The following is a 72,089-nucleotide window of genomic DNA, read 5'->3' as shown; positions in this document are numbered from 1 at the left end:
GTAGAGGTTCAGTGTGCAGTGGTCAGTATCTGTATATTGGTATAGCCATAGAGCTATATTACCAATATATATATAATTTTTAGCCTTGGTTTGCCCTTTTCCTTTATGGCAGCTATACTATGACACTTTAGCCCTCATTTAGGGGCGAATTTTGGGACCAACTTTCAGGAATAATGACTTTTACTGGTTTCAGAGAAGGGTTTGGATCAGCCCATTTCACTTTCAGTTTTTGCCAGTCAACTGCAATTAAGATTCTTGCAATATTTTTAGAGCTTTTTTGTCAGTTCCTTGTAATGAGTCTGATTATCCCTTTAAAATTTCAGGTAAAATTATACCATTAATCACTAAATTTTGTATAAATTTTCGTTTTGGTCTTTTTAACTAAAAAAGTTACAATTTAGCCACTGAAATTTCAATTTTTTTATTTAATTCATTGGCTGTTAAAATTGATTTTATATAGTTTTCTCTATTTGCATTGTCTACACCAATCGAAAGCTTTCTTTCCTCTTCACTTCTATAGTTTAAATTTTTTTCATTAAAATGGCTTTAGATGTCACGAATTTACAAAATAAAATTCGAGCTATTTTTTTCTTTGATCTCCAACACTGATTGTCAGATGGCTTGGATCTAAAGTATGTTCTTCTACTCGTCGATTGATATTGATCCATCGGAGCTTGCTGGTGGAACTTTTTTTAGTTTAGTAGCTTAAATAAAAACTTTTAAATAGTTCAGTGATTTATATGAACTTTTCGAATAGTTTAGTGACCAAATTGTAAATTTTTTAATTAAATGATCAAAATAAAAATTTACCCATAATTTGTGACTAATGGTGTATTTACTCAAATTAAAAAAATTGAAATAAAAATATTAAGCATTATCATAATTACAGCCCAATTTTTATTTAAATTTAATCCCATCCTTTTCCCACTATATAATCTATGTTGGAGTAAATTAAAAATTTATAAAGTACAAAGCCCATATTTCCCATACCGACATGGTATTTAAAATCTATATTGAGGAGCATCAAACATAATCATTCTGAATACTTATGCTAAAGAAGTAATTATTCTTTAAATAAAAAAGAAAAAGAAGGCAAATGTAAAACACAGACGCCACAAAGCGATTTTGGGTAAACAAACTAATATTAAGTTAATTAAACACAATTAAAGAAATAATGGGTTTTAGCATTTGCTTATGATGCAAAGACAACTAAAATGAACTCAGATTTGTTCTACTTGTAAGCTGCCCTTTCATTACAGCACAAGACCAATTAATCAACAACTTTATTAACCTAAAAAAATAATTGTTTTGCATTTTTCTCCTAAAGTTGCATTAAAAAAAATACCTCTTTATGTATATATATAATGTAATTGTTTAAAAGAATGGTGCTTTTCAATTATGGTACCTAATTCTTGATGATATAAGCATTTTTAACCACATTGGTCGATTTGTGGCATATACTAATAAAATCTGTAATTACAAGATGAAATTCGAAAAAAAAGAAGACGACGGAGAAGACCTTGCAAATTGTCAAATGAAGGCAATGTATTTCATCACCCTTATGTCATCGAAATTAACATAAAAGAAATTGTTGAAAAAATAAATATTTATGGAGCAATATGTCGTCAAAGGGTAAATTAAATTTCTTTGATATATATTTTTGGTTGTAGCATCAGTCGACCCCATATATTTGTTTGTTTGAAGTTTGGACCCCTTTGTCTTTCTCATTAATTAACTCACTTCAAAACTTAATATATATGTATATATATATATTACCTTGGTTCTTCATGTTACAGGCAAGGGAAATCTAAGTGATGCATGTGCTACATTTAAAAAAAAAATGGTATTTAACGTTTAAGGTATTCTGTGAGATCTATTAAGCAAATGTAAAGTTAATTTTAGTTACTCCTTCATGAATAGTATCAAGAATTAAGTATAAAGTCTATCACCTCTTAGTTCTTTTAAGTTGAATGTTGATGGAGCTCACATTCCGTATTAAAAATTGACTTTTTCGACAGTAGTAGCAAGAGATGAGTACGGTAAATGGATCTAAAGATAGGATGTAACATTGAAAGATGTAGTGTAGAGTAAGCAAAATTTTTAGACTATCTATGATGATCTTCGGATGCTAATTGGGATATAATTATTCTCGAGATTGATTATGCTCTAGTCATCAAGGAGATTTAGGGAAGCATTAAAGGTCAGCTAAATAGAGATTTGATTTTAAGAATTCAATAACTATGCAGATGTGATTGGTGTGTGGAAATTAAACAAATACTAAAGGATGTGAATTTTGCTCTTTATATTCTGGCTGGATTGATGAAGGAATTGCCCGTTGATCCCAAAATGTTCTATGCAACTCCTTTAAAAGTTGTTGATCAGATATGATTAGATAGACTCTTGATATCTAATTTTGTTGATATTGATATTATTTTGTAATTGATACTCTTCCATATTTTTATTAAAAGAAAAAGGGAAATAGGATTAAAAATTTTTCGGAAAAAAAATCTGCCATTTATTTTCCTTTTTATAATGGTTAGTTGCATTAAAATTTTTCTTCGATTCGTTTTTAATTAATTTTAAATAGAAAGCAAGGGTAGTAAATAAATGATTTGATATATATTTTTTAGTTGTCCTTTTTGGTAGACAATAATACATAAATATTTTGTTAAAACTCAAATTTGTAAATATAAATAAAAAAAGGTTAAAATTTATTATTACTCCTGCCTAAATTATGGATTTAAGCAATATACGTTGTTGTAGGTCAATTTTGGCCAGTTTATAATTAAAATCAAATGACCCATTTAAATTGCCGAGGCTCAAATACAAATACCCAAAACCCATTTACAACCCAAAACCTAAACTAACCTAAACACTTAAACCCAACACCAACCCAAAACAGTGAAGCCCGATAGGCCCAAGACTGTAAAAATTTTGGAAAGGGTTTCTGGCATCGTTGCCCCATGTGCGCCTGACACTGCTCCACCATGTCGGCCATCACGCCCCGCGCGTGCTGAGCCATCACACACCCCACCGTCCGTGCCCATTCCCTGCAATCAGACAAGACAGAAGCAATAAAAAAATAGGTGAAAAAGGGTTATAAAAACCCAAATCAAAAACTGTAATGGGGGCTCTTTTCTTTTTTTTTTTTAGCTAGATCAATTCGGCTATTGCTATCAATACAAAAACAGTGTGTTTCCAGAATATAGAAAGAATAATCTCCACAATATTAAAAATCAGATTCAGCAACAAATCGCAGACACGAAAGGTTTATTATTTCTTTCTTTTCTTTGAAATCACGCATATATTGATAAGTGTTTCATTTTTCTTATAGATACACATAAAATATATTAACAAATACCAAAAAAATAAAAAACAAAAAGCAAAAAAAAAATAAAAAAAAAACAAAAAAAATAGAATTTTGGCGCCGGTGCCGGCGACGGTCCGGTGACGGACCGGTGATCGGCCCCTGGCCAGAGTCCTCCCTTCTCCCTCTTTTCTCTTTCTCTCTCTTCTTCTCTCCTTTTTTTTTTCTTTCTCCACTCACAAATGAATTTTTTTTCTAAAATTGGGCTTATTTATAGCCCTCCGAAACGGCGTCGTTTTGGGGGCTGTACTTAAGCCCCAAAACGACGCCGTTTTGAGCCTCCGACCCGATTGTCCGACCCGCTCCAAGGAGGATCCGCGTGTTTTCTACGGAAGGGCTAATTGCACCTTTAGCCCTTCCGCTTTTTTTACGAATTGCAATCAAGTTTTCTTTTAATTATAATTCGGCCCTGTTGTTTTGTTCCGAGTTCATTTTGGTCCCCCACGCTGCGCAGCGTTTTAATAGCTGGAAAATTGTGTTTTGGACCCCCTTAGTTTAGCGCGTGTTCAAATAAGTCCCTTTCATTTGTTTTTGTTTCTTTAAAATTTGTCTCAAACTTTCTATTTGCTTTCAATTTAATCCCTGCTTATCATTTTAGTATTTTGTTTATTAATTATGTTATCCTTTTACATATATATTTATTATTATACTACCTGTTATTATTAGTATTATCTTTAGGAATATTTTATTATTTTTATCATTATTATTACACTTATTTCTATTATATATATAATTATTATTTTTCATCCTTTTATAATACATTTATCATTACTGTTTATTATTGATCTTATTATTTTCATTATTATTACTTATTTTTAATGATGTTATTACTTATTCACATATGTGTATATACGTATTTTATGTACATATTATTTTATTACTTATTTTTGTATATATACTATCTTATGTTTATAGTCTTAATACTATTATATATGTATATTTCTTGTATATTACATATATATATATTTTTAATGTTATATTTTTGTATATTATGTATATATTATTATATCTATTTTTTATCCCTATTATTTTATTGCTAACACTAGTACATACATTTTATTATATGAATATATATATACTTTTATATATAGTATTATACGTCGTTATATTTATTATTATACCTATTATTTTCATTATTTTTACTTATCATTTTATTTTAATATTATTATGTATATATTTTTCATATATGTTATGTACATGTATTTTTCAATATTTATTTTATATATATGTATATATCACGTATATATTTTAACATTATTAGTCATATTTTTACTATCTTAGGTATATTTTTCGAACACTGTATATAGTATATTTCTAACGCTATTACTATTCATATATATATTCTTAATATTATATATTGTATGTATTTTCTTATTATATGTGTATGTATAGCATGTACGTATTCTTTAATATTATTATGTATTTTTAAATATATGTATATATATATAAATTAGTACTTATATTTAGTATTACTATGTAAACGTCTTTCATATGTATATACTTTAACACTAATAGTTATGTATATTTTTATCACTTCATGTATATTTCAAATATTATATGTAGTATATTTCCTATATATTATGTACATACTCTTAATGTCATTCTTTTACATATGTATATTCATTGTGTTCTCGTATTTGATACTATTGTTACATTTAATATCGTGTGCATTGTCATTGTTTTTTAATATTATTGTCGTATGTATTATGTGCCTTGATGTATTTCCAACTATTTTCTTTCGTTTCCCGCCCATTTTTATATATTACCTCGTTGTTCATTATTTTAAAACGTTTATTCGTGTTTTTATTTATTTCAATAAGCAATGCAATGTACCGATTTAAACACTATGTCATCGATTTCATTGCTATGTTGGGTGAATATCAAGTGACTCGTGTTAAAACGGTATGTCCTTCTCAAAAATCAAAAAAAGTGAAAAAAGTGAAAATTTTTGTGTTTCAACTGGATTACGACTAAATGTTACATTGAACTCGTATTTTTGAAAGTCAAGACAACACGTGTTTTATAAGATACCAATTTTGGGCGTCGCGAGGATGCTAATACCTTCCTCGTGCGTAACCGACTCCCGAACCCTAATTCTTTCTCTAGCTTTTCACGTAGACCTAAATTTAGCCTTCGTTTTTGTTCGAGAATAAATTTTCTTTTCAAAAAAGACGATTTATTAGGTGTCCGATCACATCTACAAAAAGGATCGGTGGCGACTCTCTGTTTATTTAGCAATCAAACTTCAGTTTTCAAGTTTATAATAAATCGCCACAATTAGCGACCGAAAGCAAATTTTACGTCGCTACAGCTGGCGACTCCACTGGGGACGCTTTTTGAGAGTCGAGTCGAGTTGAGCAAGTGTTGTTAAAATTTGCAAAAATTCCTTGTTCAAAAACATATTTAGTCGTGATCCTTAAAATTTTAAATTTCGAAGAATCATTTGTATTGTGTTGTAAATATTTTCCTAACTTGTTTATCATCCATTTTTCAGCTCTAAGTTTTTACGATTCTAGTTTTTATTTTTAAATAAAGAGAAAAGGTTTACAAGTTTCTCCCCACACACCGTGCACATGCATTTTTGTTGCATGACATGAGCTCTATACCCGGGCTCCGTCTCTGTTAAGTGAAAGTAAACGCTACGCCTTCGTGAGTTAACTTATCCCTCCGTACAGGCTAGTGAATACTTTCGGGTTACATATGACTTATGCTTTCGTGAGTTAACTTGTCCCTTCGCATAGGCATAAGTAAATGTAATCCCTCGAATTGATCTTGTAAGCCTATGATGGGCCATGACCGAGGCTCTGTACTAATCTTAGTAGATGACAGTACAGATGATTCGAGTACCCATCTAGAACCAAAACCGCATATAGTGAACCATACGAGCTATCCAACTAGAGCCGTGCCAAACTCCGTCCGTTTACTAGTCACCAAAATAAGTACACGGGAAAAACACCTCTTACCTTCTGTTTCTTTTACATTTACGCTTTCTATGCAAGGGAATCGAGTCCATTGGACCAAGTAGCTTAATTTATTAGATTGTCTACAGTTTTTCTTTGTTCATATGTGTTGTGCTAACCAAAGTTTGTTTGTTTTTATTCTTATCATGCATTATAGGCATCATATTAGGAAGGTGTTGACTAGAGATCGGTTGCCAAAAAACGGGTTTCTAATGGAAGAGTCAATTATACAAACAACCGAGAGGAATACTGCGGTACGAGACTGGTCTCTAAAGACTTAGAAAGAAAGAGGGGATAGTCTAGTAGAGGGATGTATTGCCAATTTGCCCGAGCACGTAACTGTAAATGTTCGCTAGAATAACCTTCAAGATTTGGTTCAGGTTTGGAATCAGTGGGACTTGGATGCTAGAGGTATCTTCACTGAAAAATATGGGGACATAGCCAACTTGATTACTGTCAACGTAGACGAACGATTGATCCAAGCCATGGTCAAATTTTGGGATCCAGCCTACCAATGTTTTACTTTCAATCAGGAAGACATGACCCCGACTATAGAAGAGTACGCTGCTTTGCTTCGTGTCAAAAACGTACAACCCTATAAGATATATGTGAAAGAACCTAGGCCAATGACCTTCAAGAAAAAGTTAGTGAGATTGACAGACATGACTGATGCGTGGGCCGAAAAACAGATAAAGAAGAAGAATGAAACTATTTGCATCCCATGGTCTTCCCTACGAGACTTGGTTCTGAACCATCCCGACATGTTGAAAAGTGTAAATTTGTTCGCTCTGGCCATTTACGGTTTGATCATCTTCCCGAAGGTCCTTGGACACATAGAAGTTGCGGTTGTAGATTTCCTCGAAAGATTAAAACAAGGAATCAACCCCGTCCCAACTATCCTGGCCGAAACCTTTAGATCACTAAGTAGCTGTAGGAAGAAAGGGGAAGGTCGTTTTATCTGATGCGCGCAGTTACTCAATGTTTGGATTCTGAGCCACTTCTGGAAAGTAGAGCGCACACCGTTCCATATGTTTTCTAAAACATTCTCCCCGTTAGAAGCTTATCTCAAGAAAGAATGGCCGAAGGAGGTCCCCGAACAATATTGGGTCTCAGTCTTTCAGAATCTTCGCGCCGATGACGTAACTTGGAGAGCCCCGTGGATACGCCCGTCAGTTCTGCTATACAAGGTCAGAGATCAAGATTGGGTGCCACTACTCGGGTTATGGGGAGGAGTATGATATGCTCCGTTAATGGTTCAAAGGCAATTTTCTTCACGACAATTCTTACCCGCCACCGGAGGATTAGCACAATCAGAGTTTGCTTTTGCGGGTGAAGAATATATAAAGAGGGTCCGAGATACTGCAAAGTCTTGGAAGAGCATTCATCACATGGAATTAGCTCTATATGCTGATACCCTCACCCAAGATTACGACATATGGAGAAAGCAACGGGTGAACACCCAGCAAATCTCGTCGACAAATTACACCGTCCAGAATCCTTTCTCGACAGAAGTGCCATCCGAGCTAGAATTAACAAGACAGGAATTTGAGCGCGAAAAGGTCAAAATGTTGCGGGACATTAGTATTCTTCAAAAAGAAAATTACCAGTTGAAGATCGACGTCCAGATCGAAAGGTCTAAAACTGATAAAGTACAAAAAGAAGTTGAAGTCGTAAGAAATAACTTAAGGGACCTTCATCTGGAAAATAAAAAGTTAAGAGTCACTATCAAGAATAGTGGGTTGGGTAAGTCGTCAACAAAATGGAGAGAAGAATTAAACAATAGTAAAGGTGGGATGGAATTTTAGAAAAAGAGGGCAGAGAAGGAAGAGGAAAAGGCTACGCGGGTTATGATAGAATTGAGAAAGAAAAGCACTGAACACGAAGCTATGTCTACCAAATGGACAATCAGTCAATCTGAACGTCAAAGCTTAAGAGAAAGAGTACGGGATCTATAAGATGCGTTGCGAGCTCGTCAGCAGCAATTGGATACTCTCTTAAAAGCCTTGGAAGAAAAGAATGATCAATATGATAGAGACACTCACGCTTATAAAACGAACCTCCAAGAAAGAGAACTGCAACTTGGCTTTTTGATCAACAAAATCCGTGAAGCGACTGTGCACATGGTACAACTATCAGATGAAGCAGAGGATCTCAGTTGCCAATTCCCGCCAAGCCAACAATCGAGCATATCGGAGTTCTTAGAGCGAGTAAAGAAATATAGCGATATAGCTAGGAAGTTTGTGTAATGGCCGAATCAAAAATGGCGAAATGTTTTGTAATGAACTCTTTTGATGAATGAAATGCCTAATAGGGACTATCTCGAGATCAACACCAATTTCTCGCACTTCTTTCATGACTAACATTCATTCAACATTTATTCATTCATTCATTGCATATACATATCCCATAATCATTCGCTAAGGTTAGAATCATATAATTCGCAGTTGCAACACTTCAAATCTGGAACCACGCCATTCGTATAAAACGCGTCGACAAGCTAGAGCAATGGAGGCTGAGTTCAATGAAAGAATCGAAAGGATGGAAAGAGTCCAAAAGGAATTACAAGAACAACTGGTTAAGTCACAATAAGAAACGAGGGATTTGATAGTAAGATCTCGAGAGGAATCACTTGAATAAAAGGATCAAATGGCTAGAATGATGGAGATGATGTCAGTTTTGGTCAAAGGAAAAGGACCCATGCAGAACCCCGACAGTATGGAACCTCAATCGAGAATTAATCATTACCAAGATCCACCCTATCCCTCAGTATTCACTCCACCGCATGCCCATGTAGCACAAAGAGGGTATACTCAAGGGGATTCCACAGGCTTGGAACAACGACCTATGCCATTTGCTCATCTAGGACAAGGAACATTTATGTCAAATCCCAGAGCAATCCCTGCCAATCCTGTAGTTCCAGATTTAGATAATCCGATCGAAATAGCCAAGTTGAAAATAGATGATCACGAGGCTCAAGAGAAGTATAGGAGTTTGGAAGAAAGACTCAAGGCAATAGAAGGCACTGAAGCCTTCTCGGTACTAGGTGCTAAAGAACTCAGTTTGGTACCTGATCTAATTCTGCCTCCGAAGTTCAAGGTGCCCGATTTCAAAAAATACGATGGAACAATATGTCTAAAAGCATATCTTGTCATGTTTTGCCGAAAAATGACCGGTTACGTAAATGAAGATAAGCTACTTGTACATTATTTTCAAGATAGTCTGGTAGGATCGGCTCTTCGATGGTACAACCAGCTCAGTAAGGAAAGGATCCGATCTTGGAAAGACTTGGCGTTGGCATTCTGTGAGCAGTACAAGCATGTATCAGATATGGTCCCTGATCAGATGACTTTACCAATGATGGAGAAAAAGCCGTCAGAAACTTTTAGACAGTATGTACAGAGATGGAGGGATGTCTCAGCCTAAGTGGAACCCCCACTGATGAAAACGGAGATAACCGTCTTTTTTATCAACACCTTAAAGACGCCGTTTTATTACAAACTAGTGGGAAGCGCCACGAAGGACTTCGCGGATATTATAATATCCGGTGAGCTTATAGAGAACGTCGTCAAGAGCGGTAGAATAGAAGGTCAAGAAAGTTCAAGAAGGGTAGCGCCCATGAAGAAGAAAGAACTAGAAGCCCATATGGTGGGAATAAGAAGTCGTTATACCCCTAATCCGTATCCAAACTAACCCCGACCTCGAAATTATCCACCTTCGAATTTCTATTATCCTCCTCAAACCTCTTACTACTAAGCACCGCCTCCTTACTCTTCTTACCCTATTTACGCCACAAGTAACCCGAGATCAACCGCCACATTCTCACAAAATACAATACCTACCCAAGGTCAACCCAAAAATGAGCAGAGGCCAGCAAAACCCAATTCCGAGAGACTACAATTTACCCCTATTCCTGTGTCATATGGGGAACTGCACCCAAAACTTTTGGAGAAGCAATTGATATCCCTGCATTATATGGCACCCTTGAGGCCCCCATACCCGAAATGGTACGACCCAAACACTAGTTGTGCATACCATACAAGAAACCAGGGACATTCCACGGAAAATTGCCTAGCCTTTAAGAGGAGAGTTCAAGGACTAATTGATGCGGGTATCCTACGATTCGATAGTGCCAGTAATACAACTGGGAACTTGTTCCCTAATCACTGAAGGGAATGTAAGCACAGTGAGGAAAGAAGATGAATGGCAAGGTAGAAGATGTGTTTCATAAATAATGATGCCTCTGTAGAAAATCTGGGAGGTGCTGGTTAAGAATGGATTGCTCTGTCGCCCCGACGATAATCTCAGAAAAGAATGTCAGGTTTTTTGTGATTTTCATGGAATTGTAGGGCACGACATTCAATCATGTGAGGATTTTAAAAGGTTACTGCAAGACCGGATAGATAATAAGGAGATTGAGATCATTAATGAAGGAGAGGCCAATGAGAAAGAAGTATGTGCCTCTGACAGTCAATCGTCAGGTTGTCTATATAGCGCCGATCGACCATTCGTAATTTATTACGATGCAAGGAAGAAACCGGTGAAACTAAAAATGATAATTGAAGTACCGTCTCCTTTCTCTTACAAGGACAATAAAGCAGTACCATGGAAATATGACGTTAATATCGTCACACCTGAAGATGAAAAACCCAAAGCCATGACTGGAAGTGTCAGGGAAGTAGGTCATTTCACTCGTAGTGGAAGATGTTATCGAATGAGGTGAAGAAGAACAGTGACTTGAAACAGAAAGGAAAAGCACCGATGCACGTGACCGAAGATAAGCATGAAACTGTGCCTGAACAAGAAGCTAAAAAGCCTGTGGACGACGAGGAAGCACAGGAATTCTTAAAATTTATCAAGCACAGTGAGTACAACGTGGTAGAACAATTGAGTAAGCAGCCAGCGCGAATCTCGGTATTATCTCTGCTGTTGAATTCAGAACCACACCGGAACGCTCTGCTGAAAGTGTTAAATCAAGCTTATGTGGCAAACAATGTATCCGTTGAAAAACTGGATAGATGGATGAACAACTTGAATGCGGATAATTTCATTTCTTTCAGTGACGATGAAATACCGCCAAATTGTTGAGGCTCAGTGAAAGAAATGCATATCACAACCCGTTGTACAATACCGAAGGTGCTCATCGACAACGGATCGACACTCAAAGTCATGCCTTTGGCCACACTTTCCAGGATTCCGATAGATTTGTCCTATCTAAGACCCTGCCATTCTATAGTAAGGGCATTCGATGGAACAAGACAAGAAGTTATGGGAAAAATTGAGATCCCTCTAGAACTGGGTCCCTACATATACGATGTTGAGTTTCAAGTCATGGACATCACACCATCATATAATTGTCTCTTGGGAAGACCTTGGATCTATTCTGCTGGAGTAGTCCCATGATCCCTCCATCAAAAGGTGAAATTTATCATGGATGGTTGTTTGGTCACTGTCGAGGGAGAAGAAGACATTGTTGCATCTATCTCTGCTGATGCACCATACCTTGAAGTAAGCAAAGACGCAGTAGAATGTTCCTTCCGATCCCTTGAAATTGTCAATGCCACATTCGTCGCTGAGGGTAACAAAATTCCCGAGCCAAAACTGTCGAGAAATACCAGGATGGGTATCAAGTTGACTATAGGAAGGGGAGCTTGAGCGAGAAGAGGTTTAGGGAGATATCTGCAAGGAATAGTTAGGGCTCTAAGGCCAGTACACCACAAGGCCCGATACGGTTTAGGTTTCCAGCCGGACATGCGTCAAAGAAGAAGGCAGTGGAAGAAAGATCAAGAAAGAAGGATCGCGAGAACCTTAGGCCGAGAACCAGAATGAGAGCCTATCAAATTTCCTCTTTTGTCAAGAACATTTACATCTGCGGGAATGATATACCCAGGGTGGGATAATGCACAAGGCACAATGTTAATGATCGAAAAGGGTTTTCAGAATATCAGTATAAACGTAATTGACAAAGGAGCTAACGCAAGTAAAAACGTTTCAAGGATACGCCCTTGTCCCCTAGGTTTCAGGTTGAACAATTCGACTGCGGAAGATCTTCTTGTAGTTTATAAGTCTTCAGAGTAATGCTCAAACGTTAACATTCTGTTATGTCCTTAAATATAATAGAATTCTTTTGTAAGAGCCTGCATTCGCTCTTTATCATTCAAATGAATATCAATGAAGATGCATTTTGTCATAATCTTTCACTTTATCACTAATTTCATAATCATTTTCTCATTTCATAGCCAATCCTTACATCTGCCTCATGCCATGCCATAATATTCCGTTTGTTGGTTCCAATACTTGGATGCCCCTCTATAGTTTCCTTTTCCATTCAACTTTCAGGTGCTCAGATGTCAACAGCATGAACAAACCCGTTACGAGTCCTGAAATCGATTTTGAGAAGGTTGTTTGTTTAGGAAAATTCGAAGCCAAAAAAAATGCTGAAGACTATGTCTCGTCTCCTGACTTGCTAAGAATGGTGGAACAAGAGGATAAACAGATTTTGCCTCATTAAGAATCTGTTGAAACAATAAATCTGAGAACCGAAGAAAGGAAGCAAGAAGTGAAGATTGAGACTTCTATCTCAGGGGGCACCAGGCATAATTTGATTGCTTTGCTCCACGAGTACAAAGATGTATTCGCGTGGTCATATCAGGAAATGCCAGGATTGGATGAAGATGTAGCGGTCCATAAGCTTCCATTAAAGCCAGAATGCAAGCCCATTCAACAAAAGTTAAGACGGATGAGGCCTGAGATGTTGTTGAAGATAAAAGAGGAAGTCAAGAAGCAATTTGATGCTGGCTTCCTACAAGCCTCCAAATATTCAGAATGAGTGACTAACATAGTCCCGGTACCAAAGAAAGACGGCAAAGTACAAATGTGCGTGGATTCTCGTGACCTGAATCAAGCAAGTTCTAAAGATAATTTTCCCTTACCACACATTGATACGTTAGTGGATAACACAGTAAAACATTCATTGTTTTCTTTTATAGACGGATTCTCGGGGTATAATCTGATCAAGATGGCCCCTAAGTATATGGAGAAAACTACCTTCGTAACAATGTGGGGAACATTCTGCTACAAGGTGATGCCATTTTGGTTAAAGAATGCTGGGGCAACATATCAGAGGGCTATGGTGACGTTATTCCATGACATGATGCATAAAGAAATAGAGGTCTACGTCGACGATATGATTGCTAAATCCCGAGGGAAAAAAGAGCATGTAGTGAACCTGAAGAAATTGTTCGACAGACTGAGAAAGTTCCAGCTAAAGCTCAATCCGACCAAATGTACGTTTAGGGCTACTTCGGGAAAATTGCTGGGCTTCATTGTCAGTGAAAGAGGTATCGAGGTTGATCCAAATAAAATAAAAACCATTCAAGAGTTACCACCTCCACGCATGTAAAAGGAAGTCAGAGGATTTTTAGGGAGGTTAAACTACATCACCCGATTCATCGCTCAACTTACCAACCGATGCGACCCAATCTTTCGGCTTCTTCGAAAACATAACCCGAGAGAATGGAATGAGGAGTGCGAGGTGGCCTTTGATAAGATAAAACAATATTTGTCTAGTCCTCCAGTGCTGTATCGCCAACTCCGGGAAGACCATTGATATTGTATTTGACTGTGTTCGAAAATTCAATGGGTTGCGTACTGGGGCAACACGACGAGCCAGGAAAGAAAGAAAAGGCGATCTACTACCTCAATAAAAAGTTCACTGAATACGAGGCAAAATATTTGTCTATTGAAAAATACTGTTGCGCTCTGGTTTGGGTAGCTCGGAGACTTAGGCAATATATATTGTATCATATAACATGGTTAATTTCAAAGCTGGACCCAATAAAGTACATGATGGAATCACCTGCACTCTCAGGAAGAATGGCACGGTGGCAGATCTTACTATCAGAGTACGACATCATCTATGTGAGTCAAAAGTCAATAAAAGGAAGCGCAATAGCTGACTTTTTGGCGACCCGAACAATGGATGAATATGAGCCATTGAGATTTGAATTCCCGGATGAAGATTTGATGTGCATTACAGAAGAAGAATGCGAGTCACCAAAAGAGAAGTCATGGAAGATGAGCTTTGATGGTGCATCGAACGCATTGAGGCAAGGGGTTGGAGCAGTCTTAGTATCGCCAGAAGGGAACCATTACCCACTCACTGCCAAGTTGAACTTCTTCTGTACTAATAACATAGCAGAATATGAGGCATGTATCATGGGACTTCGTGCACCTATTGAACGAAGCGTCAAAACTTTAGAGGTATACGGAGATTCAGCCTTGGTGATTTACCAAATCCGTGGAGATTGGGAAGTGAGAGTCTCGAAACTGGTTAAATATAATGATCTAATGGCAGAATTGATTAAAGAATTCGAAGAAATAACTTTTAATTACTTCCCACGAGAAGAAAACCAGTTAGCTAATGCCCTGGCCACGTTAGCTTCAATGTTAAAAGCGAGTAGAGAAACTGAAATAATGCCTCTTCAAATGAGCATATATGAAGTCCCTGCCCATTATTTCAGCATTGAAAAGGAGCCAGACGGACGGCCATGGTTCCATGATATCTTAGAATATATCAAGAATCAAAAGTATCCTGAACAAGCAAATGAGAACGACAAAAGAACTACCAGAAGAATGGCAGCGGGATTTGTTCTTGATGGGGACATCCTATACAAAAGAGGAAAAGATCAGGTGCTCTTGAGATGCGTGGATGCTGTTGAAGCCAGAAAAATACTTGAAGATATCCATGAAGGAATTTGTGGGACACACGCTAATGGTTTCACTATGGCCAAGAAGATTATGAGACTCGGTTATTACTGGCTGACGATGGAAAGTGACTGCATTAGTTTCGCACAGAAATGCCACAAATGTCAAATTTATGGTGATAAAATTCATGTAGCTCCTTCGCCCCTTCATGTCATGACTTCTTCGTGGCCTTTTTCTATGTGGGGCATGGATGTTATAGGGTCAATCTCTCCAAAAGCTTCTAATGGACACCATTTCATTTTTGTGGTCATTGATTACTTCACAAAATAGATAGAGGCCGCATCGTTTGCCAATGTGACGAAGACTGCAGTTTGCAGGTTTTTGAAAAAGGAAATTATTTGTCGATATGGTTTGCCTGAAAGAATCATTTCAGATAACGCCTTGAATTTGAACAACAAGATGATGAAAGAAGTGTATGAGCAATTCCAAATAAAGTATCATAACTCCTCACCTTATCGCCCAAAGATGAACGGAGCTGTTGAAGCAGCCAATAAGAATATTAAAAAGATTATTAGGAAAATGACCGAGACATATAAAGACTGGCACGAGAAGCTACCATTTGCTTTGTATGCATATCGTACATCTGTGCGGACATCTACGGGAGCAACTCATTTCTCTCTGGTCTATGGAATGGAAGCTATGCTACCCATCGAAGTTGAGATCCCCTCCCTACGAGTCTTAATGGAATCAAAACTAGAAGAAGCAGAATGGGTTCGAGCTCGATATGACCAGTTAAACCTTATTGAAAAAAAACGTCTGAAAGCAGTCTGCCATAGACAGATGTACGAGAAGAGAATGATCGCAGCCCATGACAAGAAAGTACGGCCAAGAGAATTCCATGAATGAGAACTCGTGCTGAGAAAGATTCTCCCAATACAAAAAGACTTCCGAGGAAAATGGGCGCCAAATTGGGAAGGTCCATACGTCGTAAAGAAGGCATTCTCGGGCGGAGCTTTGATTCTCACCGAGATGGATGGGAAGGAGTTACCGAATCCAGTGAACTCAGATGCTGTAAAGAAATATTATGCTTGAAAAAGGAAACCAAGATGAAAACCCAAAAAGGGTATCCTAAAAAAAAAGGGTGATCAAGTTGAAAACCCGAAAAGGGTGTCTTGATTAACAAAAATGAATAGGATGAAAACCCGAAAGGGCGTTTTAATGAAGCAAGCACTGGCTTAAAAAGTAAGGCATTTTGAACGGTGGGTCAAATAGTGAGACTATCGTATTTGAAACATTTCTGAAAGCTCGAAATCTTTTACGCAAGAAGCCATGCTCGAAAAGATTCTTGATTGAGGATCGTGGAAGTGTTCATGCATTGAATATCTAGAGCATTTGTATTCATTCAATGCAATCCCTTTTCTCTTTATGACACTCTTTTACTATCATTGGTTAACTTTCTTTGTTTGCTACATTTGAAATGAATAAATGTGAGGTATCCTTTTGTCCCTACCTAACCATTTTCATGCATCTCATTATGTGGTTCATTTACATGATAAATAGTGAAATGACATACTCTAAACAAAAGAAATGTTAAGCATCACCCGGGTAAGAATTTAATAAGTACAAGAATCTCAAAGTAAGGACAAAGTTCAACCAGGGGCAAAAGAGTGATATTTGAGAAACATTGGTTACTCGTGAAACTTGAGGACGGGTACAGGGCCTAAAGAGGAAGTCAGGAGCTGAAGTAATGAATGCAGATCATCACGAAAATCGTGACGAAAAAGGGATATATGACAAACATGCCTAAAGCTCATAGCTTAATCATGTAGGCATAAAATCATTTACGACAAACATGTGCATATCATGATAATATCATGCATGACATATACAGGTACTCCAGTAGAGCAAGAGGATGTGATGATAGCTGAAAAGACACATGAGTTCCTCCAGATGACATGTTTTGGTATTCTGATGTTTTACTTCTGCTTTTCAAATTCAACTCATATTGCGAGAGGTGAGTTGAGCCTCAGGGCACGCTGAGGTATTTTCAATTTCTGCTTCTGCTTTTCAAAAAAACCAACTCATGTTGCGAGAGGTGAGTTGGGCCTCAGGACACGCTGAGGTAATTTCAATTTATGTTTGTCAAAAAAATCAACTCATATTGCGATAGGTGAGTTGAGCCTCAGGGCACGCTGAGGTATTTTCGATTTCTGCTTTCCAATTTTTGCTCTTCAAAAAAAAATCAACTCATATTGCGAGAGGTGAGTTGAGCCTCAGGACACGCTGAGGTAATTTCAATTTCTGTTTGTCAAAAATCAACTCATATCGCGAGAGGTGAGTTGAGCCTTGGCTCACATGCTGAGGTCTTTTCAATTTCTGTTTTTCAATTTCTGTTCGTCAAAATCAACTCATATTGCGAAAGGTGAGTTGAGCCTCGAGGCATGCTGAGGTATTTTCAATTAATGTTTTTTCAATTTATGCTTTTCAAAAATCAACTCATATTACGAGAGGTGAGTTGAGCCTCAGGTCACATACCGAGGTATTTTCAAAATCTGTTTTGCAAATTCTGTTTTAAAAAATCAACTAATATTGCGAGAAATGAGTTGAGCCTTTGCTCACGTGCTGAGCTATTTTCAATTTCTATTTTTTATGAGTCAATTCATATTGCGAGAAATGAGTTGAGCTCAAGATCACATGTCAAGTAAAAAATAAAGATTAGAGCTAATGGAAGACACCAGATTTAGTCTCCCTGAAGTTGCAGCGGGGCTGATCGAAGATACAAATCTTGCCTTTCTAAAGTTGCAGAAGATCCAAACCTTATCTCACTAAAAGCGATAGAAGAACAAAGTGAAGCTATAGAGCTTATCTTTCTAAAGTTACAGTGAAACAGATTGAAGCTACAAGTCATATCGAAAGATGCAATGGATTGAACCAAAGCTACAATACGGTGGACTGGAAAGAGACTACCTGAACAAGAAGAGCACCAAAGAAGTCAAGACTCAGCAAGACCAGACAAAATTGGCCTCTCTTTATGTTTTTGCTCTATTCTCGTTACACAATAATGAGCAAAGAGGGGCAGCTGTTGTAGGCCAATTTTGGCCTGTTTACAATCAAAACCAAATGACCCATTTAAATTGCCCAGGCCCAAATACAAATACCCAAAACCCATTTACAACCCAAAACCCAAACTAACCTAAACACTTAAACCCAACACCAACCCAAAACAGTGAAGCCCGATAGGCCCAAAACTCTAAAAAATTTTGGAAAGCCAGAAACCCTAGGGTTTCTGGCGCCGTTGCCCCATGTGCGCCTGACACTGCTCCACCATGTCGGCCATCACGCCCCGCACGTGCTGAGCCATCACACACCCCACCGTCCGTGCCCATTCCCTGCAATCAGACAAGACAGAAGCAATAAAAAAATAGGTGAAAAAGGGTTATAAAAACCCAAATCAAAAACTGTAACGGGGGGCTCTTTTCTTTTCTTTTTTTTCCGACTAGATCAATTCGACTATTGCTATCAATACAAAAACAGTGTGTTTCCAGAATATAGAAAGAACAATCTCCACAATATTAAAAATCAGATTCAGCAACAAATCGCAGACACGAAAGGTTTATTATTTCTTTCTTTTCTTTGAAATCACGCATATATTGATAAGTGTTTCATTTTTCTTATAGATACACATAAAATATATTAACAAATACCAAAAAAATAAAAAGCAAAAAGTAAAAAAATAAAAAAAATAAAAAAACAAAAAAAATAGAATTTTGGCGACGGTCCGGTGATCGGCTCCCTGGCCGGAGTCCTCCGTTCTCCCTCTTCTCTCTTTCCCTCTCTTCTTCTCTCCCTTTTTTTTCTTTCTCCACTCACAAATGAATTTTTTTTTGAAATTGGGCTTATTTATAGCCCTCCGAAACGGCGTAGTTTTGGGGGCTGTACTTAAGCCCCAAAACGACGCCGTTTTGAGCCTCCGACCCGATTGTCCGACCCGCTCCAAGGAGGATCCGCGTGTTTTCTACGGAAGGGCTAATTGCACCTTTAGCCCTTCCGCTTTTTTTACGAATTGCAATCAAGTTTTCTTTTAATTATAATTCGGCCCTGTTGTTTTGTTCCGATTTCATTCTGGTCCCTCACGCTGCGCAGCGTTTTAATAGCTGGAAAATTGTGTTTTGGACCCCTTTAGTTTAGCGCGTGTTCAAATAAGTCCCTTTCATTTGTTTTTGTTTCTTTAAAATTTGTCTCAAACTTTCTATTTGCTTTCAATTTAATCCCTGCTTATCATTTTAGTATTTTGTTTATTAATTATGTTATCCTTTTACATATATATTTATTATTATACTACCTGTTATTATTAGTATTATCTTTAGGAATATTTTATTATTTTTATCATTATTATTACACTTATTTCTATTATATATATAATTATTATTTTTCATCCTTTTATAATACATTTATCATTACTGTTTATTATTGATCTTATTATTTTCATTATTATTACTTATTTTAATGATGTTATTACTTATTCACATATGTGTATATACGTATTTTATGTACATATTATTTTATTACTTATTTTTGTATATATACTATCTTATGTTTTTAGTCTTAATACTATTATATATATTTCTTGTATATTACATATATATATTTTTAATGTTATATTTTTGTATATTATGTATATATTATTATATCTATTTTTTATCCCTATTATTTTATTGCTAACACTAGTACATACATTTTATTATATGAATATATATATACTTTTATATATAGTATTATACGTCGTTATATTTATTATTATACCTATTATTTTCATTATTTTTACTTATCATTTTATTTTAATATTATTATGTATATATTTTTCATATATTTTATGTACATGTATTTTTCAATATTTATTTTATATATATGTATATATCACGTATATATTTTAACATTATTAGTCATATTTTTACTATCTTAGGTATATTTTTCGAACACTGTATATAGTATATTTCTAACGCTATTACTATTCATATATATATTCTTAATATTATATATTGTATGTATTTTCTTATTATATGTGTATGTATAGTATGTACGTATTCTTTAATATTATTATGTATTTTTAAATATATGTATATATATAAAAATTAGTACTTATATTTAGTATTACTATGTAAACGTCTTTCATATGTATATACTTTAACACTAATAGTTATGTATATTTTTATCACTTCATGTATATTTCAAATATTATATGTAGTATATTTCCTATATATTATGTACATACTCTTAATGTCATTCTTTTACATATGTATATTCATTGTGTTCTCGTATTTGATACTATTGTTACATTTAATATCGTGTGCATTGTCATTGTTTTTTAATATTATTGTCGTATGTATTATGTGCCTTGATGTATTTCCAACTATTTTCTTTCGTTTCCCGCCCATTTTTATATATTACCTCGTTGTTCATTATTTTAAAACGTTTATTCGTGTTTTTATTTATTTCAATAAGCAAGGCAACGTACCGATTTAAACACTATGTCATCGATTTCATCGCTATGTTGGGTGAATATCAAGTGACTCGTGTTAAAACGGTATGTCCTTCTCAAAAATCGAAAAAATTGAAAAAAGTGAAAATTCTTGTGTTTCAACTGGATTACGACTAAATGTTAGATTGAACTTGTATTTTTGAAAGTCAAGACAACACGTGTTTTATAAGATACCAATTTTGGGCGTCACGAGGGTGCTAATACCTTCCTCGTGCGTAACCGACTCCCGAACCCTAATTCTTTCTCTGGCTTTTCACGTAGACCTAAATTTAGCCTTCGTTTTTGTTCGAGAATAAATTTTCTTTTCAAAAAAGACGATATATTAGGTGTCCGATCACATCTACAAAAAGGATCGGTGGCGACTCCCTGTTTATTTAGCAATCAAACTTCAGTTTTCAAGTTTATAATAAATCGCCACAATTAGCGACCGAAAGCAAATTTTACGTCGCTACATACGTTTTGAATTCTGAAAATCTAGTCCTAACCCAAATGGTAAGAGTTGAATTGGTTAGGTCAAAATTTGCTATAAGTCTCATACTATGCGTAAGTTATGAATTTGGTCCAGGTTATCAAGTTTGATCATTTTTAATCTATATACTTTATTGAATTTTGATAATAATTTAAATGATAATCGTTAAATCCATAAATTAAAAATTTATGAGACCTTTTTATAATTATTATGTAAAATTCGTAAATTGACGTTGCATTATACATAAAATAATATGTTTATCATCTAATATTTTAAAAATAATAGAATCTAACAACTATTGTTTACCTCAGGAATTTTAAAATTCAAAAATTACAAAATAAAAACAAAAATAATTCAATAATAATTAAAATTTAACTAAATGAAAACGGTATAGAAGTAAAAATGATATTAATGACAGTCTAATTAAAATTCATTTAGTGAATTTGGCAGTAGTTTTTTTTTCCTTTCCTTTAAAAATGTTTTGTAAAAAGTCCCAAAATAATCGGCTATTAGGAAAACGAAAAATTATAACTAAGACGTACTTGTAAGGTACTTTTTTTGGTACATATTTAATAAAAGTAATTTTCATTTGTACTGCCTTACGTTTCCATGTATACGTACCGCACTTTTCTTCCACATAAAATCAACTTTGAACTCTTTTTTTTTTTCTCTCTTACTGAACCACAAAATAAAAATAAAGATTTACTTTTCCTTGAAAAGTTAATTTATAAAAAGTTCCAAAAATTGACCCTAAATATTAAACCCAAAATCAGCAAATAGCCACCAAAAATTCTAATTCCAGAGTTTTGAATATAAATATCATTTGAAATTTGGAAGGCCTAGGAATTAGCAGAGAGGCGGATGAAATTATTAGTTAAAAAATTAAATGATGAACTCTTTTAATTATATTATCTATAATTTCATTCAATTAAAAAAGAATGATTTAAAAGTTTAATTTAAATATATAAGTGTTTGACGTTCTTTTAAAGAGGTCTTGTAGTCTTATTGATAGAGACAAGCTTATGAGTGATATATTCACTCAATCGATATTTTTGTAATTTTTTAAGGTTTATTTCTTATTTCACCAAAAAATATTTAATTCAAATATACATATAATTTTTTTTAAAAATTCTCTTTTAATTAAATAGAAACATAAATAATATATTAAAAATAATCCATAAAATAATTTCCGATAGATAAAGTAATAATATAAAAGGTAATGGTTAGTGGAAATGAACTGTGAGAGCAGAGAGACGTGCAATGGTGGTCATGAAACTCGCACCGTTTGGATCTTTACACATTAAATTTTCACCTATCACTTTTTCCGGTAAAATTACTATTAAAATTCTTATATTAAGAGTTATATATTTTTTTATTAAGAGTTATATTCTTATATTAAGTTAGATAAAAAATTATATTAATTTTTTTGTTAAAATTTTCTTCTAATTCTAGTGTTAAAAATTAATATATGTATATCGGCATGAGATACATGTAGTATGCCGTATGTCACTATTTAATTATTTTGTTAGTAACACTAGTTTTTAACATTAATAATTAATGAAATTTTAGCTGAAATGATTAATTTATTTTTTAATTTAATATATAGAAAATAATTAATCTACTTTTTAAATAAACAAAATAAAATGTAATCTAATTTAAAATATAAGGGTCTTTATAACAATTTTACCAACTTTCTGAATTCTCTTTTAAGAGGATGACTGATATAAGCACTTAATGGGACGCATTTATTTTTTTTTATAACGTTCACGCGTCAGACTTACACATGCAAATAATGCAAGTACAATTTTATACACTTGCCCCCCAAAAAAAAAACCAACAAAATAAACTCAGCTCGGCAAAAAACTAATAACAATAATCGCTAGGGAAGCATATGCATGCATGAATGTGAAAAAAAGTTAATTAATTTATGGTATAGTTGGTGGGTGGAATATAAAACAAGGTCTCCGATTCCACCTTGTTCTTTTTTCTTTGCTCTGGTTCTAATTTCTGGCCTTAATTTGTTCGATTCTTTCAAAGATTTTGGCTTCATTAATTTGGAAAATATATATATATTATATTCTTCAGACATTTTCATGCTGGTGTAATTCTCTAAGAGTGTCATGTTTGGTTTATGTCACTTTCTCTAGAAAATATTATTTTTTCTATGTATACAATTATATTTGAGTAAATATGTATGGTTTTTCAGGAGATAATTAAACCCCAAAGATGAAGCAATTTCCTTATAATCTTAACCTTTTTCCTTAAAACTTTTTGCAAAAGCAAAAGCCATCCACCCAACTTCTATTAATGCAATTACTTCGATATATATATGTATCTTTGTGTTTGAATAATGCTTGAAAGCTATATATATATGTATATGATTTTATGACACCCAATTCCATTTTCAAGGGTGTGAGTGATGAATCTGATAACCCAAAATTTGACTAAATCAAATTAATTACCCTAATCTATATATATGGGAGCTGAAACTAAATTTTCATTGATACACACACAACAAGTCTAATCTTCAAATGGAATTGATTTGAGCCATTTGGAGCAATACCAAATACTCGTTGTGTCGTCATTGAAACATCAAATATAAATTTTGAGAAGAAAGTTAGAAGCAAATATGAAAAGAGTGTGATTCAAACAAGTTAGCTTAGATTTTGACATACCATTAAATTTCTTATGGTTTCAATTATTTTATTCATGTAAAACATCATGCATGATATCTTTTCAATGACTCTAATAATATTGCAACATATATATTATAACAAGCAAAATCCTATTTTTTGTATTATAAATGTTTTTTTTAATTCAAAATAGAAATTTTATGTTACACTTAGGTGTTCTGTTACATATTATTTTCCACAACTATATATATATAATATTAAAATTGTTACAAATATTTCTCAATATGATAATATATGCAACATTACGTAAAACATTTGCTGCTAGCTAATCATCAAATTTCTTGCAGTGCAAGGAAACATCACCTTCTATATGTCCGAATTAAATATATTGTGTAAAATGTTGAATCTAGTATAGTTTCCTAGAAGATTGACAATATTGATTTCTCCCTCTCCCAAATCTTGATCTAACACTGAGAAATATAAAAAGGAGGAGAGGTAGAACACTATATTCTGTCCCCAAAGATTACATGCTAAGATGGTAAAAGTACCATGGAGGCCCTTGTATTAGGAGTCAAATTACATTTTGCCCCCTTTACTTAAAAAATGGGTAAACTAGCCTCTGTACATTACATCAAAGAGTAAGTTGATCCTTCTATTAAAAAATCTATCAATTTTTATTGTTAAAATTTGGTTCCTATACATAAGCATGAGATACACGTGTTACTGTTTGATTTAATGTATAAGGATTTATTTGCCTATTTTTTAAGTAAAAAAAGCAAAATGTAATTTAAATTTTAATATAGGGACTTCCATGATACTTTTACGACCGATGTTCATCATATTCAGTGGCACAATATATATATATCTTAATTATAAAGAAAGTATAAGTTGATAAAGAAAAGGTTATCAACACTTTGTGGTGTGGCCCCTTGGGAAAAAGTGGGGGAATACCTCAACCGCTTTCTCACATTCCAATAGTAAAAGAAAGTTCCAATAGTTGGAAAATAATTGTAAGAATTTGGTGATCTAACTCAGAGATACTGAACTATTCATTGTGTGATTGAGAAAAGATAATGGTAACATTCATCTTTCCTTTTTTTCTTAAATCTTATAATATATATAGCCCTCTTAGGTGGGGAGAAACTTGAGCTAAAAGATAGATTCATTAAGATTTTGAACAAAAAGGAAGCGGGCATACAAACTTTTGGAGACAAAGATGGTTGTTTTCTTTTTATTAATTTCACTTGTTTTCTTATGAGCAATATAATGATAGAGGTGATGTGAGAATAATGGGTGTGTTTGGCCAAATTCCATATATCAAAACAGAAGGCTCCTCCCCTTACTAACACTACCCCTCACCGGCCACCGCCCCATTTCTCATAGCTTATAAGGATACATGTATTAAAGTCTTAAGAAGTTATCAAATTGCTTGAATAATTTAAAATATTTGTTTTCTTTGCCTCCACGTCATGATCTCCTTGACTGTCACTTTCATGCTATGATTCATGCTTTTCCTTCTCATCTATGGCACTTGGTTTTTTGGGGGGAGATATCCCCATTTCAAATCACTCTCCTACCTACATAATCTCTTGAATTGGACAAAAAAACAAGAGAAATTTTTTTAGAAAAATAAAGGTAACTTGAATAGATTTATCACTTGGAATCTTTTTTTCTAAATCTTGTGTTGTTCATATATACGCCTCATGAGGGGTTATTAATTAAATGGGGTTCTCATGTTTCAACTTTCTTATGGGTTTTCTGAGGCAGCTCCAACTCCCCATCACATGATGCACCATGCATTATTATTATTTTTCTCATCCAATTAAATTTTTTTTTCCAAAGTTCAAATTTCAAACCTCCTTTTCTATCTACTTTAATTTGGAGGTACAATATTGTCAAACAAAAATTGCCTATGTCCCACACACAATAAATAACCAATATTACTGCTGCTTAATGTGATTCAATTAAACAAGTATGTGGTTTGGAACATATGAATAATTTGTTTGTAGAATAATTTAGATTGAATGAATCCTAATTAATTAATTAATAATTAAATTTGCTTTCATTGCCTTCAAACTTTTCTTGCTTTATTGTAGAGCAAAGGTGGCAGTGGCAGACATTGAAAACTTGATTTCAATACTAATCAAGAGACTGTTTAATTGTGAGAGAAACACGCACAAATTGACCTGTAAATACACACATGCATAAAAATAAACGCTTCCTCATTTTCTTCAAAATTTGAATTAGTAGAATTTTACGGCCTGATTTTTTTTTTTTTGCAGAATTGTCCTTCATTTTATCTTAATTTTCATTTCAACTCCTTTACTTTCTTAAACATGTAAAAATTCAAAATCTAGTAATTCCAAGGTTAGTGATATTTCAACTATATCATATGACATGAATAAAGGGTAGATGAATCTAATCTCTAGCTATCTTAATCCAACCACCCATTTCTTTCTTTTATGGCAAAAATAATTAATAATCTAGAAGTAATGGTAAGACTATAGGTGTTGGATTTGAAGCCATACATAATTAAATATCACTTTTTTAATATATATATATATATATAAATAATTTGATTACATAACCATCTAAATTAAAACTTTGAATTCCAAAAATTACAATTTTGAAGATTATTCTTTAATTTGTACTTGGCAAAAAGAAAAAAATGGACACAAGATAAACGTATAAACCTTACAGCTGTGACAGAAGCAAAAAAATGTTATTAAATTACATTATGGTGATGAAGTAGTGAGAAAGGGAAAGCAGATTTGGGCCCACAGCTAGAACTACTGGGCTAAACTAATAGTAGTGAAAAAATTAGGGCAACAACATCACTAGCCGACCCATAATAGCACAGCAGAAATTAGGGCTAAAATAAAAATTGTCCTCTAATATATCCACCAACAAAAAGGGCCCCAACTCTTTTCTATTCAATTATGACGGTTGAAATCAAGCACATCATGTGCTCCACATGTGACTGGCCATAACACCATTAATACTCCCAAGTCTACGCTATCAGTACAAGCTTTTATATCATTTCCATCAATCCCTCCTACCACTCAGCTTTGACACATACTATATTTAAATCCACACCACTTAGTTTAATTTTAATTCAATTAAGAATATTATTTTTTATTTATAAAATAATAAATATTATTATGACTATATTTTTGACTCTTTATTTAAAGCTTATAAAAATAATTTAAATTTATAATAAAATTTACACATAATAAAATTTGAATCGAATATAATATGATCTTTCAAGTCTTAAATTTACGCCCAATTTCTCGGCTGTTGTGGACAGCTATTTTGGCCACACACACTTGTGTAGTTTTTTTTTCTTTCTTTTGTACCACTAAACTATTGGACTAATGGTAATTTTGTATATAAGTTCAAATGTTAGCATGTATTGCTATTTTCCCCTATAAGAATATGGTCAATTTATTAGTGGAAGTCTACTTAAATGTTGATTGGTTTACACAAGTTTGATGATAAAATTGAAATCCTTATCTGTTTCCTATTCATGAATTGAAATATTTCAAGAAATGAAGGGAAAAAGAAAAGGGTAAATGACAAATGATAAAATAAACAAATCTAGAAGTTGATCATCAAATCAAGTAATTATTTGGGGTAAAGCATGTGACAAAAATTGGGTAACCAAGATTTGGTTTGAGTTTTGGATCACTTAGATTTTTGTAGCTTCAATATAATTTGACATGTGAAACATGTTTCAATGTTTGATTTGAAACCACATTAGGCTAAACCTACCTCAAATGACTTGTATTTTTCTACAATCCCAATTAAGGCTATAGTAGTTGATGTTTGGTTGAGATAGAGCATTGTTATACTCTTCCACGTGTTATTAATGGGTGAATTATATGCTATATACATGTTCTTGTGAATCTTGAACCATAATTAATGTCATGGCGAACCTTTTCAAGATAACTTTTATTGAGTTTATGTGGGGTCTCAAACTTATTCATTACCTAACTATTCTAAGAGGTCATATCCTTGACCTACGCCATCACGTTACCGCTACTGCAAGGAAAATGGAATAATTTCACTGTCAATAAGCTCAGGACATGTAAATTCCTTTGTCCTCATATATAAGTTTCCTCACAACACTTTAAAAAGGAATCAATACCTTGAGATTCTCATCACCAATTCATCCAAGAACCACTTCTCAAACTATCCAACCACACTTTTGATATAGTGCCTCCGCCCCAAGCATCCATGGGTGACGAAGTAAAGTGCAAGTTTGGAAACAATGTTGAAATAGGAACGGCATGTGGTGTGGGACTTTGACAAAAGCAAACACAAGTTGAACTAGTGGCATTCAAATGGAATCTAGTGTTAACAATACATTCTAACCTATGATTCTTGGCTGCACTTACACGTGGGATGGCCTTTTTTTAAAAAGGAGAATATATTCATCTACATGTGTGGGTAATTTATTTATGATAAATAATAATTAGGATTGTTTCTTAGAAGGCTCCTATCATATCTTAAGCAACCTGACTTTGAATCAAAGATAAATAATGAAAAAGGAGACATTTGGTTAATTATTAAATATTGTTTTGTCTCATTTTCAATCTTATTAGTCATTACCCAAATGAGATCAGCCTCTTTTGGGCTTAAACCCTTGCGTCCAAACAAACCGCAAATCATGATCTAAGAAAAACACACAAAACTTCTTGCCTCATGGATTTGAAATCACAGAATTTGAAGCTGGGTTGATTCACAATAAAGAAAAAATGTTAAAGTTGATTGAGTTTTTAACTCGATTAGTATGGACATTATTGTTAATACAGGAAGACGTGGATTCAAGTGCGTTAAAGTGCATTATTTATGAATTAAAGAGTGACTATAATTAGTTGTAAATATTATGTCAAAAAAAGTAGATATGATTGAAATTATTAAAAAAATGTTTTGAAATCTGTTTTGACTTGTTAAAAAGGTAACTGTTTATATAAACATGAAATCTAAAAATAATATATTGCACCAACATGATGTAATCTCAAAATCAATGGTTTGACAAAGGGTAAGATGGGATATGAAGAAAGTGAATGATAAATAATTGAAGGCTTTGTTGGCGGAAAGAGGCTGCTGCATGACCCAATTTCTTCAATACCGATGAGTGATGAGAGTGGTCGGCCGTTGACTATTTACAATATATATTAGCAATGAAAATTGAGTGCCATTATATAAATGAAGGCAAGAGCCATAGGCGGCTGTTTGGAAGAAAAGAAAAAGAATGGAAGGTTGTAGGGTGGGATAGGCCCAGCTGGTCCATGTGTTGGAACCCACCTTGACCTGCACGTAAATGCCTCGAGTCTTATATAAAATCAAACTCAGGCCTGGATGTCAATTTTGGAGGACTGACTCAAACTAAACTTTAGTGCTGCCATTATCACAACAATATCATTTTAAAAAATAATAAGTATTTCCTTGTCTCCATCCAGATGTTCTATTTGTTTTTTTTCTTTCTTTCTTAATAGTAAAGAACTTCCATTCTAGAAAAAAAAAAAAACAAGTACAGCAGAAGCCAAAAAAATTCTCAATGGCAGAACCATGGGTCCAAAATTGGGCAAAACCCAGCCCTAAACAACAACAAACCCTAGTCATAAATTCAACCGTGGTTGTCATCGAAAGAGGAGGGAGAGAGATGCAAGAGGGTTAGGCTACGGCACTCGTTGTCAGCATGAATGCCTTTTATAGAAGACCATGCCACACCAAAGCTCTTAAAAAAGTGTTGTCAACTACCATAAAACTAGTCCAGAAGCGACGACAAATGAAAAGCTAACAGCCATCGATGCAATCTTAGGCTCCCTTTGGATGCAAAATAAGCCATGGTGAGATGGAATGTTGAGAGAATATTCCTTTTCGCTGTATTATTTTGATGTTTAGATAACTAATGGTGAAGTAGGGTTAAAAATTCTCATCTCACTCCTGGTTTCATTTTGGACAGGAGCTAAAGGTACTGTGGGAAAAAAAACACCTGGAGTGAAAAGCTATTTTCCCACTATGAGCTTCTTGTTTTTATTCAAGTCCAATAAAAAATAGATTTCTAATCTACTCCCTTTGATAGTTATTTTTTATTTGCACATTATCGTTAGTTATTTTTTATTCGCACATTATCGTTAAATTTGCATTTGAATCTATACACCTATTGTTTCTAATTTCATTGCTACTCTCATATTATTGTTAAAGTTACTACATTATTTTTAATCTCACATAAAGTAAGCACACTGTCTATCTAAATAAATAATATAAAAATACACATCTCAGTAAAAATGTGGTGATTACTGATTCATTACCTAATAAAAATGATTTTTGTAGTTTTTTATATTAATTTCTTGAAAAATAATGTAAATATAAAATTCTAAATTATGGTTTGAGTAAAAAATAAAATCATATAATGAATATGTTTAATATAGAAAGCAAGTTTAAGATTTTGTTTCTATTATTTATACAAAAGATATAAAAAGATAAAAATATTCTCAAAATAATATTATATATTTTATAAAGTAATAATATTTCAATTATTATTTAATTTAGTAGTGGATTAATTTATGATATAATAATAGCATAAATGGATTGCTGCCTAAGAATAAGAACTCAATTAAAACAACAACTATTGATCTTTTGATTGTTATACCTATATCTTTTATATTCTGAGAAAAATATATATAAAAAAAAGGAATTTACAGATTACCATCCAAATAACAGAAGTATTTGTTTTCAAAAATTAAATTTTCAGAAGTGATCGTCAAACAAGGGCTCTTGCTGAAAAAAATCAAAGAGAATGGACTCGCTTGGTTAGGGGATGGGATGGGATGGGATGGGATATGGGCTACATTTTTGGGCCATTCTCTCACCTTTGATATCTCAAGTCCATAACTTTCTCGCATTTTAAGTAAAACAAAGTGTTAAGTTTTTTAGATAAGGCGTAACACAATCATCAAATGGATCAAAATGAAGAAATAAAAGAAAAATGAGGCCCAAAAATTACAAATCCTGCTGGAATTAGATCTAGAAATTGATAACCAAGCTTTACTTCTTCCTTTGTCCTCCTCACCAGGACTCTTGGTTCAAACAGGAGGGATGCAAGTTGTCCATTCTGCGAGTTGGAAGCTGAATCCATCAAACACGTCTGATCTCGTGATTGCCCTTCAATTATAAATCAGTATGGCAGCAACTTTCACCATTGTCTCAAGGATACATGGTTAGCTAAGAATAACATCATATTTGGGAAGCCTCTCAACTTTGACTCCATTGTTAATAACGCCATTTAAATGAATGATCTCTCCCGTCTTTAGACGGTTCTTATATTGGTATGGTAACCCTGGACAGACGTGTGTGCGAACCATCATCAGGTAAAGGGATCAAACAAGTTCATTGGTCACAAGCTACCAACATGATAATAGCAGAGACCTGCTCCTCGTTAGACAGATACAGATCACTGATCTTTACCAAACGAGTTGGATGCTACCTCATATTTCTGACGCTGCTATTAACAATAAACCGCTTCATCCTCTGATTTGTGATTCTAAGAATTTGTTGATTGATATTCAGCAAAAAGATACCCCCATTGATTTTTGCCGACTTAAAACATAGAAAGCAGGCAATGAACAACTATTTTCATACCCCCATTGATTTTTGCCGACTTAAAACATAGAAAGCAGGCAATGAACAACTATTTTCAGCACCCCTCTAGCCTTGTTATTTGATTGCAGATCCTAATCTGCCTGAACTCATTCATCAAACTTTCCAACCACATATCTCTTCATCTGTATCCCCTTTCCACTTTATTTGTGTCTAAAAATGTGCTTTTGATTTCCTTTGTTTAGCATATTCAAATGTCTTGAAAAAACGTCAACATGTTCTGGTACATGCATAAACTATAATGGAGCACTCCATTTTTAAGTTGTATTATCAAAGTCAAATAAACTTGAAATGGATAAAACAATAAACAGCAAAGAGATAGCAAGTACAAGCTTCTTGTTTCAGAAAATTTTATTCCAAACTCTGAAAACCAACAATTTAGGCAGCTTGAGATATCTCAGTCATTTGTTGATCATGAACACATACAAAAAAGGGAAGCAATATGAGAAAAAAAGTCTTAGGATTGAACCAAAGCTGATTAAGAAAATAATTAACCTGTGATAGCAGAACTCATAGCACTGTGAACGTCAACACCTATTTGGGCTTCACTTTTCTCCAGATCAGTTGTAGCCGAGCCAAGCTTTTGGGTAAAGTCGGCCAGACCCTTCTGGACCAAGGCCGGATCGAGGTGGTCGACTGGCACTGCTTCCACAGCAATAATATCCGCAACAGAGTTGGCATGAATAAGAGCAAAACCACTGCTAAGGAAATATTTTGTGACATCATTTCCTTCATGCACCGACAAGATCCCAGGTTTCAGTTCAGCAATTGTAGGGACATGACCAGGCAAAACACCCATCTGTCCAGTTGTTGCTGGAACTATTACCATGTCAACCTGATAAATATTAGATGCACTACTAAGTCAGAACCTTGAGAATATAATGTCAATCGGTTTATTCAGTTCACTTTATCCATGTTCTACCTACCAAAGTGAAAAGGAAGAGAATAAAATATAAAAGGGTATAATAGTTTCATGGATTCAAAATGCTCATATTACAAAATTCCATAAGATTGAAGCAGCATAAGATTACTTTGAAGATGACGCCCAACTCTATGCATAAAGGATCTAAAAATGCTTTGGTTTATAACCATTCTTCAGTCTAAATGACTTTCTAACTGCATTTTGATAAATTTAATGAACTATATCGTTTTGCATAATCTTCACACATAATCAAAGCAATAACGGTCACCATGCTAAAGACATTCCTTGATTCAATAGTCAAGAGCTGCAACACTCTCACACATACGATGTCTCTAAAAAATAATAATCAAGCAAAATAACAGGCAATCCTGTTACCCATGAAACTTAAGCACAGAAGGCTATTAGTTATCTCTAGAATGCTTGAAAGATAATTGATTCAGTGTTTCCATCATATATACTTTGATAAAAATGGACTAAAATTATCAAATTAAACATTCAAAATAGAACAAATTGAAGAAGCTACAAATCCTCAGTAAATGCATAAAATTCATCATCAATAATGAAAATAGAACAAATTGAAGAAGCTACCCTTTTTTAAAAAAAATCATAATGAAAATAGATCAACTACTTGATTTTTTACTGACCATTATCAATAAAAGCCTTGATTCAAGCGACAGAGAGTTTCAAAAAGACCAATCAATTAAAAAAGAAACCATAAATCAATCCAACAAAATCTAAATCGGAGCAAAACCCAGACGCCAAACCCACAACCATCAATCACACGTCAAAGATCCATCCAAATCACGATAGGAGGACAAAAAAAACCCCATTAGGTTAAACTAAAAAGAAGAGAAAAGAAACCTCTTTAGCGGAGAGCTCAGATGCATAAGGAAGAACAAAGTTAACAGTGAGTTTAGAAGGGATAGCAGAAGGGGTGGCGGGGCGAGGGGTCATGAAAGAAGATGGTGTCTTGGGAGGGTCTATGTTGGGTATGACTTTGGACCATGATTCGATGAAGTTCGAATCTTGAGCGGGTGTGGCTGGTAGATCTGACGAAAATGCTCGACTTCTCCTCCATGGGGTGGTAGTTCGAGCCAAGAGGCGTGACGCTTGCCGGAACATCGTCGGTAGGGTTCTTTTACTTTTTTCCTCTTGGTGGCGATGGATTTTTGGGGGTTTGGAGATTGGGGAAATGTTATGAGCGTTTATTTGGATTTTGATTTTTCTGGCTTTTTTACTGTTCACTTCTTTGCTTTGCCAGAGTTTTCTGCTTTTTTAAAAATAAATTACATTTACTTGTGATAAATTGAGTAAATCGATAACAAAGTCGGCCCAAAATTTTTATATGGATAAGCCCGTATAACTTGAGCTCTTAGCTCAGCCCACATCGTGAAAATGGAATGAAAAATAAATTTAAAAAACATAAAGGAAAGCTTAAATAGTATCAGAGCCAGGTTTCGATCCTGGGACCTGTGGGTTATGGGCCCACCACGCTTCCGCTGCGCCACTCTGATCTTTCATTTGTTTGGTGAAAACTATTTTATAATATTATTTTTTATGTAACATACGATACTGAATGCCGTACCAGAGTGCTGCAAATTTAATCATCTTTGAAGAAGGAAGAACAAGTTTGATCCCAAATTATATGTTAACAATTGTTTTTTTTTTCTGGTGAATCACTAGTCCAACTAAAGTTGGGTTTCACATGAACTCGGAACTCAATTCTTGTAAGTGGAGACAGAGGGTCACAAATCTTTCTGCATCTTATTATATTAGGGAAAAAAAATGAAATTGTCTGTGACTTCTAATTCACAAAAAATCTCAAATGTGTTTCTGAAACAATACTCAAAAAGGTTGAAAAAAAAGCCTACTGCAGTTGATGCTCTGTACAACTTTGAACAAAATTTACAGTGGAAACTGGAAAGCAGCTGTTGGAGCCGTAGCAGCTGAAGTTAGAAAGGCCTCAGGCTGATTGATGCAAGTGAGAGCGTAATGATCTCCTTTGAAGTCAAGACATAGGTTCATAGGCCCAAAAACCATCTGGATCCGGACAGAAGAGGGAGAAATCTTGGATTTCTAGATTAGCTATGTGCCAATCAACAAAACGAGCTTGTGTTGACTTCAACAGTACAAGTATGGTAGGAAAAAGCCACCATTTGTCATCTTCCCTGTTGCCAAATTCCATATGTAAATATCTTTAAAAGACTTTATCAACCTATCCATCCTATCACTTCACAAGGTATACCACTAACATCTACATAAACTAAGCTTGTAAATAATCTTCTATATGCATTTCCTTAGGAAGAAACGTGGACTCCAAAAAAGTTGCAGTGTCACCTAATATTTAGTTAAGGTTCCAAGAATTCTCTTAGATCAATAAGAGTTAAAATTTAAAATCTTCACCTTCTCGTGTTCCAAGAATTTTCCTGGTCAGGTGGCTGGAAAGCAGAGATTCCATAATGTATCATGCCACAGATGAAAGCCACAGCCTGCACAAAATAAAATAGGCATATGTTAAATAAACTATTGATGTCCTATTCACATGGTAACGTAATGCAAGACTCAGTGGTTTATGAATTACATAAAATGCACATTCCTCCCCTTTGTTATATTGCTACTGCATATCATTTTAAGTAAATGCGGAGAAAAATCTACCTTGAGGGTGTAGAGGTTTTCTCCTTGACTAGTAAGTAATATCAGATTCAGTGCTTTATGGTATATTGCAAAATTTCTCCTTTTTCCATATTGGAAATACATAGCAATTTAAAAAACCATGGAAAAGAATCTACCTTTTCTCTAAACTGTTTAGTGCTTTGTAGACAAAAATATCACCTTTATAAAATTTTGGGTGATACACATTAGTTCTTTGCATCAGTATATTTCACACAACAAGAAAGTAACAGAAACCCGGAATTTAGAGCTGCTTACGATGTTTGTCAGAGATGTAGCATTCCACAAGGAATATATACGGGTATGCGAAGCTCTCCGAGGCTCTTTACTGAACAAGGCATTCAAACCAGCTGGGGATGGAGAAAGTAGTGATAAAGGAAGAATAAGTAAGACAGCAAGGAATGCCCCAAGAGATATCCAATAGAACTGAATCAAAGTAAGAAGGGTAACGGCAAGATCTGCCAGAAGCATGGTAGTAAATAGGAACTGAAGGGAGTCCTGAAACACAAAATTCAAGCAGAAGGTTATGAACAATTCATAAACCAGCCATATGAGTAAGGTTATACAAAAAAAATCTCTACATAACCTGATGACCAATGGGCATGGTATTGTGCACTAAGAGAGAAAATGGGAAGAAAATGTCTCTTTTAAATTCCAAAGATTTCACGGTAGCATCATTTATAAGACCTCCATTAATTCCCCCTGTGATCTTTCTACGAGATAATGCATGACTCGGATATGGCCAACTCTGCTGAAGATATTCAAGGCTTTTGCCTGCAGATGCAGCATCTTTCCTGAACCATTGACACACAAACAGCCAATAAGCAAATAATAATTTACAGAGATAAAAAAAACAACCATTCAAATATTGGAACCTTATCATGGGCATTAACTGAAGTGCTAAAAGGAAATTTTCTTCATACATTCAGTCAGTAACATAAGTTCCTGACAACAAAATATTATTGGTAATGAAGGGCAGGGTATATAAATTAGAACCACTCTGCAAATTGCCTGGCCAAAAGTAGATCCAACTCATATATGATCAGATTCTTGTGTTTTATTCGGACTGATAGAAAATCTAAGAGGCACTGTTACTTGAGGCTACCTTGGGTATTCATCATTGCTTCTGTCAGACAAATCAGGTTGGTGCAAGTTCTGAAAGATATAGTCATGACGCACTACCAAGATGCCGAGTTGAAAGTACCCAGAAGCTGTTGCTTGAAACCAGCCTAGCTCAATTTTAACCCCATGGAATCTAAGCTGAGGATTTCCATGACTAGCTATCCAATTCATAACAGGAACTAATGCAGAACGGATGGATCCATGTCTCACAGTCCTCAACTGGGCATTCAAACCATCCACCAAGCGATTCCAAACAGTTGATGGCACATACTGGGAAGAGCATAGTTCTTTCAGTCAGATGATATTAAATCAAGTTATAACAAAGCTAGTGAAAATTTATAAAACATCCAGGACACCTGGCCGACAAGATTAGTCAACAATGTATCACTATGAAGATTGTAGGGTGACATATAACTTCCATCCCCACCAAATATTATACACATGGGGAATCTCTTTTCTATGATTGATACCATGTCCACTTGCTTCTCATCGCCACCAAGGGAAAAGTCTATGTATGCAACCATCAAATCAGGCGTTGCTCCAACCTGCACAAATTAGGCACCAATATAAAGACATGATAAAGAAGATAAAATGTATAGAGTCCTTTAAATATAAATATAAATGTATTATATAACTGAAAATATAAGCCAAGGAAGGCATGCACGGGTTTGATGTCTATCCACACAATTTGCGTAAAGGAAATGTTTTACTTGGTAAACATCTTATGGTAGTTAAATCCTGATGATATAGAATCAAGTATCTTCTTAAAAATCATAAGCAACATCAAGGCAGTAATAAAACATGGCATCAGAATAATTTCAGAACTATACCTCAAACTAACAATAAGGAAATGATTGAGTAGATAAAGCTTAGCACTCTGGGATCCTTAAGATGGCTACAAAATAATAAAATATGAGAAGCATAACCTTCATCCCCTTGTAGAGAGCACGTGATCTGCAAGAGCGAAGACATGAATGGTCATATTCTGATCTGACATATTTTTGAATTCGATGTACTTTTTTCCTGCGCCGCCACTGTTTCCATGACCAGGCACAAGGATATGCAAGCAATGACAGTATACTGTGCACTGAACCTTCCCACCAATCATATGCGGCAACTGAGTTGATCTCACCAATGAATCTATTAAAAGCATCTTCATACCTACAGCTCAATGAGGTTTGCTTATTATGGATACTATTTTAGGCCCAAACCTGGATTCTAACATACAAAAATGATGGGGTTCAATAAATGAATTCTAGTACAACAGACAATATCCATTGCAACCCTATAACTAGAAAGCTTCAAGATGAAGTGTATCTTGCATCAACACCGAGCAAAACAGGGTGGCACTAGCTAGATGATTGCTATTCTCTCATGGATTGTTTGTTAAGGGTCCTTTAGCACTCTACTTCACTGCACATTACCTCTCCTACCACCGTCACAACCCAACCCTCCAAAAATAAAAAGGCTACTATTCTAATGTGACCAGCAGGGTGTTAAACTGTTGGTTTACCGTGCAAAGAACAAAAGTTTCGGAAATAGCATAATACTTTTTTGGAGTTTTTCTTTTTTGGGGGTGAGGGTTGGGGGGGTTAAGGGGTTATAAAATTTGAGTTCAGCAATAATCAATGCAACCAAAAAGCATTACTACTTGCATGTAATTTTCATAGCGAATCATACTACTACATCAGCATAAAGAAAGTGCCATCATTTGATCTCTATGGTACTAAAATATTTTCTTACACTATCTCAATGATGGTATCAGGAGGAGAGTAAGGAAGATGCCATGGTTCTCTAAAAGAATTGGGACCCATGAAGTACATTCTGTAAGCATGACACTGAGTCTCTTCAGCTCTGGTTCCCCGTACCTAGAATGAGAAAGTATATACAGTCCACAAAGCAATGTCATACAGTGATGAAACTGGATCCATTATAGCTGTGCATATTCTACCTCTCAAGACCTCGCCACACTCAAAAAAGCTAAGCCAGGAAGATGAAATATGGCTTTCAACAATATACCTCTGATAGGGAAAGAAGGTATGGGAAATGATGGCTGCTCGGATGTTCAATATTAGCACAATATGAGCTTGATTCAAGCAATTTTATCCTTAAGGTGCTTAACAATACAGCAAGAAGCAACAAAACTCCAGACAGAAGAAGTGCAAAAGGCCAAGGACCTCCAAATATATACATCAACTCCTCAAGAGGTGTATAGCAATTTGGCATTCTATACTTTTCAGATATGCATTTATAGGGGCAAAACGGCTCACGGACTCCTCCTGCACAAAATAGACACCCTAAAGTGAGAACATACCATATGGAAGACTGTGTAAATAGAGATGAAGTATAAAATGTAAATCCTGCTGTAAACATGTACCTCGAACATATATGAAATTAGCACGATCTGGAAGAAGCTCCAGAGAGCAAGGAGTGCAAAGATCTTCATCAGAGCCATCAATATCTTTATAAGTGCCAATGGGGCATTCCTGTGAATAATAGTTTTAAGGAAAAACAGATTAGTTAAAACATCAAAAGTTCCTTAGTTAATAACTAGATGACATAAGTTAATGTAGAAATCAGAGTATTATGTATTAAATAGAACATAAATCAGAGTTTTTATATACAACCTATGACACTACTTTAGGAAACTCTAAGTTAGGAAAGATACTAAATAGGAGATATGATCCCTTAAAATAAGGAATTTTAATAAAAAGAATATCTACAAAATATTCCTAAAATATTTACAGAATATTCCTACACTCCCCCTCAAGCTGGAGAATATACATTGTATAATCCCAGCTTGAATAGGAATTTATTGAACACAGGTTTTGGCAAAGCCTTGGTAAGAATGTCTGCAATCTGTCCTTCTGAAGGAATGTAAGAAAGAGTGGCTGTCTTTTTGTTGACTTGATCAGCAATAAAATGCCTATCAATTTCAACATGCTTTGTTCGGTCATGTTGAACTGGGTTCTTGGCAATCTGAATGGCAGATTGATTATCACACAAAACTTCAAAGTGATCCTCCTGATTTGTGCCAAGTTCTTTTAGTGATTTAAGTAGCCAAATTCCTTCGCATATCCCCAAAGCTAGTGCTCTAAATTCAGCTTCAGCACTACTTCTTGAAACAACAGATTGTTTCTTACTTCTCCAAGTTGTAAGGTTACCCCAAACAAAAGTGCAGTACCCACTAGTGGATCTTCTTTCAGTGAGATCTCCAGCCCAACTAGAGTCTGTAAAATCTTAACAGTTCTGTCTTGTGTCTTCTTAAACATTAAGCCGTGTCCTGGAGTTTTCTTCAAGTACTTGAGAATTCTATTTGCTGCTGCCATATGCTCTTCAGTAGGATTAGTCATGTGTTGACTTATCACATTTACGGGAAAAGCTATATCTGGCCTTGTCAAGGATAAGTAGATTAGTTTCCCAACTAACCTTTGAAATTTCTCTCTGTCTACTAAGGACTCATCTTCTTTATTGAATCTCAAGTTTGCCTCCATTGGTGTATCAGCCGGCTTACAGCCAAGAAAACCAGTTTCTTTGAGTAAATCAAGTACATACTTTCTCTGGTTGATCACAAGTCCTTCTTTTGATCTTGCCACCTCCATTCCTAGGAAATACCTTAGCTTTCCCAAGTCCTTGGTTTCGAATTCCCTGTTTAACAACTTCTTCAAATTGCTAATCTCTTCCTCATCATCTCCAGTAAGAATGATGTCATCCACATACACAATTAGGATAGCTTTCTTATTTGTAGAAGTTACCTTGATGAAAAGCGTATGATCGGCAAGGGACTGCTTGTAGCCATTTTGAAGAATGACTTTAGTGAACCTCTCGAACCAAGCTCTGGGTGATTGTTTTAACCCGTATAGAGACTTGTTGAGCTTGCAAACCTTGTTGCTACCTTCAATAGACTTTAAGCCAGGTGGCAATTGCATATAGACTTCTTCCTCAAGCTTGCCATTAAGAAATGCATTTTTTACATCAAGTTGGTGTAATTTCCAATCGCAATTTACAGCCAAACTTAGGAGTACTCGAATAGTGTTAAGCTTTGCCACAGGTGCAAAAGTTTCTGTGAAGTCTATCCCATATGTTTGCGTGAAACCTCTGGCCACTAGTCTAGCTTTGTATCGTTGGATACTGCCATTGGAGTTATACTTTACAGCAAAGATCCATTTACAGCCGACAGCCTTTTTTCCTTGAGGAAGGTCTGTAATGGTCCAAGTAGCATTTTTCTCTAGTGCACAAATTTCCTCTTCAACAGCCCTTCTCCATTTTGGATCCTTTAGAGCTTCAGCTATGCTTGTGGGAACCTGTTCTTTATCCAAAGTTGCTGTAAATGCTTGAAAAGACGGCATCAATGAATTATAACCAGTAAATTTTTCAATAGGATGCTTGGTGCAATGTCTAACCCCTTTTCTAATAGCAATAGGAAAGTCATCTAGAGTAGTGGACTTACTGATTTCTTCTTCCATTTCGGCAGCTGGACCCAAATCCAATTCTCGGCAAGAATCAGATTGCAAAACAGTCTCAGGGATATGTCTTCTTTTCTTGTGTAGACACGAAGCTGTTTGGGTGATGGTGTTTTTTGAAGACTGTCAATTGGAGTAGGTGTATTTTCAGGAAGAGTGTTTAAAGTGGGTGTAGGTGAATTAGTCATAGGTACTACAGGAGAATCAATGGGAGCATTCACAGGTGACAGATCTGCAGGTAATGGCGAACAAGATGGCAATTCTGAAGGTTGAGAATGAAGATTAGAAGGAGATACCTGTTGTGGCTGAAAATCACTCCATGTTTCCCCCTGAATTTCAGCCTGAGTGAAATAGGAATCCTGCTCATAAAATGTTATATCCATAGTGGTGAAAAATCGTTTAGAAGGAGGATGATAGCATTTATAACCCTTCTTAAGTGAAGAATACCCAACCAATACACATTTTAAAGACTTAGGATCTAACTTGGACTTATTAGGAGCAATATTTTGGATAAAAACAGTGCAGCCAAAAATTTTAAGTGGCAGAATGGAGGAGATAGGCTTAAAATGAGGAAAGTGCTGCAAAAATATAGATTGAGGCGTTTGAAATTTTAAAACCTTACTAGGCATCCGGTTGATTAAATATGTGGCAGTTAATAAGGCTTCCCCCACAAATATTTAGGAACATTAGTGGTAAATAGAAGAGAACGAGAAACTTCAAGAAGGTGCCTATTTTTTCTTTCGGCAACGCCGTTTTGCTGTGGGGTTCCAACACAAGAACTAATCTGAACTATGCCCTTTTCCTTAAAAAAATCACCTAAAGACCTAGCAAAAAATTCACTGCCATTATCAGATTTAAAGAGCTGGATTTTAGACCCAAATTGAGTGAGAACCATGTTATAAAATTGCACAAAAACACTAGCAGTTTCAGATTTATCTTTCAGCAAATAAGTCCAAGTTATCCTACTGTGATCATCAATAAAAGTGATAAACCACTTACAATTATCAGCATTCTTCACCCGAGAAGGGCCCCAAATATCACTATGGATCAAAGCAAAAGGGTAAGAAGGCTTGTATGTAGAAGGAAAATAAGATGATTTAGTATGTTTGGCAAGAGAGCAAACTTTGCAAGAAAAAGAATTAGGCCTTTTATTAATGAATAGAGCAGGAAACAATTTTGCAAGGTATTGGAAACTAGGATGGCCTAAACGAAAGTGCCATAACATAACAGTATCAACTTTTCCTAAAGCGGTAAATGACTTGGAGATCTCGATTTTAGGAGAGGTAGGGAGGATGTAGAGACCATTATGCAAGCTGGCCTTACCAATCATCTTCTTCGAGTTCAGTGCCTGCAAAGTACAATCACGATCATTAAAAATTACAGAGCAGTGCAAGTCTGTGGACAATTTACTAACAGAGATGAGATTGCACGCCAGATTTGGTACAAAGAGAACATTTTTAAGTGCAATCTGTTCATTGAGAATAACAGTGCCATGTCCCTCTATTTTGCACAAGGTACCATCAGCCGTTTTGACAGCTTTACCAAAGGTATGGAAAAAATTGTGAAACAATGCCTTGTTACCAGTCATATGATCCGTAGCACCAGAATCGATGATCCAATTAGGATTCAACTGGGAGGAGAAAAATGCAGTAGAAGAAAGGTTACCTTCTGGATCTTTTATGACCAGATTACCTTCACAAGACCCTTGACTAGACGAATCTGATGGAGCATCGGAACCAGAAAAATTTTCTGGATTTGAAGTAATCTCCGAAGTAGGAGAAGGAGTTTCGGACATGGTCTAGGTTGAAAAAGAAATCGTAACCTAAGCTGATACCATGTAGAAATCAGAGTATTATGTATTAAATAGAACATAAATCAGAGTTTTTATATACAACCTATGACACTACTTTAGGAAACTCTAAGTTAGGAAAGATACTAAATAGGAGATATGATCCCTTAAAATAAGGGATTTTAATAAAAATAATATCTACAAAATATTCCTAAAATATTTACAGAATATTCCTACAGTTAATATCTAGATGACATACAGAACTGATACCAAAATTCTAAGCCTAGAAGAAAAAGACAATGGCATTGCATCTATATTGATGTCAAGTGAATAAGTTAGAAGAGTTGAACGGTTCATACCAATATGTGAATGCACAAATCAAGTTATTTTTACATGAATAAAATAGCCAACTAGCAAAGCAAGCCAAGCCCCTAATTGATTAATGGTGACCAATTTCTCGTTATAATCTAGTAGTACGCTGAGTAGCATTAGACAAATCAGATTATAGTATGGGAAATAATATTTCTCTTGGAGCAAACACTAGTAACTCAAATTTGGTGTCCATCATCATAGAAGAAAGAAAAATGATGACATTAGGAATGAAAGAAAAAACATGTAGAAGTCTAATATCCTTCAATTGCAACCTATAAAGAAATACTATCATAAAATATTTTCAAAAGAAATTTTGAATTAGGATGGAGGTTGCTAGACCAAAGTAGCACAAGGATTTAAAGAACTTTTAGAGGGAACCAGCATATAGTGCAAACTGAAACAATTATCTGTAAGCATTCCCTAACATGACCCCATCAGTGTGATGCATAACAGCATAAGGCTTTTGCTACAACACATAACATCTTGAAACACAAATTTTAAAAAATGTGTAACAGCTTTAAAATTAAGTGAAACCTTACCCTGCAGAATGTACCATAGAGGCCTTTCGGACACTTTTTCCCAGTTACTGTGCCCTTGTCCCCAAAGAGTCCACCATTATCTCCAGCACCTCCACTGTCAACCATCATGATTGAAGTAGTCAGCTGGTATTCAACAAATTTTCTTTTGGAAAGGCTTCTATGTAGGAATTGTAATAATTTCTTAAGACAACAGAAAATATGACACTACCCATTATTGGTCCATGCAGCAGAGAAGACATTAAGTATTAAACCTTTCAAAGCTTTACTTGAAAATAACTCCTGTCATATGATAGTGTTTTCCTAATAATAATATGAGACAAAATAAATAGCAAGTGCAGATAGTCATAGTGGAAAAGAACTTCACCTAATATCTGCGGTATTAGCGGTCGGTTAACTCCTTTATCTGATTCTAAATATCAAACAGCTAGTGCAAATAGCAAAAATCAGGAGTATCCTAAAATGTTTGTGGTATTATTGATCCATATAAGAGTTAAATAATCAACAAATTCGTTCGTTAGCTACTGGTCAATTTACTTAAGCATTATAAGAAATAATGGCATTTTTTGCACTAAAGAGTCATACCTACTATTAATGAAACCACTGGTAGTAGCAACTGGAACATACTCATCCCCAATGCCTATCATAGACCAGTCAAAATGCACTCTTCCACCACCACCACCACCACCACCAAGAGGACCACCATTTCCCCCAACAGTTGATAAAGATGAATTTACTGCAAGTATAAGCTCTTGAAGGAATAGAAGAACCGTTCCACCAGAACCTCCACCAAGCCCACCGATTAATGAGCCATTATCATTTATTGTTGCTTCACCAAAGCTCTGGCCATCGGCCGTCAAAGAGCCATAAATCCTAAGTCTTAGCAGAGGCCATTGCGTTGATCCCATTACTAGCAAAAACACAACAATAAGTCAGTCAAATAATCAATGCACAATGTCAGAGAATATTAAAAATGATGAGCAGAATATTATGTATAAAATTTGCTACCACATTAATTCTTGAAAGATTAGTAGCTCGCATTACATGTTAAATTCCTAAATGAACAACCTATTCAGACAGAATATTTTGGCAATTCTTCAACTGAAAACTCACCAATCATTCCTCCTCCAAATACGTGTCCAAATGAATGAGTTGGACCCTCTGTTCCACTTCCCAATTCACAAGGAAGATCAGCATCACCATATTCATGACCACCATTGCTAACTCTACCATTGAAATATCCAGCACCCCCACGTCCCCCATGCCCAGCACCACTACCAGCTCCATCAAGATAGTTTCCTTTTCCTATACCTTTGCTGCAACCTAAAATTAGGGTCTATAAAATTAGAAATGTTAAGAAAAGCATGATTCATAATTCATAGAAATCAATAGATTATTTAGCATGACTGCCTTGTAGAGTATAAACGTGGAAATTGGAGAAATATAATAGAAAAAAATGGATAAATATCAACACTGCGGATTATACTCTCTGTTACCTAATTCAGATGCAGTAATCAAACCATCAGCATCAACAGTAACTGTTCTTGCCCTGTGAATGTGAATTATACTTCCCTTAATGATCCCATTAACAAGTAGGTCCTCAACTCGACAAATCTGCAAATTGATCAAATATAATTATTTAGAAATTTAACTATGCCACATCATAATAGCACCCTAATGCTACGAAAGTGAACCAGGAAGAAGACCACATAAAACAATATGGTGCATGTTCTTCCTAACCCCTTTTCCAAGGTGTGAAAACAATCCATTTAAGAAAGCATGTCTTTCTCTTTTGGTGATAAACTGGAGTGAGATGACAATATGCTACTTCTCATTTACTATATATTCTCATTGTTGCAAAATCAATTCAAACCTTGCAACAAGAAAGACAGATGGATTATTCTGGACCTCTATGCTTTCCCCTTATGGACAGCATGGTTACCTGTATATTGATGTCATTCTCTTCTTGAACACTGAAGATTGTCACTTTCCCAAAATAATTCAACCCATTATTTTTTTTCAAACTTATATGTGCTTGACATGATGGAAGTTAGCATTTCAAGTACATTATTTTGTTAAGCAAGACTTCTTAATACTCTTTTAGAATTAAATCAATTAATTCATTAAAAAAGCATCCATGGGATAGATTAGCACAATTCCCACAAGGAAAAAGAAGTGAACACAAATTAATTTGGCATCAGCAAATAATTTGAATTTAAATATATTTCTACCTGAAGAGAAAAGGACAGTGTATAATTAACATGGCAATCATCTGGAGGAGTTATCAAATCAATTGGGCATGTTTGGCTCTCACAAAGGGAATTTGTAACCCTACAAAAACACATAAGGATGATAGTTGAAAGAAACCTCAGATATTTAATACTGCCACCAAATGTTCTGAAAAAACCATTAAAAAGAATTGAAATTCACACTCACACACTTCTGCTAGCTTCATCACCCATTGGAGCTTGAAGTAAAGAACCTGGCCCAACCTATAACATGCAAGGACTTAAAACAGAGGATAACAAATGGATAAAATAAGATAAATCTAGCTCAACAAAAATAAAAGGATGTCGGACACATTAGAAAATAATAGAAAAATTGGGGAGGAGGAGACAAATAAAAAGAAAGGGGAAAAAGAAGGAAATAGTTTCAAAAAACTAAGTAAAATACTAGAAAGTTTCTTAATCAGATTCTAAAGGACTAAAGGTGTAACCTGGCGAAAACTTTATTGTCTGCAGTAGTATTGGTCAATATATTTTTGCAGAAACATTGACCCAGACAGATTCTCACAAACTATTACCTCAATTCTACTAGTCATGTGGATATCAAGATTCTTTATAGAATGTAATCATGTCATATGCTTTCTTAAGGTATACAAGCAGAATATTAGGGATGTTGCATAAGGTCCTCGCATGTATGAAGAAAGGCTTCTCTTAAAGAATCTCAGTTATTACACAGAATATTAGACATTAAGCTGTTGAATCATCCATGCATTCACAAATACCACAGTCTCATAGTATTTCTCTAGAGCCATCCATGCAGAATTCATACAGGTATATATATAGACACACAGCTAAGCATACTTGAGGATACTTTTACATACAAATTGCAGCACAGTTAAGCTATCACATGCCTCTAATAAGTATAGACAGCAGAAAAGCAGTAATTCATGTAGTAATGGCTTACTGTTATGTTATAAAACAAAGACAAGGAAAGCCGCTGGCCTTGAATTGCATCACCTTGACCAGTTAACATCAGCAGTCCTTGACCATATACACCCAAGTTTGCATTTGAATTAATGACAGAGTTCTCCTGCAAAGAGAATGGATCCACATAAATATCTAACACTTTTAATCAACCAGGGTGAAGATTGAGAAATAAGAATAAGAAATAACAATGAAATTTATGAGAAGTTCAAGCATCATACCCTTAGAACAACCAGATTCCTTACTTCAAGGATAGATGCAGTGACAACTGTATTTCCACCACCATCTATTTGAATTTTGGAGTTCCACATAAGCAACATTTTGACAGAAACCCTAAATGCACCAAATACCTTCATTTTTGAAAAGGACTTATTTAGAGTAATGGTGAAATGAAAAAAAATAAAAAATAAAATGAAAAACATAAATCTTTCAACTTCACTAAGAGGGCTACACAACTGTGGTCACCTCTAATAACATAATGAAATGAAAATTGCAGGTAAGTAATAAATTAGTTCATTAGAATATCATCACACTACCTTAACAAGGTGAATAAACAACAATTGCATTACAAGGAGAAATAGTTAAAAAAGAAATTCTGATCTGAAAACTTGAAACTAGTTATTGTCCCGATACATGCTTTGGAAGGGAATGGCACAAAGAAAAGTTAGCAAAGCAAAATCTATTATTACTCCCTTCACCATGCACACACAGTTCTTTAACCTGCTGGAAAGTCGGGACAAAAATCTTGGTCATGAATTCATACTAAGTCAAACAGTAAATGCTCATCTTCCGGATGTACTCAACCTTGTTTAAAAAAACACTCGCACCCCAACTACCTACCACCTGATACGGCCACTACATTATATAGCTCACCTCTATCTAAATGAAAACAATATGTAACATAGAACATTTTGAAGTTTCCCTCAGATAAACATAATAAAAACCAATGTAAAATACCTTTATTGTGGAATCACTTATTAAAAGTTCTTCTGCAACAAGCTCAAATTCTGATATTGGGTATGCAGACAACCCAAAGACAATTGTTCCTCCATGATATAGACTGATTTGACCTCTCACCTTCACAATAAAAAAGAATACTAAGAAAAAAGCATGACTTTGGAAATTTGGAAAATGACCACTATTCTAGAAGAACAGATGCTCCTAAAGGCAATGTATACCGACAAAAGAAATTGAACCGGTAAGCTATGAAATATAAGAAAACATTAAAAAAATATGATAAATCTATGAAAAAGGAGTATAGCATGGAAGAAGATAGAGGTTAAAACCTGAACTCTGGACCAAAGAAGAGGAACCAAAACTTTCGCATTATTCTCCACAAAAACATTTGACCAAAGTGGTCTAGTAGGGAAATCAAGCAAAGGAGTTTCAGTTTCAGTGGTAACATTATCATTGCCAACTCTTAGACTGAGTAAATCAGCATTGAAATATGTCCCAGCTGCTCCAGAATTTCCAGGACAGCCAAAACTAAAACCACCTGCCAAAAATTGAAACATATAAATCAGCCCATCTTACCACAGAAAATTTTCATTTACAATTACGTACTAAATTCTTAGCCTTTATGGGTGTGGTAAGTACAAACCATGTACAGAAACCTTAACATCTTCTTGTATGCTGTAACAATGCAGAGATATTCTTCCACCACCACCACCACCCCATCCCATCCCACCAGCTGCACTTATAATACCATATCCCTTCCTATGTAAACAAAACAGGATGCAAACATTTAGTCAAGATTTAAAATCTAATTCATTGTTTTTAAATTTGTAGGATGTTCAACATTAATGCCTCCAAGTAGCCAACAGACTAAGACACCATTGTTTGGTCATTCATAAGCATCTTCTTCAGTACTAAAAAATTGTAGCATCTTGAAGAGTCATTGTAAAAGAAAAAGCACCTATCAGAAAGCATCTCAATCTCTTCAAACCAAGAAAAAAGAAATCAAAACAGAGGTAAACTACATGTGATTGGTTTTAGAGCTTTTAGTATAAGATATTTCCGTATTCTCTGTAAACTAATCAAGCAAATAGAATGCCATTCTAAAAAATAATAGACTCCCATCTTCTTGAATTTAAAACAGAAAAGCCTACTGTAGATGCTAACCATAGTACACGGTGAGAAACTGGCCAAAATGGAAATTGACAAAGTGGAACAAATTTTTTTGGATAAAATCCTAAATATTATCGATGAAAAATGTTACAAAATTAACTCAGGATTTAGTCAACTGATGTACCAACTTTATCATTGTAAACATAACTCCAGTATAAATTGTCACTACCGCTGACGCAACTGCCCTTTCCAATATATTTATTTATATTCAATAAAATGCAGCAACAGAAACATTAAATCACTGACAATGGGGAATGGCTAGAATGCAGTAATTCACTGGTGAATCATTATTACAAGCATTTGCTAGAAGTAACATAAAAGCTCTTATAGTACAACCCTTTTATATGATGTTTGTACATAAGCAGGAAGGGCAAAGCATATTTGAGTTTGCATTGAATGTCAGAAATGATAGGTACAGTTAACATACTTTTGTACAAGTGCTCAAGCAATAGGAATTAGCATCAAATGCTAACAAACACCCTATAATGCAGAAAACTTGAAATATGGAAATTGGTTTGTTCAGGAGCATTACTTACAGCTTCACAGCTCTTATATAGATACTTCCACCAGAACCTCCTCCCCCATTTAGACCTCCATCTCCACCTTCAGCAGTTATAGATCCATTCAAATATAGCATGTCCTCTGCAATAAGCTTAATTCGTCCTCCACCTTCCCCTCCAAGCCTATGTCCACCAGAAGCACTATCAACCTTACTACCACCTTTGCTCCCATAACTCCATGGTTCAGACAAAGTTGACCAAGCATAAACATCACCTCCCCAAAAGCTTGTCTTATTATTTTTCAAACATGACGCTCCCCGACCCCCATGTCCTCCACCAGCTCCATCAAAGCCAACAGGCGTACCACTAGTTTGTGGAGGTGGTGAACCCGCCAAATATGTTGTGTTGATAGCAGAATTCTGACCAACAGTCAAATTGGCAGCATAAATTACTACTGAACCAGCAACAACAGCAACATATTGACCCAGATTTACATTGCCAGACATGTTAAAGGTAATCATACACCCTTCTTTAGGGCATTCGATTGAAACATGGGGAAGTATCTCCAAGTTTCCCGTACCATGTATGTAAAGATTGGAACTCAAATACAAGTTTGAGTTTAACAAGCAAGTAGAGCTGAATGATCCAACTCCTCCCAGGTCCTCACAAGATAGAGAATCATTTAGTGGTAGCGAAGCTGAATTCTCAAAGTGGATAGAGGTGTCGCTAACAGATTCATCACTCAAAACCAATCTAGGTTTCTGGAAAAGATTCGCCGACTGTTTCAAACCAAGACAAAGGACAGATGTGTAAAGATGCCCAAACAGAATGCTCCAGCAGAGGTACTGCCGCATTAGCAGTGTAAGTTTTGCCATCCACTGCGGCTGACCATTAGATAAAGTTGCATGCATGTAATACTGCAAGCAAGTCTTAGCTTCTCACTCTACCAGACATGTTTATCATCCGATGCTTATCAGTAGAAAATTATGTACTTGAAAGCATCTTCTCATCAAACTTTATAGAAAATCCCCTATGTACTTGAAAGCATCTTCTCATCAAACTTTATAGAAAATCCCCTTTTTTTAGCACCAAAATTTGCATTGCCAACAATGCCTCAACGTATCCTGCCAGAAAGACCACACATTTAGACATGATTTCACAAAAGACGTAATAATGAAAGATTACATAGACAACACGAAGAATGAGATACATATCTAGACCAGACTAAATAAGATTAACTTAAAAGGATCTTTGATAGCTTAGAAAACAAAGAGAGCAAAATCCTGTTAAGCAGATGTTTCCTGTACTGACACATAATTTTTAACTTGCTATCTTCCTTCCTGGCATACAAGGATTTACAGACCAGCGAACCTTATTCATGAGAAAAAAATTTAATTGTATTTTATAAGTAATGCAGTTATTTAAGTAATTGTCTACTGCCCTTCCCTTTGTCCGTTCTAGGTAAAATATAATGCCGAACTCTTTCCTAATTCAACATCACTACTTTGAACTGGGCAAAAGTAGAGATATGCATCTCTTTGAACGGGTTCCAAGAAATAAGCAATAAATCTGATCAGCATCACTACTTTTTCCCAGTTAAATTTACTTATTAATTATGTCAAATTCACGACACAATAGTTCAAACAAATTTTCACTTTCACGATCAATGCCATGCCATAAAAATCAACCACTAAGTTATCCACAAATTCAAAAATAAAATAAAATAACAACGCAACAATATCATGCAATGCAGTTCACAAGCTCATTTTTTTAATATCATAAAATAAAAACATTTCTAATAAACATTTATTAATCCATTTTTCTTTTACTTATCAAAGTCAACCTCGCGCGATCTGTCGTTTCAGCCACTAGTTTCACATTTCAGGCATCTACAACTCAAACAATCGAACTAAAACTATATAAAAACAGGTCACATATACACACTACAGACTTGAATTCCGAATTCTTTTAAAACAAGAACAGAAACAGAGAGTGAGAGCAGAAAGAGTACTGTTTGGCAATGGGGAAAGTGAGAAGAAATACAGTGGAGAGATTTCTCAATCAAAACTTGAGTGAAAGCTTCGATGTTAGTCGCAAATTCTCTCTCCTTCTCTAACGAAACTTTTTTTTAGGTCAGAAATGATCTCTGTTTCCTTTTTTGTTTTGTTTAATTAGAAAATTAAATTACGTAAATAAATTAGGAAATGAAGAAAAGAGTGAAGTAGATGGAAAAAGGAAGACGAAACTCTGATATGATTTCAAGCTACGTTTCAAGCTTAGCTGGACTCCTCCATACCGATGGAAATGTACGCGTGTGCCTTTCGTATTATGACTGTATCAGACTTTCTTCCCATTTTGCCCTCACTTTTTCTCTTTTAATTCGGTATTACCAGTTTTATAACTAAAAATTCTCTTATTTTTAAAAGAAAATCGTAACTGAAAGCCTGATTTTGTGAATTTGAATCCAACTGATGTAAAATATTATGGAGTAGCATTTCTCTCTTTTTCTTTTTGGATTTTTTAAATGACGTTAAGGATGGATACGTGTTTTTTTATTTATTTAAATATACAAATCAATTAAAAATATGATTTTTTTAATTATTTGTGGAGTTGAAATTTTTTAATTTAAGGATTACAACTCGTGGCTTCTAAAAATTCCAATTACAAAATTATTAAAATTTTATATTTATAAATATTATATATTTTTCAAGAAAATGTAATTTTAATAAAATTAGTAGGAAAAAACATTATTCTAATTATTTGAATGTTTCTTTTTCCAAAAATTATTCAAATAAATTCTAGATAATATGTTCTACTATTATTGTAACGTATAAAATAAATCATATGTCAAGAAAGGAACTTCAAAGGCAGCATTAGAAAAATATCATAATTTCATATTAATTGTTATTAATTTTTTATACATTTAAATTTAAATTTTGATTAGCAGTATATAAATTATAAAATCGGATTATCTAGAAAATCAAACATCAAATATGAAATCGTTATTTTTTTAAATATGAATATTCTAGAAATGAATGCGTCATTTTTCTTTCCCATAGTAATAATTCACACTGTAAACAGCAAGAATAGTCACCAATAGTGGAGGCTTAAAGATAGTATTTTAACATAGTGAAAGATATACAATGGATTCCATCATTCTCTTACTGCTCTCCCTTGATCTTAGGCAGAGGGAAGCTCATTGACCTTGACTCCCAGTCATCAAGTACTTTAGTCCACAAAACGTCGAGGATAGAGCGGTAAACTGTTAGCTACAAGCATTGTTAACGGAGTGATGTTAAGCTTGAAGAGAAAATGATTGATAGGTGTTGGCAAATTTATTTTGAGAATTGTACAAACTCACTTTATACGATGCAATAATATAAGACTTAATTTATAATAAGATCACAAAATCGAATTCAGTTAAATTCCATTTAAATGTGTGCATTAAGCAAATTGATGAGGATCAAGGAGTGATTAGTATAACAAATTTTAATTATAAAAAAAAATTCATAAATGTTAACTATATTACACGCACAAACAAATTATATTGGTTTTTAAATAAATAGATTTAATATCATTAATTTTAAGTTTTCTTTCGAAATTTTTATCAATTTCTAACTTAGGTTGTGCTTGATAACAAATTGAAAAAAATCATTCCGTTGAAATATTTGGTTATATTTTGTTAAGTAGTCCTTGTATTTTGTGAAAGTTGTAATTTTAGTCCCTATACTTTTATTTGATCAATCTCAGTTTCTATACTTTTCAAATTTTAAAATTTTAGTCATGACCCAAACAGTAACAGTTAAATCTATTTGTTTAAATTCAATTATTAGTCTTATATTATGTGTACAGTTGTAAATTTAATTTACATTCTCCAATTTAAAAATTCTAAGTCCCTATATTTTTTGAATTTTAAAATTTCAATTTTAACGTAAATGACAGTTGCTAATCAATTAATTGAACTTTATTGAGTAATATGTGAAAATAACAACCTGACGTAACATTACACATATGATAATATATTTGTTGCATCAAGTCTTGGAAACAACAAAACTTAACGAATTTAATAATTATTATTTGGTAGGACTGGAATTTTGAATTTTAAAAAGTATAAAGGTTAAAAATGACCAAATTAAAATAAAAGAATTAAATCAATAATTTTCACAAATATAAGGACAAATAGCAAAATTTAACCAAAATATTTTCAATCGTTTACTTTTTTTAAACATGTTTTGATAATACCAACAGCCATTTGATAATTTTTTTCAATGAAAAACCATTGAAAAAGATAATCTTAATAAAGAAATACATTCCCCCATTTATATTTTTTTATTTTTTTTATTTTTTAATATTATGTATTATCCTTTAAATTGCATCAATCCACAATAATTTAAATTAATTGTTTTTATTAGAAATTTTGATATCGTTAAAGTTCATTTTTTTAGTTTTATGATACTGTTATATTTATCCCTTTTAAGTTTTACCACATATATTTTCTTTATATTCAATAAAAATTAATGATAAAAATATAAAATAAAATTTTAAAATTTAACATTGTATTTATTAAATAATATATTTATATTCAACACTTATTTTTTAGGTTAATGTACTTGGGAAGTGTTGGCATTTTTACTCAAAAAAAAAAAAGACACACTATTTGGGAAGTCTTTGTATTATAGGGATTGGATCAAATTAATCTCTCTATTATTACATGGATCAATTTAGTTCCTATACTATTAAAAGAATCAAATAAATTCAATTTGTAACAAAGCTAAAATTTACTGTACAAAAAACATCTTGAATTTTTTTTTTCAATTGTAGTACAATTCCAAACAAAATATTTCATTAACATGACCACAAAAAAAATATTAACTCTATTAATCAGTAAATAATAAATGTAAGCACTATTCGAATTTAGCATTATTTGATTCTTTTTAATAATATAGATATTAAATTGATTCATTTAATAGTAGAAGAATTAATTTGATCAAATTCCTATAATAGAGGGATTTTCCAGATACATTCACCTATTTTTTAATGCTTAATATTTCGGTCTATCAAACATCCAAATCACATCATAGTTAGCTAGAATAATATTCGATAAAAAAATTGACATTTTATTGTTTTTAAAAACAATATTAGGTAATTTAGACTAAATTTAGATAAAAATATTTAAAATCTTTGGGTTTACCCGACTTGTTAACTAATATTATATTAAATTCATTTTAGATTGAGTGATAAATAGTTCGATGTCTTTTAAGTAAAGTTCGAGTTCAAATCTTGTAAATAGAATAAAAAACACTAAAAAATTATTTTCAAAAATAAAATTTGAACTGATTTAACTTCAATTTTAATTTCATACTTGACACCGAAAGTAAAAAAAAATTATAATGCATTTTTTCCCTAACATCATTAAGTGAAGATAAAGCTAATAAAATTTTAAATGTTATCATTTATTCGTTATCTTGACCTATCCGAAAGATGAAATTGTGGTGACTGTTTTTTTTTTAATAGGAGACTCTTATCTTGTATCTTGCTTGTAATGTATTTTCAATGCTATTATTCATGGGAAAAAAAATTATTAGCATACATATGAATGTTGATTTTGAAAATGATTGGCAATAGTTTATATATCATGAATATTTTATTAAACCCTTGCTTATAAGTTATTGATCCTTAAGAATTGAAAACACTACTTGATAACTAATAATTATTTATTAGGATAAACAACAATTCGACAACATTAGTAAGGAGTTTGATATTTGAGGTTCCAAAAAGGAAAATATAAGGAGGTGAAGTCTTGGGTTTAAATATTATGGATAAAAAATAATATTGAAAAAAATTATTCTCATTTAAAGATTCTATCTAACTCAATTTATTTCAAGTAATGAAAGAAAAAAACATAAAAATTTTACAAATGGATAAACATTAAATTAATCATTACCGACTGACTGAATGGGGTTCTCTAACTTGTTTGATTGGTGGATGAGGATCACCACTATTATATTATGCCTGATTTTGGGTCTTTTATTTTATCAGTTGCGGGGCTGAGCTGGCAGCATGGGAGATTGTCGCTTTTGTGTACGATGTTTGTTTTCTTGGTTGCAGTTGTTATCATTTCATGAATGTTGTTGTTAGGGGAGGAAACAAGGGACAGGACATGTTCCTCTGACTGTACCTCATGAACTGCAACCTGTTTTCTACCTGATTGATTGTGATGTTACGAATGAAATCCCCCGCCAAAAAGACACTGCCACCGTGATAAAGCCTAAAGGCAGAGAAATGCAAGGGTAAAACTGAAATTTAAGATAAAAGCCGGGGTGTTTTAGTTTTACACCTCGGGGAGCATTGAAAAACAGTTCAAACCGTTTTTTATGTTGTGGAGTAGATGGGTCCCAGATGTCCAAGCATATGACGAAATATGAATGCCGTTCCTGCTTGGGGCCATGGGAAGAGTGGGCAGAGCTTTTCCTTTTTACAAAAACGACGTTGACATGCCCAGTGACTCGATTGATATGAGCCATTGGCAGTGCTAATTTGAATCTAGGACTTGATTATTAGACACCTCATTCGATTATATCTAGCATCAAGTCTGAAGGGTATTAATTACATGTGAGGAAGGGGTGAAAGGGAGGGAGTCATTTTCCCCAGCTGTACAAAAGTTTGCACTTTGTAACTGCTGCTCTATATCTATAATGGGATTCATCCCGTGTGTCGGGTAAATGGCCTACTTCGACAATACCTTATCTTGTAATGCTCTCCCCAATCAATAAACTACCAAGCAGGTATTTGTCGGTCCATTACCTGCTTCGCTCCAAGAACCAAAGGAATGAGATACACAGGCTCCGTTGCCTGAGCAGACTCATTAATTAGTTACTTGAAGGAAAAAAGATGGGCAATACAATGTACTTATAGTTTTTCACTGATCTGATCATAGAATATCACGTATCTAATGGTGGAACCTAGGATCTCCAGCTCCGACACAAGTGCAACAAATGACATCAGCACTTTGAGATATTTCCCTCTCTGTTTCACGTTTCAGTGCTTTGTACTTTTTCTCATCACTGCTTGATTACTCACCTGTAAATTTAAGGTCACAATAACAAGCCGTTGTATCATTTGATAAATTTGAGGGGAAGTTGGAATTTTCAATTTCAGGCAAGAGGTGAAGTCTCAGTGTAGATGCTTGTTTTTTTTGTTACTAACTGTTCTATAAATAGTAGTTCCGTAAATATAGTTCACCGCAAGAGCACCTTTTCGGAACAACTCCATGTTGTGAAATGACTACCATCATGAACAACTCTATGTTGGGAACAATATCATATTGGGAACGACTTTTTGGGAATAACCTTAGAAGGTTGGTAGGATTGCTAGATTATTCCGCTTTTAGAATGTCCTGGAAAGTACGGCTTGGAGGCTTATATACAGAAATTGTGAAGAGTCTCTTCTTAACCTTTCTTTGGGAATGCAAGTACTTCCTCTTTATTTCATTAATGAACAATCGTTGCTAGATACTTTGAGTGCAACTCTCATTAACCCTCATTATAACCCTTATCTATTTAAGTTACCTTCCATTTTCTCACAATCAAGTAACCACTTCCAATCCCACTACCCACCATTTTAGCACATTCAAGCCCACTTCCTTTCCATAACTGTTTCCCTTTTAACTTCCTTTTTCAAGGTCTAAAAGACGTCTCATTTAGGGGGACTTTTTGATCTTCTGAAAAACTTAACACCCTAAGATTCTCTCTGCAACTCTTTCTACAATCATAAGCACCACGGTAGCTCTCTATCTTTCTCAGCCCTTGCACCACCTGCTACTGCACTTGTTTTCCAAAGTCTACTCCGATCTTCCTCTTCACCATCTCTCTATGACATCTCGTTTTGCTAGATTGTAACGTCTCCTCACCTTACCAAAAGAACCCTCTACACTCGGGAAGCACTATCTGTTAAGATTTTCATTGGAAAAAATCCATTTAATTAATTGTTTGTCATTGCTGACAAAGGGCATATCCCAACCTTGTTCATCTTTCGATTGCTGTAACTTGTGAAGTTCACTCTTCTCAAGTGTGTCAAAATGTCGTACCTGCATTTAGTTTTTGTGAAGTTCTTGTGAATATGAACAACAAATACAGAACAACAATAGATGTAGATAGCAGAATAAGACACCGCAAACCTGATAATACAGGGTCAAATGTTCAATAGGAGAACTAATAGCTTCTTCGGATTTTGCACAAAGTTTTACAACCTTCAGAAAAACACATTAGTAAATACATCAATTTACAGATAAATACAAGTAAAATCTCAAACATATTTATTCATAGTTTCCCAGCATATAAACCAATGCATCATAAGCTACACCTTCGAAGAAATAAGAACAGGAGTGCAATTTTCTAACAGTTGTTAGCTTCTAGCAGCAGTTGCACATAATTTGTTCTAACTTCATTCATACCATTGCATTATGTAGCAAATCCATTGTTCTCCTTTCCAACAAATGTGAAACCTGAAGGAGACAACAGCCATCCACTTGTGGAAATCAAATTAATTTGTTGATGCTGAAATTAGGTTAGAGAAGAGGATAACTTACATAATCAACTTATAAGGCTAGAAAACTACAACTAGCAATGAATGCAAATGAGAGGCATCATTTAATGGGGAAGGAAGAAAAAGAAAGGTTCTTCCTTGTGTTTAGTTTGCACCTAAAAAAAACAAAAAATGGACTCAGTAATTAACAATATCCAAAGACAAACCCCATACTATAATCAATTCAGATGCACTAGTGGTTTCAGCGTACAAACAGATGTGCAATGAATCATGGCAAGTACGCAACTAAATTGGAACTTTTCAAACAGAGTAATACCATGTCTACATGCAACAAGAAAGAACCTTTCAGAAGAGATTGTTGATTGTGAAAACTTAGTGGCAAACATCCAATTTAGACCCAATTCTGTTAAACCAATTTTCTCGAAGAATTATTATCCCTAGACTGAACCAACCAGCAAACAACTTTTTTCTGTCCACTTAAAAAATGCAACCTAGTCGATATTAGAGGAATGTTTGACTTCCAATTCCATTATGATTTATGAGCAAGATTTTCTCTAAGTACCAATATCAGAAAGGGATAATACTTACTGTAACGGCTTCCTAACAAGCTCAAAAGAAATGAAGGACAAAAGTTGGCTTCGATTCATTCAAATGAAGCTCTGTTATCTTAATCTCGGAATAAGATGAAGGAGAAGCACCCAATGATGCTACCATTTCATGAACCAGTACAAGCATAACTGAAATATCTGATCAAGAAGTTTGCATTCATTATTGAGTCAAAACTCCTAGCACAATTACCTAGTTTAATACTACAATACAACATAGACTAACTTGGAAGGAAAACCTAACCGTTCAAAAATCCCAAGGTCTCACCCCTTAAAACAAAAGCACCATTCCTAACCAACGCTCCCTCTGTCTACTCCATGCAGTCCATATTTCAACTTAAATCTATGACATGCAAATGCATCTCAAAGTAAAGTTTATTAACTTAGTCGACATGTTAAAAGAATCACTAAAGAATACAGAGGAGAGAACTCACGAGATGATTAACAATATGCGAGCCTGATGTATTCCCTCTTGAGTTAAGAAACCATTTTCTACACGAAGGAACATTACAGCGGACCACGCAAACCGGGTTTGAAACTCGGCAATACCGACAGCATGCCCGAAAAAACCCCCATTTCCATACTCATAATCGCCATTCTCATCGCCAACGGTCTCCTAAAAAAACAATCTACTAATCCCCGTCACTAAAGCATCAACCATGGCCTCATTATTGCTAATACCGTTGCTATTACTCTTGTCATTACTCATTACGCCACGGCTAGCGCCTTTGAAAGCGCTAAAAGGAGAAGAGGAGGCAACAGCGTCTAAGTGGCAGTCGGCTGTGGTGGCACCGGAGGGTGTCGGCAAAGAACAAATAGGGTTGCGTGGGATGTCCGTATACTCGAACTCGGACTCGGCTTGGGTGTTGAATTCGAGGAAGGTGTGAGCGTCAGTGGTAGGATCAGGTTGCGAGGCCGTCTCGAATTGAGATTCCATACAAGGAAATTTTCAGAGCTGAATCGTTAATTTGAAGATTTTTTGTATTGACGAAGGAATTTGCTCGGGAGTGTATGTAAGGGCCGCGGAGTTGGCGCGCTTGGGAGAAAACGACGCCGATATAACTGACGACACTTTTTGTTTTTGTTTTTATGATCCATTAAGAGACGACATTCTCCAACTACTCAAAGCGCGTTTCGATTAATTAAATAAAATCAATAATATTATGGATAAAAAAACAATTAATCGATAGTTTTTATAGAAACAATATATAAATAATTTTAAATTTATATATGTAAATTTAATTCCATCAATTTAACTTATGTTAGATTAACTTATGATATTGATTCATATAATTTTTTATATAATATAATCTTCCAAAGATCAATTTTAAAAATATAATTACGACTTTTTTAGGTAAAATAATGTGAATTTGCATTTAATTAAATTGTTTATTTACCATAGAATCTTTTTTTCGCAAGCCCCGTGATATATCTTTTCATTTCTCATTATTTTCTTCTAAGATCTTTTTATCATAATACTAAATCTACAGTTAATGGCTCTCTACCATCTTAAAAGTTGAATTATAGTCTAAATCACCATTTTTTTCCCTTTAATTTCTTCGGTTAATAATTAGTACGGAAAACGTGGACCAATTGCCATCTTTAAAATTAGTTGAAATGACTCTTGAAACCCTCAAAAAAAGCTGGTACACTTCTCAAATTTTTATTTTTATTTTGGTGGAAAACATTTCTCAAAATTTTAACCACGGTGTGACAAGAGATATGTATTTCTTCTTAACTTGGCGAGCTATACAGACTTCGCCAATACAAATTAGTCACTCTTCATAATTGTGAATCGGTAAGCAACTCACCATTTTTCTATATAAAAAAACATTTGGGCAAATCAAATTTATTATACATTTTCATGACAAGCCTCGCCAGCTGTTATCAATTTTATTATGTGCATGCCTCGCCATTTTCTTTTTATTTTGGTATATATCATTGAAGCTTGGCAGTATACATACTATTGGTGCTTATAATTTGCTCATATCGTTGGCTGTCATTAGTGATACCGTATATGTATATATACGAGTATAGTAAATCTATGCATATTAGTTGTGGATGAGAGGTGGAGCATTTATGGTTAGTAAAAGTTGCTGACGTGGGAATGAATTCTTAAATAATAATAAATTATTAAAAATTTACATAAACATTTGTAAGTTTTTACAAAGATACAACATTTGAAATCTACGCTTATGTTACGAATTTTATTTTACCGTTTAAACTACCAATACATAATGATACAGAGATCTTGTGAATATTTTTGTCTTATAAAATATCACTTTGTAACCTTGCTTTTGATTAAAGGGAACAATTGCTACACATGTGTATTGTAACACCCCCTAACCCTAAGCCGTTATCAGAATAGGGCTACGAGGTATTACCGGATTTATACACTAACGTTTATACAAAACCGAGTCATAAACTTTATATTCCAAATCAATATTCAACAAATTTCATCATAAAGTCCCTAATATGGGCCTACGGGACCCAATATATGTTTTAGAAGTTATCTGGGACTAAACCGGCAACTTTGGAAATTTTTCCTTAAAGATAGGGGCACACGCCCGTGTGGTCTGGAACATGCCTGTGTGGCCTGCCCGTGGGGCTCAACATGACCGTGGGGCTAGGCCATGGGCAGATTTATTTAGATTCTGACTTATTCACACGGCCTGGGCAAACGCCCATGTGACTTCGCCGTGTGAAAATGTGACAACCCTAATTTGACCCTAGTCGGAATGTGGTTTCGGGACCACAAAATCGAGTCATAAAATTTATTTAAAATTTTATTTGCATATCTTTTATGTGTGTTAGTGCTTGTATAAAAATTTGATGTTTTAATTTTATCTTAGGAATGTGAATTTTGCTTGAAAGGATTTAGTTGAGAGACTTAGAAAAATATGATAGGTAAATTTGTAAGGATCAAAAAAATTACAAAATGTGAAAGCTTGGATTTGCATGTCAATATGCCCAAATTACAATAAGTGGCCGGCCAAGTAATGATGCCCCTCCACTTAGTCTAATTAATTATAATATTTTGTTAGCAAATGATTAAAATATTCTAAATAAATTGAAATAATAAAAGAAGAAATGGAAGGGAGAGAAAGTGTTCATCTTCTTTTTCATCTCCCAAAACCGAATCAAAATGGAAGAGATAGGGAAATTTATACTAAGGCAATTCGGCAACCCTTTTTGCTAGTTAGAGGTAAGTTTTGAAATGTTGTTTAAACTTTTGTTAATATATGTTAAGCTAATTGTTAAATACATTTTAGCAATGTCAAGAAAATCAAACTTTTATGGAGGTTTGGGCACTAAGCCGTATATCAAGAGATAGGAGTAGAGGTTGTTTTCATGTTATATTAAATAAGTAGAGGTTATTATGAGGTTGAATTTCTTGAATTATTAGTTGGGTAACAATTGGTGCATTCGGCCATATGGGGTAAAATGGAATGTTCATTTTATTTGTTATTTCATTTTTATGAGAAATGGGTCAATGTTAAAGCCGAATGAATCATGATGGATAAGAAAGTGCAAAATCCATGTTATGTGGTAATATGAGTAGATGACCGAGACATGGAAGAAGGAAATAGACTGATATTTTTATGTTTTGAGAGTGAAAGGCATAATGAAAACATAATAAGTTTAAGTGCATATTTTAGTTTAAGTGATAAGTAGAATTTGGTTAAAATAGCTTGATATATGTGTGTTTGCCGATTTTAAATCAAAATAGTTTGAGTGACTTAATTGATGTATTTGAAATTATTTGAGTAATTACAATGGGCATTAAGATGTTGAACTCATGAAATTAGAAGAATATGAGCTTGATAGATTTTAAATGAATTAAAAATGATATTATATTTGATATTGTATATTCGGCCATCTAATTAAGTATATAGGTGATGTTGAATTTAATCTTGCACATTCGGCTATATAGGTATACACATTTGTGATATTATCTTTGATTGTATATAATCGACTAAATGAGTGATGTTAGCTTATAAGTTGAGTTTGATTCATGATTATATATATATATTTGAATGTAAACATATTTGAGATAATGTTATGTTTGGAAGTGATGATGCATCCGGCCTTGAGGTAATAGATGAATATTTGTTGAAGTTTTAATGTCTTGAACAATTACGGTTGTAAAATGTAATGAAAATTATTAGACTATATATGTGAGTAATTAGCAAGGGTGGTTGCCGTATATACAAATATATATATGTGTGTTATATATGTATGTATAATTAAAATATTGATTGGATTATTGATAGTAATGTGATATTATGTGGTTATTAGCCGAATAACTCAAAAGCATAAGGTAGAAAGATCAAATATTACCATGTGTTCCTTATGATATAAAATCATTAAAATTTGGATACAAATAACTAGCAAGGCGGTTAAACTAGTTAATTTATTTGATCAAGCTCAAGAACTTAAAGGAGGGGAATCAAGCAAGGGCAAAGCGAGGAGCATCGAGTAGCCGATTTGGAACCGTTTTATCCAACACAAGGTAAGTCCATAAGCATTTCTAAGGTTGATTAATTTATACATAAATGACTCTAGCGTATGATGAGAGAATTTCTTTTGTTAGGTATTCTTTTAGAGTGATATACATATTTATAATTGTGCCCATATATGCCAATTGAATTAAGTAAATTGTCTTATTATAATAGGTCAACATTGGCACTAAGTGTGCAGATTTGAATGGCACTATGTGTGCAGAATTGAATGGCACTATGTGTGCTGATTTGGATGTCAATACATGAGTGAATCTTCAAGGCACTATGTGTGCGGTGTAGCATGGCACTATGTGTGCGAATTTGTTTAGCACTAGGTGAGCGAAATCGGTTGATGATATAAGAAGTATAGGGAAAAAATAAAGTGCTAGAGCTATTACCTGAAATATCGAAGTTGAGACATGAAACGTATATGCATGGATACATCTAGTTCATCATTGTTTCATACTTTGAAAAAAAAAGGATTTAAACCATTTAGTTGTTTAATAGTCGATCGGATAGCAATATTTGGCTTGTGGTTGGATCGATAATCTAGTTAATTGTAGCATAGATCAGTATGGCTGAAATAGTTGATCTTACATTATTTCTCTTATGATCTCATGTTAATGGCCTGTATTATATTGCTTATGACTTACTGAGTTGAATACTCATTTGGTGTGTTTGCTTGTCTTCTATTTAGATTTCCTTGACCCATTTTGCGTGCTTGGAATCATTGTCGAAGTCATCACACCAGCTTGCAACATTTTGGTACCCTCTTCTTAATTGATCTAAATGAACATTTCGGCATGTATAGGCTAATATGTATTTTGTTTGAACTTTGATATGTATACTTCCAGCCATGTGAATATGGCTTAAATACTAAGTTTGAATTTGGTTATGTTTAATCATGGTATAAGTCGTCTTGGTTATAATGTGTAATGCTATTAATGAATTATATATATATATAAATCTATACATATGTTTGAGTGTTGAAAATGCGAAGAAATATTGATTATGTGTTTTTTGGGGTAGTTCGATTTTGACACATTTATATAGGTGATTAATTGTAATTTGGCTATTGTATTTGATCTTAGTATTTAATTTGAGATAGCATAATGGGTCGTCTGGTTATGTCTGAACATAATATAAAATCGTATGATATGGTTGTTATAAGATAAACGTAATGAAATGAAGATGATAGAAGCAGATGCATGAAAATTTTTGAATAAGTATTCGGTTCGGTAATATCTCGTAACCCAATTCTAGCGATAAACGGGTTAGAGATGTTACAGAAAACATGATTTTTGACTATTTCTAAGCTATTTTCACATGTTAAACACATTTATTTCATGCCCAAACATATACTAATAGTTCTTAAATCAAATATCATTCATTATGCCATTCAAACTTAGAAAATATTCATTCATTCCCTTAAATACCTCTTAAGAATTATGTACCACATTAACATACTAGTCAAACTCATGTAAGTTTAACTTCCAAAATATGCATATTTCATACCATGCTTCAATAACTTTCATGTTTATACACTATCATATACAAAATAACACCTTAACAAGCTAGGTACATGCCATTTTACCAAAAGAAAAGTATTCACCACTTTGAGTCTGGGATCGACTTGGATGCTGAGTCATTAGCTTTCTTTCGTACCTAGCCTGTGCACGGAAACAAACCTTACACTGAGTATACACTCAGTGGTATTTCTATAAACTAATGCTTCAAACAATAATAAGCTATGTATATACATTGTAACATAACTTTTTACTTCATAATCTTATTAGCTTCATCACTTACCTTTAACTTATAACTCTTAAATGTATTTAAGCAATTCTTTTTATACTTTTCATATCATTCAATATCTTTCAATACTTATATAACCGTCACAGTCACATAATCAATAGCAGTCAGTTTTTGTCTTTAGTACTTTCAATTACCCCTATTAACATAACTCGGACCTGAATGGATACGCGGATCTAAATCCAACCCACACACCAGGGATATAATACAGTGTTTCATCGGCTGAAGCCAGAATACACCATAAGGGTAACGGTATCAGTCATGGTACATATAGTACCTTTTCGGAACAGATCCGAAACAATCACAATCATAGTTAGGTACAGAGTACCTCTTCGGAACGAATCCGGAATGGTCACAGTCTAGCGACACACAAAGTGTCTCATCGACACAGAGTCGGAATATCCCTAACTCCACTGATCCTATGGCATGCCAACTATATCCGAATAGCCCGACATTGTTAATAGGGTTTTCAGTCAACTTCCAATTTTCAAATTTCCATTCTTAATTTAATTTTACTTCATTTCCATATTTTTCCATATTTTACTTCATTTCTAGTACTTTCACTAAATTAACCTTAATTCAAGCTAATTCACTTAACCAAAGTCTAATTAACTACACTACTAGCTTCGTAAATATTTCTAGTAAATATTTACGAATTTATTTTGCAGAATTTATAACCCGAAAATTTAATTTTCCAATGACTTTAAAATTTGGGTCGTTGCATTTCTCCCCCCTTAATAAATTTCGTCCTCGAAATTTACCTATAAAGAGATAGGGCTACTGTGATCTCATTGTGTCTTCCGGTTCCCATGTTGCTTCTTTAATATTGTGACTTCTCCATAACACTTTTACTAAGGGAACTCGTTTATTACGTAATTCCTTTACCTCATGTGCCAGTATTTTAACCGTTTCTTCTTTATATGCAAATCTGGTCGAATCTCTATATCTTCAGTTGAAATCACATGAGATGGGTCTGACCGGTATCTTCTTAACATAGAAACATGGAAAAATCATGAATTTTCTGTAATTCAGAAGGTATAGCTAAACGATATGCCACTGGTCCAATTCTTTCTATAACCTCATACGGTCCAATGTATCGCGGACTCAATTTACCTTTTCGACCAAATCCTAAAATTTTCTTCTAAGGAGAAACTTTAAGAAACACTTTGTCTCCAACTGAGTACTCAATATCCCGTCGTTTCATATTTGCATATGATTTCTGCCTATCAAAAGCTGCCTTCAATCTTTCTCGAATCTTTTTAACAATATTTTCTATCTCTTGGATCAACTCTGGACCAATCACTTTTCTTTAATTCAATTCCGTCCAACATACTGGTAATCGACATCTCCGACCATACAAAGCTTCATACGGTGCCATTTGAATACTTGATTGGAAACTATTGTTATACATAAACTTAGCTAACAGTAAATAACGTTTTGAACCTGATTCAAAATCTATGATACAAGCTCGGAGCATGTCTTCTCAAAATCTGAATAACTCGTTCTGACTGTCCATCAGTTTGTGGATGAAAGGCTATACTAAAATGAAGTCGAGTACCGAGAGACTCATGCAACTGTTTCCAAAACCTCGATGTAAATCGTGGATCCCGGTCAGAAATTACCGATACAGGAATACCATGTAACCTTACAATTTCCCGAATATAAGTTTCTACCAACCTTTGAAGTGACCAATCTGTTCTGACTGCTATAAAATGAGTTGACTTTGTAAGCCGATCAACAATCACCCAAATAGCATTTTTCTTACTTGTTGACAGTGGTAACCCGGTTACAAAATCCATCGTGATGCAATCTCATTTCCATTCAGGAATATTAATAGACTGAAGCAACCCTGTTGGAACTTGATGTTCTGCCTTTACTCGTTGACAAGTCAAACATTTAGCCACATATTCCACTATATTTTTCTTCATACCTGGCCACCAATACAGTTCCCGTAAATCACGATACATCTTCGTTCCACCAGGATGTAATGCAAAAGAACTGTCATGTGCTTCTCGAAGTATTGACTCTTTCAACTCTGAAGTAGTTGGAATACAAAGTCGATTCTGATATCTCAAACAATTATGCTCATTGTTGCAGGCCCATTTGCCCGGGCCCAAGAAAGAAATAAAAGGCCCAGCACCCTGGCCCAACAGCCAAGCCCACATCAGACTAGGGTTTCAGAAACTGAAACCCTAGTATCCCACTTGCCGCTGCTCTCTGTCAGCCGCACGTCCCATCGCCATCTCTCCTCCACCTGCTCCCATCACCTCCTTGAACACCTGCAAACATGACGGAAGCAGCAATAGAAACAGAAACGCAGCAAACAGTAACAAAACAACAATAGGACTTTGTATAATCGGCTATAAAGAGCCATTCATTTTCAATGTAAAAGGGGGGGTTCTGATTTTTTAAGAAAAAGATCAAAGAAATAAAAAGAAATCAGTTGAAAGGTGATATTTTTAGTCTTTTTTCCTCTTCGATTCCATTCGGTTTTGCTTTTCTTTTCTTTTACGGTTAATATAAGTCTAAAGGTTAATAAACGAAACTTACCTGAATCGTCGCGGTTGTAGCGTCGCCGGAGTCCGAGTCGTTGAGAACGGACGAGGAAGGCGTTTCATTTTTGAGATTCCCTCTCTCGGCCTTAGGGCTTTAAGGATTTGATTTTTGAAAGGTTTTCGAAATGGGGTTTTAAAAGACTGACTTTTCGACTTCCGACCGCCGCTCACGGCGGCGCTGGCGCCGATAATCGGCGACCGGCACGGTGGTCCACAACTGACCCCTTGGCCGGAGGAGAGGAGAAGAATAGAGAGATTCTCTGTTTTTTTTAAGAAAGAAGAAAAATGATTTTTTTTAAAGATTTTTAGGCTTATATAGCCTTCTGGTACGGCGTCGTTTTGGCTAGCAGCAATAGTCAAAAAACGGCGTCGTTTTGGCATGGATCAGGTCGACCCGACCCGACCCGAGGAAGGTCCGCGTGTTTCCATACCTGAGGGTCTATTTGCAACTTTGGTCCTTCTGTATTTATTTGATTTTAAATTAATTCCTTTTGTTCAATATTATTGTCCTTTTTAATTCGGCCCTGAACTTTCGCCTGTCTTTCGATTTTGTCCCCAACCCTTTGGCGCACTGAGCAATATACACGTGTCCTTATAAGGGTTTTATTACTCTATTGGTCCCTGATATTTGCGCGCATTTCCATTTTGGTCTTTCTTGTTTGTTTTATTGTAGTTTTACCCTGTAATTTCATTTTGCTCTCGATTTCATCCTATATTTTGTTTATTGCTTAATTTAATTTCTTTTTAAGACTCTTATTATTAAACTAACTATTATTATTATATTTGTTATCTTTTATTACTATTTTTATTATATACACTTTTTTAATTTATACACTTGTACCCATTTATATGTATGTTTTATACTTTATAATTTATATATATATACATATAGGTCCGTATATATTTCTCTTACGAATACATATATACTAATATATCTTCTTTTATCCTTTTTATACACGCATACATACATGTATGTATATACCTATACAAGCTTTTATATTTAATAGCTTTAAATCATACTTATACATATATATGTTTTCATATTTTTTATAATTATACACATATAGAAATGTTTTCCTTATATGCGCATGAATATTTTATATATATATTTTATAATTTGGATCAATCTTTTTGTTATTATTTGTTAATTTCAATGTTCATTTATTTATTTATTCATATGTTTATTCTTTAAAATGTTTTAGTTTTTTTATTTACTTGTATATCGATGATTGATTATTTATTTATTTATTTCATTCTTTACGCATATTATTTTGTGCTCAATATCATATTTATAATTCTATTATGCATATAAATGCCATATTTCAAAAAAAGGGGGAAAACATTTTCGATTGAGGCAATATTTAGCGTTTGGAAATTCGAGAAAACATGCCCTAAGGTACTGGGTATAGATTTTTCTCATTCAACCAAATAGCTAAATATCCTTTCAAAAATTTCAAAATAAGGCAATGTTTTGCGTTTGGAAATTCGAGGAACGTGCCCTAAGGTACTGGTTTCGATTTCTCGTTTAACCAAATTGCCAAATATCCTATTGAATTTAAACCCATGCCATTCGAGTTTTTTTTAAGGATCGTATTTTAAATTTCTTTAAAGTTTTCAATCTTCGACATTAAGACATTAAATAATCAACTAGGTACCAATTTTGGGCGTATCGAGGGTGCTAATCCTTCCTCGTGCGTAACCGACTCCCGAACCCGTTTTTCTGAATTTCGTGGACCAAACTTGTTGTTTTAATAAAATCAAACCTTTTATTAAAAACCACCACTTTTCGAGGTGATCCAATCACACCTTATAAAAAAGGATTGGTGGCGACTCCCGTTTCATTTTTCAAAACCCAAGTTGACCCCGTTTTCATCCAAAAAATGGTGTCAACACTCATCAATGCTAAAATTCTCTGTTGTACCGTTCTGTACCGTTTCCCTCTTCTTCATTAACTTTTCATCTTCTAACTTTGTTGTTTTGATTTGATCAAACATTACTGGTTTTACTCTTAATTCAGCCAAAATACTTCCATCATCAATAATATTGAGTTGTGCAAACATTGCTCTCAACTCAATTGCAGCCTTCCTACTTAATGCGTCAGCTACCACATTAGCTTTACCCGGATGACAATCAATAACACAATCATAAATCTTTTAAAAGTTCTATCCATCGACGCTGTCTCAAATTCAATTCTTTCTGTGCCAGAAGATACTTGAGACTTTTATGATCAGTGTAGATATAGCATTTCTCATCATATAGATAATGTCTTCAAATCTTTAGAGTAAAAATCACCGCTGCTAATTCCAGATTATGAGTTGGATAATTACGTTCATGGGGTTTCAGTTGTCGTGAAGCATAAGCAATTACCTTTCCGTTTTGCATCAGTACACACCCGAGACCATTTAAAGAAGCATCACTGTACACAACGAAATGTTTTCCCGACTCTGGTAAAGTCAATACTGGTGCCTCTGTCAACATTTGCTTCAACGTTTCAAAACTTTTCTGACACTGCTTACTCCAAACAAACGGAACATTCTTTTGCAGTAACTTTGTCATCAGTAAAGCTATTTTTGAAAATCTGTTCACAAACCTTCGATAATATCCGGCCAAACCAAGGAAACTACGTACCTCTGACATATTTCTGGGAACTTTTCACTGAAGTATGGCTTCAATTTTCTTTGCACCTACTCTTATCCCATCTACTGATACTACATGAACAAGGAATATAACCTCCGTTAACCAAAATTCACACTTACTTAATTTCCTATATAATTATTTCTCTCGCAATATTTGCAAAATAATTCAGAGATGTTGTTCATGTTCAAATTCAGACTTCGAGTATACCAAGATGTCATCAATAAAAACCATTACGAACTGATCCAAATACGGTTGAAAAATCCGATTCATAAGATCCATAAAAGCAGCCGGAGCATTTGTTAACCCAAATGGTATCACCAAAAATTCATAATATCCATACCGTATACGGAATGCTGTCTTCGGTACATCACTCTTCTTTACCTTCAGGTGATAATATCCCGAACTCAAATCAATTTTTAAAAATACAGAAGCTCATTTTAATTGATCAAATAAATCATCAATGCGAGGTAACGGGTATTTATTCTTAACAATCACCTTGTTCAACTGTCGGTAATCAATATATAACTGCATCGAACCATCTTTCTTTTTAACGAATAACACTGGAGCTCCCCATGGTGACGTATAGGTCGTATAAACCCTCGGTCCAATAAGTCTTATAGTTGTACCTTCAACTCCTTCAACTCAGTAGGTGACATTCAATATGGAGGTATTGACACTAGATCTGTACCCGGGTATACTTCAATCGCAAATTCAACTTCACGATCAGAAGGTAATCCAGGCAATTCTTCAGGAAACACATCAAGAAATTCACATACAGTCCGAATTTTACTGCACTGACTCTCTACTGAATCGGAGTTAATAACATATGCTAAGAAAACAACACATCCTTGGTAAAGAAGCTTACTAGCTTTAACTGTAGAAATGATTCGAGCTGAACTACGAGTCCTTATACCATTTACTTCAATTTGTTTTCCATCTTCATTTTGAACAGTAAATTTCTTTTTATAACAGTCCAAAATTAATCCATGTTCTGACAACCAGTCCATACCCAGTATAATGTCAAAATCTCCGAATGGCATAATCAGCAGATCAACAGAAAAGATTCTATCCTGAATCATTAACGAACATCTTCGACATATTTGATTTACTAACACAGTTTGTCCCAATGGACTAGACACTTCTATCGTTATTCTAGACAATTCAAATTTTAAATTTCCCATCTCAACTAGTTTTGTATTAACATAGGAATACGACGATCCTGGATCTATTAAAGTATATACAGGTTCTGAATGTAATAAGAATATACATGTCACTACATCATGAGCATCCCCCTCGTCTCGAGTTCTTACAACATATGCTTGGGCCGGAGCTCTTACTTCAGATTGTTAGGTAGTATTTTCACTAGTTGTTCTAATACATCCTTTAGCAACTGGACCACTTTGGCCAGATCCTCGACCTCTAGAAGCAGATTCAGATCTTTGCGATACCATTGGTGTTGCCTTACCAGTTTTCGGGCAATCCTTAACAAAATGATCAGTAGATCCACATCGGAAACAACCCCCAGTTAACCTTCTACATTCTTCTCTATGTATGTTTCCACAATACTCACATTCTTGAATTTTAGTGTTCTGAGCTGGGTTTCTAATACTACCAGTAGATACAATAGTTTGTCTTTTTCGGCTTCTGTTTCCTCTTTCTGATCTTGAACTAAATCTTCCAACACCGCGAGATTCCCTCGATCGTTTGAATTGCTGATTTGAACTAGCAGTTCCACGACGTTTTTCAGCTGAACGGACAGTTTCATACTTTTTACTCTTCCCCAGTACTTGCTCAATTATTTTAGCTCTTTCTACTAGATCTGCAAACTCTATAATCCGTAGAGGCATCAATTGCAGTTGAAATTCATCTCGCAGTCCTCTTAAAAATCGCTTGCATCTGTCAGCTTCAGTCGGTACAAATTCAGTTGCATATCTGCTCAGTCTCAGAAATTCCCGTTCATAATCCACTACGGACATATCTCTCTGTTTAAGCATCAAAAACTCCTGTTTCCGGTCTTCCATATATGTCTCTCCTAAATACTTTTTCTGAAATTCTCGTTGAAAGAATTCCCAGTTTACATGTTCTTCTGGTATATTCTGAATCACTAATTCCCACCATATATAAGCCTCCTCTTGTAATAGAGAAACAACACATACCAAACTTTCCTAGGCATGCATTCTAATTGCTTCAAAATTCTCTTGGTAGTCTCTAACCAATTTTCAGTTGTTGTTGAATTAGTTCCCTTTGATCCCAAAAATTCTATAGCTCCAAACTTTTGCAGTTCCTTAATAGGGGCTCTTCGGGTAGCAGGGGTAGAAGTAGTAGCAGGCATACTTCCTACCGCTCTTTGAAGAGCTTCGACAATTATTCTAAATACTTTTGTAT

At 34.4% G+C, this 72,089-nt stretch overlaps 3 protein-coding genes, 1 long non-coding RNA gene and 1 other non-coding gene across 13 annotated transcripts; 1 reads left to right on the top strand and 4 right to left on the bottom strand.

The window, feature by feature from the left end:
* Nucleotides 1-28,819: 28,819 nt before the first annotated feature.
* Nucleotides 28,820-29,749, top strand: LOC107943049 (uncharacterized). Its single transcript, XR_001695956.2, has 2 exons — nucleotides 28,820-29,526; nucleotides 29,643-29,749. It is a non-coding gene; the product is annotated as an uncharacterized lncRNA (long non-coding RNA).
* Nucleotides 29,750-31,658: 1,909 nt separating this feature from the next.
* LOC107943053 (ATP synthase subunit delta', mitochondrial) lies at nucleotides 31,659-33,546 on the bottom strand. The gene is made up of 2 exons (XM_016876779.2): nucleotides 33,123-33,546; nucleotides 31,659-32,174 (listed from the first exon to the last, which is right to left on the bottom strand). Exons 1-2 carry the CDS (start codon nucleotides 33,381-33,383, stop codon nucleotides 31,830-31,832), a joined length of 606 nt encoding a protein of 201 aa, XP_016732268.1. The 5' UTR covers nucleotides 33,384-33,546; the 3' UTR covers nucleotides 31,659-31,829.
* Nucleotides 33,547-33,703: 157 nt separating this feature from the next.
* TRNAM-CAU (transfer RNA methionine (anticodon CAU)) lies at nucleotides 33,704-33,775 on the bottom strand. The gene has a single exon. It is a non-coding gene; the product is annotated as a tRNA-Met (tRNA).
* Nucleotides 33,776-34,006: 231 nt separating this feature from the next.
* LOC107943050 (uncharacterized) lies at nucleotides 34,007-51,332 on the bottom strand. Of its 3 annotated transcripts, none has more exons than XM_016876777.2 (23): nucleotides 51,061-51,332; nucleotides 49,086-50,173; nucleotides 48,023-48,138; nucleotides 47,709-47,917; nucleotides 47,380-47,499; nucleotides 46,644-46,772; nucleotides 46,403-46,528; nucleotides 45,650-45,705; nucleotides 45,445-45,544; nucleotides 44,710-44,827; nucleotides 44,327-44,536; nucleotides 43,799-44,123; nucleotides 43,217-43,310; nucleotides 38,431-38,539; nucleotides 38,073-38,332; nucleotides 37,797-37,921; nucleotides 36,980-37,214; nucleotides 36,524-36,598; nucleotides 36,037-36,323; nucleotides 35,518-35,725; nucleotides 35,190-35,429; nucleotides 34,665-34,750; nucleotides 34,007-34,429 (listed from the first exon to the last, which is right to left on the bottom strand). In XM_016876777.2, exons 2-23 carry the CDS (start codon nucleotides 49,958-49,960, stop codon nucleotides 34,270-34,272), a joined length of 4,263 nt encoding a protein of 1,420 aa, XP_016732266.1. In that variant the 5' UTR covers nucleotides 49,961-50,173; nucleotides 51,061-51,332; the 3' UTR covers nucleotides 34,007-34,269. The 3 variants fall into 3 exon arrangements, with proteins under 3 accessions (XP_016732266.1, XP_016732264.2, XP_016732267.1); XM_016876775.2 differs by having other exon boundaries at nucleotides 36,410-36,598; nucleotides 51,061-51,330; XM_016876778.2 differs by having other exon boundaries at nucleotides 36,410-36,598; nucleotides 36,980-37,007; nucleotides 51,061-51,330.
* Nucleotides 51,333-54,790: 3,458 nt separating this feature from the next.
* Nucleotides 54,791-59,270, bottom strand: LOC107943051 (regulator of nonsense transcripts 1 homolog). 7 transcript variants are annotated; one of them, XM_041083413.1, is made up of 5 exons: nucleotides 58,633-59,270; nucleotides 57,502-57,748; nucleotides 57,226-57,297; nucleotides 57,069-57,135; nucleotides 54,853-56,975 (listed from the first exon to the last, which is right to left on the bottom strand). In XM_041083413.1, exons 2-5 carry the CDS (start codon nucleotides 57,523-57,525, stop codon nucleotides 56,908-56,910), a joined length of 231 nt encoding a protein of 76 aa, XP_040939347.1. In that variant the 5' UTR covers nucleotides 57,526-57,748; nucleotides 58,633-59,270; the 3' UTR covers nucleotides 54,853-56,907. The 7 variants fall into 7 exon arrangements, 1 of the variants encoding a protein (XP_040939347.1); XR_005906490.1 differs by having other exon boundaries at nucleotides 54,852-57,297; nucleotides 57,502-57,552; nucleotides 57,637-57,748; XR_005906488.1 differs by having other exon boundaries at nucleotides 54,853-57,135; nucleotides 57,411-57,748.
* Between the last annotated feature and the right edge of the window lie 12,819 nt (nucleotides 59,271-72,089).

This window comes from Gossypium hirsutum, chromosome A12 (assembly GCF_007990345.1).
Source record: "Gossypium hirsutum isolate 1008001.06 chromosome A12, Gossypium_hirsutum_v2.1, whole genome shotgun sequence".
Taxonomy (NCBI): Eukaryota; Viridiplantae; Streptophyta; class Magnoliopsida; order Malvales; family Malvaceae; genus Gossypium; species Gossypium hirsutum.
This window is presented reverse-complemented; position numbering and strand designations above follow the sequence as displayed.

Bases quoted from the DNA above. Each gene is read 5' to 3' on its own strand.
- LOC107943051 (XM_041083413.1), bottom strand. From the start codon at position 57,525: ATGGATTTGCTACATAATGCAATG. The intron at 57,298-57,501 runs GTATGAATGAAG...GTTTTTCTGAAG, and splicing joins ATTTGCTACATAATGCAATG to GTTGTAAAACTTTGTGCAAA. The intron at 57,136-57,225 runs GTTTGCGGTGTC...AACTAAATGCAG, and splicing joins ATTTGACCCTGTATTATCAG to GTACGACATTTTGACACACT.
- LOC107943053 (XM_016876779.2), bottom strand. From the start codon at position 33,383: ATGTTCCGGCAAGCGTCACGCCTCTTGGCTCGAACTACCACCCCATGG. The intron at 32,175-33,122 runs GTTTCTTTTCTC...AATATTTATCAG, and splicing joins CTGAGCTCTCCGCTAAAGAG to GTTGACATGGTAATAGTTCC.
- LOC107943050 (XM_016876775.2), bottom strand. From the start codon at position 49,960: ATGCATGCAACTTTATCTAATGGTCAGCCGCAGTGGATGGCAAAACTT. The intron at 36,599-36,979 runs GTTATGCTTCTC...TAATTTGTGCAG, and splicing joins CTCTCTACAAGGGGATGAAG to GTTGGAGCAACGCCTGATTT. The intron at 36,324-36,409 runs GTGTCCTGGATG...TGCTCTTCCCAG, and splicing joins TGACTAATCTTGTCGGCCAG to TATGTGCCATCAACTGTTTG.